The sequence below is a fragment of the Rhinatrema bivittatum genome, chromosome 8, assembly GCF_901001135.1.
Source record: "Rhinatrema bivittatum chromosome 8, aRhiBiv1.1, whole genome shotgun sequence".
Lineage (NCBI taxonomy): Eukaryota > Metazoa > Chordata > Amphibia > Gymnophiona > Rhinatrematidae > Rhinatrema > Rhinatrema bivittatum.
Window position 1 is genome coordinate 9,781,420 of NC_042622.1, and position 67,301 is coordinate 9,848,720.

Here is a 67,301-nt window from a genome sequence, read left to right on the forward strand (position 1 = left end):
GTGCTTCAGAAATCCTTTCTGCTGGATGTGGCATTTGTGATCTTTGGAGCTAGGCTGCAAAATGAAGCAAGAAATACTTTATAGGTCTATGTAAGAGAACTGCCTAGCACATTGCAAGTCTCTGACATGGCTGGCTGGGCTGCACGAGGATGGTTCCCCTTACTACTCACCATACAAAAGAAAACTGATATCACAAACTCCCTCCATTATCAGACATAACCAAACAGAGCCTAACCAGCAGGCCTGTGCCATAAAAAGAGCAGAGTTGCTTTGCTGGGAGTGCGGCTGCTCCTTGCCACCCGCCAGAAGCTGCCTCCCTAGGGGACAGCCCAATTTGCCAAGCAGTTAACCTGGCCCTGGAGTGAAGCGGGAAGAAAGAGGCATTCGGTGTGGCTGCCCAATGCTAATGCAGACACAAATATGCTAGCGCTTCTTCTGTTTTTATTGGCCCCATTCCCACCCAGCAACTGGCCTTGTGAGATCAAATGCGTGCGTCTCTCTTTCCCCTCCAAAAGCGTGGCCTGAACATTTCATCGATGGTAGAGTGCCCAGTGGCCCCCTTGGCTCTCACTTTTCATGTGCCCCCAGTGGGGCCGACCGCTCGCGGGGGGGGGGGGGGGGATCAGGACACATGGTGACGTCATGGAGCGTTGCGTAAGCTTGCCGTTGGGTGCCAGGACACCCCCAGCCTCGAAAGGATGTCGCGCGTGCATTTTTTTCTGATCCTACTGCCTGTGTCCTTCAGATATCATGAAGCAAGAGGACTTTCAGGCGGAAACGCAGGTGATGAAGGCGCTGCGCCACAAGCACATCCTCTCCCTCTACGCCACCTGCTCTGTGGGAGATCCCTATTACATCGTCACCGAGTTCATGGCCAAAGGAAACCTGCTGCAGGTGCTCCGAGGTAAGCAGGCGTCCGCAGGCACCGCGATGGCCTGTGGCCCCCTTTCCTGTAACGGGGGGAGATACTCGGGGGCCCGGGTTCTGCTCCCGTGCAGGGCTTCAGCCGCTCTCACCTGTAACTCGGGCGTTTCTGCAGGCTTGGCCTGGCCCTCTCAGTAACACTGGCTGATTGTGTGGGGGGAGATGGGTTTTTTTTAATTTCTCTTCCACTTTTCATGGCCCTTCAAAGTGGATTACACTCGGGCGCTGCAGCTGGGCTCACAGTCTAAGGGCTTGATTTACTAAGCATTTTTCCCATGGGCACAGAATGGGGAACAAAACGTCAGTAAACACGAGGCCTACGTTTGTACCTGAGGCATCGGAGGGTGAAGAGACTGCCCGAGGTCACAAGGAGCTTTTACTAACGAAATAAATATCTGAGATTTAAGAATGCAAACCTGGCGCTATATTTATTGTTTTTCCTTGTGAGGCAGGTTGAGGGGAGGGCTAAGCCGAGCAGGGATTTCCGTTGCATTTTTGTGTTGTTAGGCCCCCCTGTAACACCTGCCGAGCGCGGGCTGTGATCGCATGTTGTGGTGTCCCGGCCCCTGCCCGACTCCTCGGCTCGCTCCTGCTCACAGACCCTGGCTCTCTCCTGCTAGGTGCTGACAGGAAGGCCTTGCAGCTGAACGACCTCATCGACATGGCGTATCAGGTGGCCGACGGGATGGGATTCCTAGAATCCAAGAACTACGTCCATCGCGATCTGGCCGCCAGGAACATTCTTGTGGGTGAAGACAACCTCTGCAAAGTGGCAGACTTTGGCATGGCCAGAATCATCAAGGTAGCATGGGGGGATGTGCCGGGGGGATGGGGGATGTGCTCTGGGGGGGGGGGCGAGACGCACTGGCCGTGTCATGCTGCTGATCTGTCTGCTTACAGGACGAATACTACAACTCCACCTCCTGGCACGTCCCCTACAAGTGGACAGCACCAGAAGCTCTCCACTACAACCGCTTCTCCACCAAATCGGATGTTTGGTCCTTTGGCGTTCTTCTGTATGAGATAATCACCTATGGACAGACACCGTATGCAGGTAACTCAGAGAGTTTAGAGCATAAGAACATCAGAGCCAAGGTCCATCAAGCCCAGTTTCCTGTGTCCAACAGTGGCCAACCAAGTCACAAGTACCTGGAAGTACCCAAACATTAAATTATGGACTTCTGCTAGAGGAATTTATCCAAACCTTTTTTAAACACAGCTACACTAACTGCACTAACCACATCCTCTGGCAACAAATTCCAGAGCTTTATTGTGCGTTGATTAAAAAAGAATTTTCTCCGATTAGTCTTAAATGTGCTACTTGTTAACTTCATGGAATGCCCCCTAGTCCTTCTATCTGAAAGAGTAAATAACCGATTCACATCTACTCATTCAAGATCTCTATCATATCCCCCCTCAGCCGTCTCCTCTCCAAGCTGAACAGCCCTAACCTCTTCAGCCTTTCCTCATAGGGGAGCTGATCCATCCCCCTTATAAGAACATAAGAAAATGCCATACTGGGTCAGACCAAGGGTCCATCAAGCCCAGCATCCTGTTTCCAACAGTGGCCAATCCAGGCCATAAGAACCTGGCAAGTACCCAAAAACTAAGTCTATTCCATGTAACCATTGCTAATGGCAGTGGCTATTCTCTAAGTGAACTTAATAGCAGGTAATGGACTTCTCCTCCAAGAACTTATCCAATCCTTTTTTAAACACAGCTATACTAACTGCACGAACCACATTCTCTGGCAACAAATTCAAGAGTCTAATTGTGCGTTGAGTAAAAAAGAACTTTCTCCGATTAGTTTTAAATGTTTTTATCATTTTGGTCGCCCTTCTCTGTTTAACCTGTCAGCTTCTGCAGGTTTCAAAACAGAAACAATGGAAGAATTCTTAGCATCTTTTTTTTTTTTTTTGGGTGGGGGGGGGGGGGGGGGGGGAGGGCAGTCGGAAGGAAAGATCCTGTCCTTCTGTCATGGGACATAGCCGCTCTGACTATCCCTATAGCACGATGAGCTTGAACCTGACCTCGGAAAAAAGCTTTTCTTACCTCAGATGCTATTTAATGGTCGATAAAACAAGAAGTTGCAGTGCAGCAGAACTGCAGTGCTTTCTATTTGAGATTTCCAGCCTAAGTTCTTGCAGGTTAACTTATGTAGATCCTGCCCACATGGATTCCTTATGTTAAGGACTAGCTCAGTTGCCATTTGATAGCATCAGGAAGCCGCGATGGTCTTAAATATCCTGCAGCACAGACATGAAGCTCTAATTTTAAGATTGCAGGAAGTTGGGCTCTCTGACAAAACATTGAGCTGGTTTGAATCTTTTTTTTCCAATAGATCCTATTTAGTAAAATTGGGTATAGCTCAATCAGAGAAGGTGGAACTCCATGCGGGAGTCCCACAGGGGTCTTCCCTTTCTCCAACCCTGTTTAATATTTACATGGCACCACTTTGTAGATTTTTGGCAGGGCTAGGATTAGTACACTATCTGTTTGCCGATGATATTCAGATCTTGTTACCCATTAAAGATTCTCTATCCGATACATTGAAATTATGGGACATGTACTTTACGTCTATAAAACAACTTCTTATGCACATGTCACTTTCACTAAATGATGCAAAAACGGAAATTCTATTCATCAGTAACAAGATCACTGAGAAAATAGAGACTGATCTACTAGCCCATACCCAGTCTCATAAGATTGTAAGAGAAGTAAGAGATTTGGGTTTGATCCTCGACTCCGAGTTAACCATGAAGCCATCAATTAAGTCTATTATAAAAGATGGCTTCTGGGGGGAAGTGACGTCAGCCCTACAGCATGGTCGCTTGAAGCGATAGCTCCTCTCTCACCCCCGCGAATTTAAGCTTGTATATGCTATTCAGGCTAATTTTTCACTTCTAGTATTTACTAGAGGACTCAGGCTTAACCGGTGATGTCACATAAGAGAAAATCGGTGGATTTAAAATCATTTGCATACGACCCGAGCGGCTCCCGTTTTTCGGCCTTGAGTGAGGTTCCGGAACCAGGAGCTCAAGTAATGGCGGACGGGGAGCCGCGCTCCGAGTCTGAGTTACCGGCCGCAGAGGCCACTGGAATGGGGATAGGCCTGATCGGGGCTCGCTCTGAACCCACGAAAGAGGACTTTAAACAGTGGTTCTCGGAGATACAAAAGGACTTGAAGTCAATTAAGTCGGATATGCAAGAAGCTTTAAATGGCTTTCGATCTGAATTGGGAGACTTTGGCCGGCGGGTTGAAGACGTGGAAAACATAGTAGAGGGTCATGCAGTGGACGTCTCCCGTATTAAATCTGATGTGTTGGATATTCATGCAGCCCACGAGGACATTTTATTGAAACTCGCCGACATAGAGAATCGTTCACGGCGTTCAAATATCAGAATCAGGGGGATCCCCGAAGCTGACAAATATAAAGATGTAGACCGAGTAGTGCAAGACTTATGTCGACAAATACTAAGCACTCGCTCGGAGCCTCATGAGCAGTTTGAGGGTGCCATTATAATAGATCGAGCGCATAGAGCGTTACGTGCTCCGAATCCTAATGTACCTCGGGATATCATTGCGTGTCTTCACAGTTACCGTCTTAAGGATGCAGTTATGCAACAAGCGCGCAAAGTTGGTGACATTAAATGGGATGGTCAAACTGTGGCGATTTATAATGATCTAGCAGCGATTACCTTGCAGAAACGCCGGGAACTACAACAAGTCACCACTTTGCTTCGGAAGGAAAATTTGAAGTACCGGTGGCTCTACCCTGCAGGACTTGCATTTACCAAAGATGGCGGCACACACTTCATTAAGACAGCAGCAGATGCGGCCTCCATTTTGGAAACGGTTGGACTGCATCTTCCTGTGGCTGAACTCCCTCTTCAGAGGATGGTGGGAGTCGGAAGGCCCAGATGGCAAAGAGTGGGGAAGACGGGCTCCAGATTACAGCGTAAATCTTTGGATCGCGGAGATACTGCAGACAGTGTAGACTGAACGATGTGTGGTAGTTTTATTCATGTTTCACACACAGTCCTCGGCTGAGGATCGGGCACCACATCTTTGGAAGGGGACCCTGTCTTTACTGGTGGTTGGGCTTAATGGTTCTTAATTAGAGCTAGCCTGAATACCTATGTTTGATTATGTTAAGATGTTTATTGTTAGTTTTCTAGTATTGGGGGGGGGAGGGGGAGGGGGGACCTCACTTGCTTCTCTCACGTTCTCTGTCAATGACTAATTGGCAGGGGATACGCATGGTGGGGAAGGGGGGAGGGAATGGAGGGGGGAGGGGGAGGGGGGTACAGGGGAAAGGAGGGAAAGGGATGCGAGGTGTGGGACAGGAGATGGGAGGGGTCATGGGATGTAGAGCGGTGGAGAGTCATGGGGTACTACAATGGCTTATTTTTGGCATAGGGCATGGGGAGATGGTTTGGGGGATGAGGCTTGGGTGGGCTATGTATGTGTTTTGGTGGACGTTGGTCGGTATTAAAGCTTGATGGCTCTTAAGGTCTTATCTGTGAATGTCAAAGGTATCAACCATCCTGCCAAACGCAAGAGTTTATTTAAGGAAGCACTTTCCGCTAAGGCGAGTGTTTTGCTCATTCAGGAGACGCATCTTCGTAAGAAGCATGAGTATCTCTTGAAATCAGCCCATTTTCCTTATATCTTCTTGGCGGCTAGTACTCCCATGTCTAAATATACTGGAGTGGGAGTTTTGATCTCTCGGGATCTTTTAGTTACTGTGGACAAGGTCCATAGAGATCCTGCAGGTAGATTTATCATAGTCTCCCTGTATATCCGTCAGAGCTTATATCTCCTGGTATCTATATACAATGCCACTGTACATCAGAGAGAGGTTCTAGACAGGTTGGATGAGCACTTGTTAAGATTTCCCAGCGGGCGATTGATAATCGGAGGAGATTTTAATTTAGTATGCAATCCAGCTAGAGATTGTTCAAAAGGGGGGGGTCATTACTCTTCTGTGGATCGGAAGGCATTACTTTCATTTCTAGACAAATGGAAGGTTGTGGATGTCTGGAGGGAACGTCACCCTAGTAGTAGGGACTTTACTTTTTATTCCCAGGCTCACGATACTTACACCAGGATTGATTACTTTCTTATAGATCAATCATTAGTAGGCGATACCAAGGAAGTGGGTATCGGGAACATTACATGGTCGGACCATGCTCCTATCTGGTGGTCATTTATAATTGATGGTCTTAGGAATGGCCGTCGGTTCTGGCGGATGAATGACTCCTTGCTTAAAGATAAAGAGACAGTCCAAGCTCTTAGAGTGGCCATCAAGAATTATCTACTTGATAATTCCACTGAGGATATTACGCCAGTTGTATTGTGGGATTGTCTTAAGGCAGTGCTCCGGGGCCAATTAATTGCGATAGCATCCTATCAAAAGAAAGAGAAGGAAAAACAACGCTCTGTTCTACGAGAAAAATTAGATCTCGTGGAGCAAGCTCACAAACAAACACCCAGTAAACGTTTGCTAATGGAACTGGGCGAAGTCCGACGGCAACTTCAAAAACTAGAGGCAGATGAAATATTGTATCATATGGATTTGACTAAAAGAACATATTATGAGCATGGTAACAAAGCAGGGAAGCTACTGGCGCATGCTTTGAAGACTAGAGTAGCACAGGCGCAAATTACTAGTATAAAAGCAGCGGATGGGACTGTAGTCATGGATGGGGAGGGGATTGGAGCGCAGTTCAACCAGTTCTTTGCTACTTTATACCAGCGGGATGAGACAGCTACTGAGGGGGATATCGGGAATTACCTGGCTACGGTTGAACTGCCTTGTTTAGAAGGCTCAGTGGCAGAGAGTGTGAATCGCCCTATCTCGGCGTTGGAAGTTCTAGGAGCCATTTCGGAATTAAAGACCGGAAAATCCCCAGGAATTGATGGGTACACTCCCTTGTTTTATAAGACATTTAAGGAGGAGTTGGCGGGTACCTTAGTAAATATGTTTAATAGTCTACGATTAGACAGCCATCTACTACCAGCGGCAAATGTGGCGGGTATTACTATTTTACCAAAACCAGGGAAAGACCCCAAGTTATGCAGCTCTTATCGGCCTATCTCATTAATCAACATTGACTTGAAGTTGCTGGCGAAAATCTTAGCCAATCGCCTGAAGATTGTTATTACCTCTTTGGTACACGATGATCAAGCTGGCTTTATGCCAGGAAGAATGGCGGGAGATAACATACGGAAAGTTGTAAATTTAATATATTATGCCCGTCAGAATCAGATACCTTCCGTGCTATTTGGGGTAGATGCCGAAAAGGCATTTGATCGGGTGCACTGGCCTTTTTTGTTTCAAGTACTGACGAAAGTGGGCTTAGGTGGGCATTTTTTGACGTGGGTGAAAGCTTTATACAGAAACCCATCAGCTTGCATTAAAGTGAATGGGAACTACTCGGACAATTTTGAGGTACAGAGAGGGACACGTCAGGGGTGCCCATTGTCCCCTTTATTATTTGCGCTATGTTTAGAACCTTTGGCGGAAATCATACGACAGGATGAGAACATAAGGGGAATTCGGGTTGGTGACAGATCCTATAAGTTAGCACTTTACGCTGATGATGTGCTGTTTACGTTGACGGACCCTGAAAATACGTTGTTGAGGCTTCTGCCACAGCTTGAGGCATATGGGAAGGTATCTGGGTTCAAAGTCAATACTGATAAATCAGAGATTCTCCCTATTGTCCTATCACTGGAAGTGGTTGCACATCTGAAACGGACGTTCCCCTTTCAGTGGGCGAAGCACTCTGTAAAATACTTGGGAGTGCAGTTGGGTCCTGACTTTACGGATTTGTTTGACTTGAATTATACTCCACTCAGTAAAAAGTTGGTTGGAGAGCTGCAGACATGGGATAGGTTAACTCTTACATGGTTAGGCCGCATTGCTGCTCTTAAGATGACCTTTTTGCCACGACTCGCCTATTTATTCCAGACCTTACCGTGCATAGTGCCAGTCCCGTATTTAAAGCGGCTACAAGCCAAAATCTTTTCCTTCATTTGGAAACGAAGGCCTCCTCGGGTATCGCGGGTTATATTATATCAGCATAAATTGGAGGGTGGATTGGGAGTGCCTAACTTGTTAAAATATTATCTGGCATCCCAATTTCGGGCAGTAGTTGATTTCCACAATTATAAATTTATCAAACCTTGGGTGCAATTAGAGAAGGACGTGGCCACTCCTGTCGTGATAGAGGAGGTATTTTGGGGTGGGGGTAGGTCCTCTATGGATCTATCTAGTGTATCACCTTGTCTTGCGGTCACACTCATGCTGTGGCGCCGGTGGAGAAGACAATTGGTGGGGGATAGACAATATTTCTTCTCCACACGGCTTCGGGGCTGTGAGGCTTTTCCGGCAGGGAGTGCTGGGAAGACTTTTCGGATTTGGGCTACAAAAGGTCTATGCACTCTGGGCCAATTCTGGTTTGATCAGGGAATGAAACCCTTTGCAGATTTGTGTGATACTTATCACCTGCCTGATGCTGATCGTTACGCCTACCTACAACTACGTCATTTCATCTATGTTAAGGAGGTCAGGCGGGATTTGCTAAAAGGAAAGACACTTATTGAAACCTTCTGTGAACAGGCCGGTACGATGCGAGGGGTGATATCTAAGCTTTATACTCTCCTTAATGGGGCAGTGACTCAGACGGCTCGTCACGTCTTGGCATGGGAACGGGATTTGGGGGCTCCCTTTCCGGAGGGGGAGTGGGCAGCTTGCTTTCAGGCCATAAGTCATAGTTCTATAGCAGCACAATTATTAGAAAACAGTTATAAACTGTTGTTCCGCTGGCATTTCACGCCTAGTAAATTGAAGAAAATGGGGTTACGTACTGAGTCACTATGTTGGAGGCACTGTGGTCAGGAAGGGGATTTCTACCATATGTGGTGGACGTGCCCGGCTATTATTTCTTTATGGTCTCAGGCAGAGACGTGGCTACGACAGGTTTTAAAGGAGGATATACACCTTAATCCGAAGGAGATGCTGTTGAACATCCCTGATGAGCAACGCTCTGGAGCTTCTACTACGATTGTGCGGGCGCTGGCCTATGCTGTGCGTGGGGAAATTGCCAAGCAGTGGAAATTGGGAAAAGCCCCTGAATTCTTGGAGGTATTACTGAGATTGAAATGGGTCTACCACATGGAATATTTGACAGCCTTAAGCAAAGACAAAATGACAAAATTTCTTAACATTTGGCGACCCTATGTGCAATGGTCTATCTCTCATAACAGCTGAATCATACCGCTCTGAGGGCTGGGGGGGGGGGGGGGGGGGGGTGGTGGGGATTAAAATTCATATAGGACTCTGTGAGATTCCTGTTAAGAATTTAGACGAGTTGGCAGTTTATATGTGTTCTATTGTATTCTGTATTCTTGCAACCAGTGGCATGACATATTTCAACAAGTTGTACAAGTTTCTTGTTGATTGTATTCTGCTGTTTTTACTGTTTGAATTAATAAACAGATAATTACAAAAAAAAAAAAAGATGGCTTCTATAAGTTGAGAGTCTTAAGAAAATTGAAGCCCCTATTGCATCTAAGCGATTTTCGAATTGTTTTGCAGGCTCTGATTTTACCAAAATTAGATTATTGCAATGCGCTCCTGTTAGGAGTATCCTTGTCATCTATTCGTCCTCTGCAACTTCTCCAGAATGCGGCTGCTCGTTTGCTATCCAACATAAAGAAATATGATCATATTTCTCCAGTGTTGATGAAGCTGCATTGGCTGCCGGTTCAGTCTCGCATTCACTTTAAGTGCCTTACTTTAATTCACAAAGCTATATATGGAAACAATTCTGAATGGCTTAATGCATCCCTGCGTATTCACGTCCCAGTACGAAATTTGAGATCACTTGGGCAAGCTCTACTTTCAATCCCGTCACCCAAACTAGCCCACTTAGGCTCTGTTAGAGAAAGAGCATTGTCCCTGGCTGGTCCTGGGTTGTGGAACTCCCTTCCGGTTGATATTCGATTGGAGGAGAATATCAATAGCTTTAAAAAGCAGATTAAGACCTGGCTTTTTCAACGAGCTTTTAATGAGGTCAATTGATTCCTTCTTTCTCTTACTTTGCTAATGGATGACAATAGGAGATAAGGGTTCACTGGGATAATAAGCCATAAAACAGGACAAGAACTGCCATGGTTTATGCCTGGTTAATGATAGAGGGGTAGTTAGAAGGGCTTAAATGGGAAAATGTAGGTTTTAAGACTTTTATTTTGTTTTTATGTTTTAAGTTTTTAATCTAATGGATTTTATTTATTTTTAGCTTATTACTATATTGGAATCAACTATGTTATTTTTAGTGAGTTTTTAGTAAGTTACCTGTTTTACGAGTTCTTGGTTTTTATGAATTTTGCTACTGCAAGTTCTAATCATTGTTAACCGCCTTGATATTATTTTGAAAGTCGGTATATAAAGTTAAATAAATAAATAAATAAATAAATAAATAAATGTGCACAGCAGCCCTCACGCAGCAGATTCTGGTTTGGGAGTTTGACTCTCAGCGTGTAAAGTAAATGGAGGAGACTGAAAGTGTATTCATGAGGGGACTCAGATTCATAGAGTCCACATGGAGACGGGTCATCAGTGGAGTGCCCCGGGGGTCTGTACTGGGACTTGTGCTATTTAGCATATTCGTAAATGATCCGGGGAAAGGAGCGACGAGTGAGCTGACCACATTTGCAGATGACAAAATGTTTTTGAGTGGTTAAAAGAGCAGCAGATTGTGAAGAACTGCAGAAGGACCTTGTGAGACTGCGAGACACTGAGCTTCTAAATGTAGAGTCAATTTAATGTGGACAAGTGCAAAGTTATGAATGCAGGGAAAAATAATCCCAACTCCAAGTGCAGTATGCTGAATTCCATGTTAGGAATCGCCAGCTAGGAAAAAGACCAGAGTCCTTGTGGACAACACCTTGAAAGCTTTGGCTCAGTGTGCGGTGGTGAAAAAGGCAAACAGACTGTTAGGAGTTTTGTTCTCTCGTCCTATACGAATATCATAATTCCCTTGTCGAGATCCATGGGTACAGTTCTGGCTGCTGCATTCCAATAAAGACATAGCGGACATAGAAAAGTTACAGAGAAGGGCGTCACAAATGTTAAAAAGAACGGGAAAGCTGCTTTATGGAGAGCAACTAAACAAATTAGGAAGAGAGATGACTGAGAGGGGACAGGATTGAGATTCATGAAATCATGAGTGAGATGGAAGCATCATTTGTATTATGTTGTAAATCTCTTAGGAAGATGTAATCTATTAGGCGATAAATAAATGACTGTAAATAAATAAATTTAATAAATAAATTTGCCCTTTCAAACAACACTAGGACTAGGGGACACTGAAAATACCAACTGGCAAATTTAAAAAAATTGTAGAAAGCTTTTTTTTTTTCTTGGCACACAATCAAGTTATGGAATCTGCTGCCAGAGGACGAGGTCCAAGCAATCCTCATAGTGTGGCTTCAAAAGAGGATTGGACAAGCTCCTGAAGTTATTAGCCAGGCAGACTTGGGAAAGGCAGCGCAAAACAAGAAATAGATCAACTATTGGGGATCTGCCGGGAGCTTGTCAGAGACAGGACGCTGGGCTCCACGGACCTTGCCTGGCATTTACCTTCTCATTCTGGAGCTGTCCAACAGATAACCCTGTTTTAGAAGCAGGTGAGGGAATGAGTAGGATTTTGGGTAAGGCCTCCTTCAAGATAACTAAGAACTGCCTACTAAATCAATAGGTTAATGGCACATGGAGCTAGGGTTACGCGATGGTAGGAGGAGCGTCATCCCAAGAGAAGATACAAATGCATGGAAAGAGCTGCAGTACCAGAAACATCGCGCCCTTACAAAGTCCCAGGTCCCTTCTGCTCTTATTTCTTTAAATAAAATTTGAGCAGGCCTTGAACTACACTAGAGACCTGAGGGTCCCTTCACCACATGAGATCAAGAGCTAAACTGTCTTTTTATTGGCCCTTGACAGTCGAACAACCTGCAGACATTCAGGATCTCTCCAGGCCAATATAGCTGCTCCTCCTTTAATTAAAAATGGGGCTCGTACTATTGCACACTCTCAACATATTGAGAATGCATCTTTTTTTTTTGTCACATTTCAACGTGATCCGTGGTGTAAATGCATTGAGATAGCACAAATCTGTGATTTCACACCCTTGCTCCAAATTGTATAAGTTTGAAAAGCTTACACGTCGCGCAGCAGAACGCGGAAGTTTTCCTACCGTTTGCCTTTCTAACATGCTTCCTGCATTACTTTGTAGTGATGACAAACGCTGAGGCGTCGGCCGAAGTGGGGCGGGGGTATCGGCTGCCCCAGCCTCCCGGCTGCCCCAACGTGATATACAAGGTCATGATGGATTGCTGGAAGGCGGAGGCGCGCCACCGGCCAACCTTCCAGACCGTCAAAAAGGAACTGGGACGGTTCGGCAAGTATGAAGCCACGGGCGACAGTGACTGATCTGCGCCACCTCCTCTGCCCTCCCCTTCAGGTTCGTCTTCCTGGCAGGGGGGGTCCCGGGCACGCTGTGAAAACACCACGGCCCTGCCACCTGCACTGCCTTAAAAATAAAACCGGAGGCTCTTTCCTGACGATGGAAGCTGAAGGTTAGAGATTCATTTTCTCCTGAACAGACATCGCCCAGAAAGCAAGCACAGATTGTCAGTGTTAAGTTTTTTTCTTTTTAAAAACGGTACGATCACTTTTTATGGTTCCAGTTATGGGGGACATCCAGATCATCTTTCTATCTTTCCTGGTTTTTCTTTGCCAAGATAAAAATAAAATCTCCTGTGTGTAATCAGTCTTCGCACTAGAAATGTACGTAAGTGAAGGTGCTGCTGTGCTGCTCTTCATCAGAACATTTCCCAGTGTACTCCTACTAGTTTAAGGGCTATGAAAGGCAGGATCCTCCAGCGGAATAAGAGAGAACTGTCTTCGTGTAAGAGAGACCCAGGCCGACACAAGGAAGCCGTGCATAAAACGGGGTGCTCGGCGTCGAGGGTCCGCTCTCCCAACGCGCGCCCGGGCACCTCTCCTGGGCGCGATGCAATATTGCCATGAGGGGGTCACGCTAGGGACAACTGCGCGCGCCCCTAGTGCTTCCTCAGCAGCCCAGGAGGGGTGGCTCCCTTTTCCTAACCCGACTCCCGGCACACCTTTTTTTTTTTTCTTTTTAACCTTTTGGTTCCTCCGACTTCATATCGCCGCGGTATGAGGTCGGAGGCTGTGCAGGAACGCAGTATATTTTCTGCTTTTCCGTACACTTTTTTTTGGGCTGCTCAGAAATTAACGTCTGCTCTAGGGTAGGCGTTAACTTCTGAGCATAAAACTGTGCGGGTCAGGCGCACAATTTTTTTTGTATCTGGGGCGAATAGCTAATAGCCTCATCCACATTAATTTGCATGTGATGAGCGCTATTAGTCACGGGGGGGGGGGGGGGGGGGGGGGGGGTTGGATGCGCGTTTTGGACGCACTAAACCTCTTCTGGCTTAGCTGAGCGCACTGTGCTGTGTCGGCTGCCAGTAGGCAAATTAATGTTAATTAATGGGATGGAGGAGGCCTGTCTTACAGGAAGACACTGTGGGAGGTGGGGAGCGAGGGGGAGGGGGGTCTGTAGTTTTTTTGTAGGCAGATAATCAAAATCAGTCTTGAACAATAACCCCCCTCCTTAAACCCCTGTAACCTAGCTGTTTTCATCTTATTTGATTACCGTTTATTACCAACGTTTGTCCACCTTGTAACGCTGGTTGTGATTATGAAGCAGTGGTTCCCCCGGGGAATGGCGCTATGTACCTACAACGTTTAAATAAATGTGTGCAGAAAAAGCCCCGCCGTGTCAGCCACCAGGTGGCACTCGTGGCCCGCAGGACAACGCATACCTCTGACCCCCCAGGCCAGCCCTGAAGGGTACGGTGGGGCCTGAGGGGCAGGGCCTGCGGTGAGAGAGGCAGGGACCCCGTACCTGTGTTAGCCGAGTAACGCCCTCCGTTCCCCGGGCTCTCACAGCCCGCTCACGTTCGGCCGGACTGAGAAACAGTGCCCGCCGATTGCATTTTCACATCCTCCCCACGTCGTTTGCAGTAAACGTTGGCCCGGGCGCAGAGTCCGTAGGGGTAGTTTGTACCTGTGCGCTATGGTCTGGCCCCAGCTGGTAAAGGGAAGGAATTACAAAGACCCCCCAGTAAAATCCACCTGAGGGAGCTTCAGGCAGCTGAAAAATTAGGAAAGCTGGACTTTTTCCTCCTGGCTCGCCTCTGCACAAGTTTCTAATTCAGAGTGCAGATTAAATCAGGGAGGGCCCGGCCCCTCAGCCCGGGCTTTCTGGCTCGCCTAGGTCGTGCCGGTGCTTCCTTATCTCTAGCCGGCCGAGCCCAGCACCGTAGGGCTGCTGCCGTCGGCGCGGACGCCTTTAATCGGTATCGCACCGGGCTGGGTGGTCGGCCCGAGGGTGGCGCTGGGGCCTGTGATTACCTGCGGAGCGTGATGACGGGGAGAGGGGAGCGACGTGGGCTAATGAGCACGAGGACCGGCGAGCTGAGAGAGAACGATGAAGCGCTGCCGCTGGTGAGAATCTGTCCCCTTTCCTCCGGGCGCCGTCCTCGTGCCCGTCGGTTTGCGTTTCTTCCTCCTCGCTGTGGAAGCAGGCGGGCCCGGGCAGCGTGCAGGGGGCTGCTCGCGCCGCTCCGGGGACCCTCGGTGACCCGTAGTCCGAGGTTTCCGTCGGCTTTGCAGCCCTCGCTGTTTCCTGATCTTGCAGCTTGCGGCTAACGCCCTCTCCTGGCAGGGCACTGCGGCTTTTCCCTCTCACCGCGGCTTGGCCTAATTTTGCCAGGGAGCCCCTTGCTTTGCTCCCCCTGCTCCTAGCGCACACAAGCACCAGCGAGGTGGGGCCCGTACACAAAGTTTGCCCACCCTGGATTATACTCTTTTAGGGGTAGATTTTATAAACTTGCGCTCCTGCGTCCATGCGCGCGCATGTTATAAAATCGGGGGTCAGCGCACACGCAAGTGTGCAACTTGCGCACGCCGACGCCCCGTGGACTTCCTCCGTTACCTCCCAGGTCGTTCCGATTTTGGAGTGGCCTGGGAGGGAATTTCCCTACCCCTTAGCCTGACCTTCCTACCCCTTCCCCTAGCCTATCCTCTCCCCCCCCCCAAATTTTTATTTTACCTGTTGTGCAAATGGCTGCTGTGCCGAGGGCCTCTAGCCACGCCCCTGAACTGCCCCGCCCACTGCCCGATGCCCTGCGACCTATGCGCGTGACCGGGCCTTTTAAAATTGGCCCGGGGCAGGTAAGGCCGGTCACACGTGTAAATCCCCGGGATTTATGCGCATAACCTTTTTAAGCAACGAGCTTTTTCGGTGGCCGGCCCCATCATGTGGCGCACTCTACCGGATGACTTGAGACAAATTTATAATAGAAAGGAGTTTAAAAGAGCTTTTTAAAAACCTATTTGTTCAAGGAAGCTTTTGGGAATTCAGAACAGGCACAATAGTGGATTAACTCAGGGAATTTAGCCATTTGTAGTCTTTATCTATTTTAGGCTTCTTACGTTAATTCTTTAAGCTTTCTCTGTGTTTGTTTTTTTTTATAATGTAATAGTTTTATTCCTTTTAGAGATTTTAATGTTATTGATCAAGATATTATTTGTATTTTTTATTCTATCTTTTATATTTTAGCTTATTTGAATTTATTATTATTTTGATTTTTATTTCTATGGCTGTAAACCGCTTTGTTCAGTCTTTGATTGGTAAAACGGTATATAAATGTGCTAAATAAATAAAATAAATCCGGACCGGACCGTGGCTGCCCTTGATCAGTGTAAAAGGAAGGCAAAACTGTTAAATGCTTGAACCTAAAACAGTTCAGACCTCTGCACAAGTGAAAATAAAAGTGCACCGGCTTCAATTATGCAGAGCGAAAAAAGATGGCAGGAAAGGATCCTACGGCCTGTCCAGATGTCCAGTCTCACTCAGAGATCCCCTCCTGAACTCAGATACCATCTCCACTGGGGGCCCTTCCACCCATCCTCCACCCTCTCTAAGGAAACATTGCCCCAGATTACTCCTGCGCCTACCCCCTTTCCCCCTCCTCTCATGCCCCCCTCCTTCCCTCTGAGATACCTCCCCTCTCTCGCCCTTCCCCTAGGGCGCACAAGCTTTGATCTTTAAGTCTGTCCCCACGGGCTTTAGAACGAGTCTTACTCTTCAGTCTCCATTGCTGGTTTACATTTTGCCCAGGCCATGCCCAGACTAGTCTTACTCCTCTTCCCCCCCCCCCCTCCCTGTATTATTCCCCTCCGCTGGGGCATCCTCCAGATGTGCTGCCTCTGCCTTGCCCTTCTCTGCCTCCTCCCATTCTAGAGACTTCTTCACCGTCCTCTTTCACATCTTATTTTTTTTTTTTTTTGGCCCCACCGTTGTCTCCTGCTCAGTCACAGTTCCCTGGGCTCGTTGCCCTCCTTACTCAGCCCAGCCATCAGCCTGACCCCCCCTGACCAGGACCCACAGGCGGACCCTAAATCTGGCTCCTTCTGCAGAGGGCCCTCCTCCAGCTGCCATGAGCCGCGGGTCCTCCTCATGGCTGTGCCCCGAGCCCGCCCGGCCATCTCCGAGACCCAAGCTGAAAGCCCATCTCCTCCACGTTGCTTTGCATTTATAGTTCATGCGTTAAGCAACGCCGGCACAATCCAATGAGGAGGTGAAGGCAGACATCAAGCAGGGCCAGCGCGAGCCTGCACCGGGGCCAGCGCGAGCCTGCACGGGGGCCGCGCGCTGCCCCCAGACGCTGCCTGGGATCACTTTACAGGGGAGGCCTGCAGTGCGCCTGCGCCCCACAGCCTGCCAGGGCTGCCTCCGTGCACGCATTTTCTCTCAGCCGTGCAGGCTGCAGCGTCAGCTAAAGCTGTGCAAAGTGAGAAGGCGATCGTGGGCTTGCCACTGCTTATGGAAGAGCAGGAGCCTCCCCGCCGCCTGCACACGAGCTTCCAGCCCTTTCTTCCCAGCTCCGTGGTGTGATTAATGCCGGAGGCTGTCAGACTGCCCCTACAGCTGTCGCATCCTGTCCTACATCCCTTCATTCCCACTCCGTGCTCAAGGCTTGGAGCTCTTTGCAATTCTTTTTCATCTTCCGTTTCCTGTTTTGTTTCAAGCATAAACTACAGTGATACAGAAAAAAAAATCCCAGAAATCTGCATCAGGTACATAAGAGGACAAATCAGACAATGCACCTCAAAGCCCTGAAGCAATCCCCCCACTATTCCACCACTGAGACCACCCCCCTCCCCCCATACACACACACACCTCTGTCAATGCACCTCATTCCTGCCCTGCAGCGCCTCCTGCTATTCCTGTACTGAGACCCTCGCACACAGCTCTGCCCTGCAGCACCTCCTGCTATTCCTGTACTGAGACCCTCGCACACAGCTCTGCCCTGCAGCACCTCCTGCTATTCCATTACTGAGACCCTCGCACACAGCTCTGCCCTGCAGCGCCTCCTGCTATTCCTGTACTGAGACCCTCACACACAGCTCTGCCCTGCAGCGCCTCCTGCTATTCCAGTACTGAGACCCTCACACACAGCTCTGCCCTGCAGCGCCTCCTGCTATTCCAGTACTGAGACCCTCACACACAGCTCTGCCCTGCTGCACCTCCTGCTATTCCAATACTGAGACCCTCACACACAGCTCTGCCCTGCAGCACCTCCTGCTATTCCAGTACTGAGACCCTCACACACAGCTCTGCCCTGCACCTCCTGCTATTCCAGTACTGAGACCCTCACACACAGCTCTGCCCTGCACCTCCTGCTATTCCAGTACTGAGACCCTCACACACAGCTCTGCCCTGCAGCACCTCCTGCTATTCCTGTACTGAGACCCTCACACACAGCTCTGCCCCGCAGCACCTCCTGCTATTCCAGTACTGAGACCCTCACACACAGCTCTGCCCCGCAGCACCTCCTGCTATTCCTGTACTGAGACCCTCACACACAGCTCTGCCCCGCAGCGCCTCCTGCTATTCCAGTACTGAGACCCTCACACACAGCTCTGCCCCGCAGCGCCTCCTGCTATTCCAGTACTGAGACCCCCGCGCACGGCTCTGCCCCGCAGCGCCTCCTGCTATTCCAGTACTGAGACCCCCGCGCACGGCTCTGCCCCGCAGCGCCTCCTGCTATTCCAGTACTGAGACCCCCGCGCACGGCTCTGCCCCGCAGCGCCTCCTGCTATTCCAGTACTGAGACCCCCGCGCACGGCTCTGCCCCGCAGCGCCTCCTGCTATTCCAGTACTGAGACCCCCGCGCACGGCTCTGCCCCGCAGCGCCTCCTGCTATTCCAGTACTGAGACCCCCGCGCACGGCTCTGCCCCGCAGCGCCTCCTGCTATTCCAGTACTGAGACCCCCGCGCACGGCTCTGCCCCGCAGCGCCTCCTGCTATTCCAGTACTGAGACCCCCGCGCACGGCTCTGCCCCGCAGCGCCTCCTGCTATTCCAGTACTGAGACCCCCGCGCACGGCTCTGCCCCGCAGCGCCTCCTGCTATTCCAGTACTGAGACCCCCGCGCACGGCTCTGCCCCGCAGCGCCTCCTGCTATTCCAGTACTGAGACCCCCGCGCACGGCTCTGCCCCGCAGCGCCTCCTGCTATTCCAGTACTGAGACCCCCGCGCACGGCTCTGCCCCGCAGCGCCTCCTGCTATTCCAGTACTGAGACCCCCGCGCACCGCTCTGCCCCGCAGCGCCTCCTGCTATTCCAGTACTGAGACCCCCGCGCACGGCTCTGCCCCGCAGCGCCTCCTGCTATTCCAGTACTGAGACCCCCGCGCACGGCTCTGCCCCGCAGCGCCTCCTGCTATTCCAGTACTGAGACCCCCGCGCACGGCTCTGCCCCGCAGCGCCTCCTGCTATTCCAGTACTGAGACCCCCCGCGCACGGCTCTGCCCCGCAGCGCCTCCTGCTATTCCAGTACTGAGACCCCCGCGCACGGCTCTGCCCCGCAGCGCCTCCTGCTATTCCAGTACTGAGACCCCCGCGCACGGCTCTGCCCCGCAGCGCCTCCTGCTATTGAGACCCTCGCGCACGGCTCTGCCCCGCAGCGCCCCCTGCTATTCCAGTACTGAGACCCTCGCGCACGGCTCTGCCCCGCAGCCCCCCTGCTATTCCAGTACTGAGACCCTCACACACGGCTCTGCCCTGCAGCACCTCCTGCTATTCCAGAACTGAGACCCTCACTCAGAGCTCTGCCCTGCAGCACCTCCTGCTATTCCAGTACTGAGACCCTCACACACAGCTCTGGCAAAGGACGTGACTGAGGAGATACTGCCTCTCTTGCTCTTGGGATGGCTCCTAGTGTCTGGATTGCTCTCCCATAGGCCCTATGGTCATTTTATTGGAAGCCTTAGCTGCAGACACAATGTATATCATGAACCGCCCAGTCACTGGACTGAACTTAATAGCTTATCTATGTGGGCTCTGTCATTTTGATTTTAGCCCAGCAAACAGAATTCAATGTTTTATTCTTCTGCCTTTTTGCTGAACTCTTGGGTCTGTGTGCCATGCACAGGGCTCGCGCTGATGACTGAGGCCCATGTATCAAGTAATGTGCAAAGCATGACCTGTGCCCTCCCCCAGCCGCAGACCTGACAAGCAGAAAGTCCATGGCGTGCACGGATGAGATGGGGCAGGAGAACCAGCTGCAATCACGCATTTAGTTTCCCTTCCCCCTCTTTTGGGTCATCCTGTGGCAGCAGTTACACGTTTGCTGCGTATTTTTTACACCTTGCCTGTCCTGTAGCGTGCGAGTAGTCTCAGCGTGCTGCATCACAGAGAGAGATGCGGGGCCTGGAGCTTGCTGGAATTAAATGCACCGAAGCTGCTTTCAAAGCTGACTTTAGGAAGGTCTGTTAGCTTGTAAAGCATCCTAAAACCAGTCTGAAATGTAAGAAAGCTACAGGCAGAAAGGGAGTCAAGCTCAGAGGACCACGCCTCACAGTCCAAGTGGGATCCGGGTGTATCACACCAGGAAATAGATTGGGCAGACTGCACCCAGACTGCCTGCTTTCCACTGCTCTAGGCAGGATATCTCCCAGTTGTCAGCCAAACGTGCTTAAGAGCCTGCACGATATCACTCCTTCTCCCTAGCAGCCTGATGTAATAAGATGCGAGTTAAGGTTTTCCACTGAACTTTAAGGTCGTTTTCCTCACTCAAGTACTAACAAAAGAGAACTCCTGATCCGGTTGGCTATTATTATGCTAATGCACCAGGAGTGAAAGAAGTGATCTAACCTGAAAGTGTGCAGAGAAAACGTGCCTAGTGCACGGAAATCCCCTGCACCATGAGCTCCAGGTTCAGCCCACGAGCCCAGAAATGTTACTGCACCTCTGACTGGAAGTTACATTTCCAACGTTAGGAAAATGCAAGTTAAGCCCGTGCACCTGTCTGCATTGAGAAGCTAAGGCCTTGCTTAACATGGGATTTGCATGCAAGAGAGTTAAAATCTGCACACATTTTTCTACACCTAATTCCTGCTTCAATAGGGAATAAAGTTGTACATACAAAAACGGGCAAAGCCTGGTGCCTAGAGATGGGCAGTGGCGCTGGTCACCTTCCCCTGATTTTATCTATGAATCCCCGCATTCAGCGCTGGCTGACTTGGCTGCTTCTCCCCTCCCCTCTGTGGTCCTGTGCTGTGCCCTCTGCTTGCGATTGACAAGATAAGACTTCCAGAACTAGTTCAACATCCAGGCCCTGTCACGCCCCCCATTTATCTGGCTTTCAGCTCTGCCTTGCTCTGGGTTGCCATCATCTCTGCTGGTGGCTATTCCAGGCATCCATCATCTTCCCAGTGAAAGGAAGATGTCACCCTCACAGAGGAAAGCAGGAACATGGCAGATTAGGGCAGATAAAGAGCAAATGACACAGCCAGCCTGTCCAGTTATTCCTGCCCACACTGCAAGGATAATTCTCAGCTGCCAGCCGGAGAAGCTTGAAATGTTAACCATGCTTCAATCATTAAAATAAAATGCTCGGATCAGTTTACATGAATGAAAATACAGATAAGCATTCAAAATCTCAAACTAAATCCACCACCCAGACCCACTCCCCCCCGCCCCCCGCCCCCCGACTCCCAACCCCCACCAAGCTTTGTAATAATCTAAACGGCTGCCAGAAGCAGCGAGGCTCTTGCCCAAACACCTCCTCGCCTTCTCGTTCCTGCTGGACAGCACCGGCAATCAAGAGCTGGCTGGCCCTGACCCAGCTGCTTTCTAAAGCATTAGAGCCCAGTGGTACCAAGCTCAGATCAGGACCCCTTGGCTCTGAATTTCATTTTGCTGGAAAATGTACTTTAGTGAAACTACTGATTACTAAGTGAAAAGAAAGCTTTCTGTTTTTTACAGAAAGGCAGCCATCCAGGGGCAGCTCTGTAATGGAGAAGAGCGAGGCACCCGCCTCAGGCGTCAAAATTTTGGGAGCAGCAGCAATTATCCCCCACCCCACCCCAAACAAAAGGCTGCCTCATTGTGCCTTTTAAGTTCTAAGATGGGCCATCAGAGTTTCTACACCCTGCTGGTAGGAAGACCTGTGGCAGAGCAGAAGAAGGACACTGGCAGGGTTCCCACTCCCTGCCACCATGAATATAGTCCCCGTGGTGCAGGTGGTGCTGAAGAATGACGCTGGCAGGGTTCCCACTCCCCGCCAGCATGAATAAGCTCCCATGGTGCATGTGGTACTGAAGAATGAGCTGGCAGGGTTCCCACTCCCCGCCAGCATGAATAAGCCCTCATGGTGCATGTGGTACTGAAGAATGAGCTGGCAGGGTTCCCACTCCCCGCCAGCATGAATAAGCCCTCATGGTGCATGTGGTACTGAAGAATGAGCTGGCAGGGTTCCCACTCCCTGCCAGCATGAACAAGCTCCCATGGTGCGGGTGGTGCTGAAGAATGAGCTGGCAGGGTTCCCACTCCCCACCAGCATGAATAAGTCCCTATGGTGCAGTTGGTGCTAAAGAATGATGCTGGCAGGGTTCCCACTTCCTGTTATGGTCGCCGGATGCGGCGGTCCACGGCCGGGACCAACCGTCATGGCCGCCGGTTGCGGCAGACGGCAACCTGGGCAAACCGATACGATGTGCGAACGGATATCGGTATAAAAGAAATGTTAAATAAATAAATAAATAAATAAAAGCCTACCCGTGGGATCAGAAGGTCCTCTAGACTCTGGAGAGCACAGGCTGCTCTCTCCTGCACTCCTCTGGGCCATTGCCGCTGACGATGTCCGGCCGCATGGCTTCCTCCTTGCCGGGTTGACTCCGCCCCCCTCTGGGTCTGATTAGGGCCGCGCGCGCAGCTGCAGGCTGAATTTAAAGGAACCATGACAGGAAGTTGTCGTGGTTCCCCCCTTGGACTTCTTCCTGTAATTTGGGTATTTAAGGCAAGGCCTGCTCCTCAGACCTTGCCTTGGTATTGAGGCTTCCTGTTGTCTAGTCCTGAGCTCCTTGGGTCCTCCGATCAGACTGTTCCTGTTGGTCTGTTCCGCTCCTGCTCTTCTCTCTCCTCGGATTCTTTCTTGTGGTATTGACTCTGGACCGGCTGCCGACCACTCCCCTGGCATTGACTCTGGACCGGCTGCCGACCACTCTCTTGGCATTGACTTTGGACTGGCTGCCGACCACTCCCCTGGCATTGACTCTGGACCGGCTGCCGACCACTCCCCTGGCATTGACTCTGGACTGGCTGCCGACCACTCCCCTGGCATTGACTCTGGACCGGCTGCCGACCACTCCCCTGGCATTGACTCTGGACTGGCTGCCGACCACTCTCTTGGCATTGACTCTGGACCGGCTTCCGACCTTTCACCTCCTTGGACTACGGGATCTGCTGTCGACCATTCTTCGGCTTTCACTACTGGACGGACCTACGACCTGCTGGAGGCGCCTGCATCCAGACCAATTCTCCGTCTTCGGTGACTCTCCTAAGTCCAAGCGGTCCTGGTCCCTACGAGCTCTTCCTGGGGGGACCAAGGATCTCCAGTGGCGAAGCATCTCTTCAACTTCTACAGTAACAGGCCTCGCCTTCCGACTAGAGGGGTCTACGAGGGGTCTTTCTCTGTAGTACTCTACCCCTCCTCGGACTAAGGGGACACTTCCAGGTGCATAACACTTCCTGCCAGCTAGAAGATCTGCATGGCTGCTCTTTGCTAAGACCTTCTTGTAAGAGGAAAAATTGGGGATGGGGGAGAGGAAAAAAGGAGGGAAAGTGGAGGGTGTGAGTGAGGAGGTTAAGGGAAGGAGATAAGTAACTGAGAAGGAAGGAAAGGGAGTGGGAAGGGGCGTGAACGAGAGGGAAGTTGAGTGGAAAGTAAGGGGTGAGTGACAGAGGGGAGGGGAGAGGTGAGTCAAAAGGAGGGAAAAGAAGAGGTGTGAGTAAAAGGTGGGAAACTGAAGGGATATGAATGGAGACAAGGAAAGGGGAGGGTGTGAGTCAAAAAAGCAAGGAAGGGAAGAAGGGTGAGAGGGAGAGGGAGAGGAAGTGCATGAGTGAGTGTGTGAGAGTGCACGTGTGTGAGGAGAGAGCCTGCGTGTATGACCAGGTGTGAGGAAGAAGAAAGTTTGTCATGGATTCATGAGAGGAGGAGGTACAATCTCAGAGTAACTGCAAAGCAGTAGATTCCAGGGACGGAGAGAAAGGAAATTCTTTGATTATTGAGTCTTACTTGATGTGTCTGTTGTTTTGACATATTTTGTTTTGGGGAAATGTTTACAATTTTGTATGAGTTTAATTATCAGATATTATTCTGTTTGGTAGCTGTTTTGAAATATTCTTTTTATTAGTATGGCTATTGATATTTTATATTTCTTAATGTTGTTTTATGAGGAATGTTTGTTTCTGTTTTTCCATTGTTGCATTGCATAGAATCTGGTTTCTGCTTTCCAGTTCAGTTTTTGTCTGCACGTTTCTATATATATTTTATTTATTTACTATGATTTAACCATCTTTTTGCAAGGAAGCTTATGGCTGCTTTATACTGTCTGTGTTCTGCCTGCATGGCTGAGGTGAGGTATTCTTCTGCTAGCGTGAAGTTTCTCTGTAGGGATCTAGAGCAGCCTGGCTTGTTCTGTTTTCTTAATACAGGCTGTATTGGTGTTTTAGGGCCTGCTGTAATATTTGTGGTGTTGCCTTTTCAGAGGTAGAGTTGTTACTGTTTGAGTGCTGGCACTTAGTGCTGTTTTGGCATGGGAGGTTTATTATATTGTAATTGTAATGTGGCTTTCTGAGGACCAAGCCCACATCCAATGTGCTCTACAATAGGCTTAACACCATATGATCAGGTGTCCTTTTTGCAGGGCTTTCTGGTTGGCACCACAGCAGTGCATGAAAATATAATACACCTGCTGTTGTGACATTTTTAATGCAGAAGACTATATTTTGAATGTCCTTTTTCATGTAAAATTTCTCATTCTGGGTCAGGAAAGTAGTTAATATGAAATTGTAAAATAAATGTATAATATTTAATTGTGTGGGGAGAGGGCTGGTGGGGTGGCTCAAGACTGTAAGGTCTGCCTTGGGCAACTAATCCCCTTGCACTGGCCTGCGAGAGTATAGCACATCTAGACCCCCACCATCCACCCATCTCCCACATTCCAGGGGGCAGGGCTCCCAGGGGTGTGGCAGGAAGTCTGCCACTTCTCTGGGAACCCTGATCTCTGCATCCCTCCCCTCTTCCTAGCATTTCCATTCACCGAAAGGACCAGACTTCATGTGGGAACCCTCCACCTTTCCTTACCCTCAATAATCTGCCCTGTGCTGTGCCTTGGGAGGGGGGAGGTACCCCTGCCTTCGGCAACAGATTGCTTGCCTTGAGCGGCCCCTGCAGCCGTGCAAAAGCTTCACTCTGGGAGGCTGCAGTTATTGAACGCCTCCCGCTGTTCCCTGCAGTTCACGGCTCGTGATGATGCCACAGCATCCCCAGGATTTGCCTGTGATGTCACCGTATCCCCGGGCTGTCCTGCCGCTCGCACCGTACGAGTGCCGCTCAGCAGGCTGGGATTTCTCCCCTTTTGTCATTGCAGACGCTTAAGGGAGAGAAATGGAAATGAGCCAACGCCCAGCTGGGCTTCCCGCACCACCGCTGCCAGCGGCAGCCATGCATGCAGGACACTCAGAACCGGTGCAGCCTGGCACCACTGCACGCGCACCCCCGGCAAGCCGGCGCGCTTTAGGCTCGGGACACTGCACATTTCACTCACAGACACCTAGCACGGATTAGCTGCAAAAAAATCACCCCCAGGCATCCGGCACTAATTAAGCCTGGGACACTTCAAGACAACCGCCTGCCATCTAGCACGGGTTAGAGGTAGAAGGGCTCAGCTACGCTGCAGCTAATTTAATAATAATAATAATAGTAGCAGACCCGATCCAGAGAGCAGTTACAGAGTGCCACCCATTATAACAGCAGCACGCGCCTGCTTCCTCATCCCGCCCATAACGCGCAAACGTGTCTCTCCATCGCCCTCGCCGTCCGTCCCGAACCCCCTTCTCGCTGCTAGGAGCCCGCCTCACAGCGCGCTGCTTTTAGTGCGCATGCGCTGCTCCGCGGGCGCCTGCAGAAATAGAGCAAAGGTTGCGCCGCCCCTCCCCCCTTAGCTGGGAGAGGTGGAAGGAGGGAGAGGAGGGGCTGGGGCGGCGCTGTCTGGGCTTCGGGGTTTAGGCCAGAGGCTGGGGCTGGGGCTGTGCTGGGTTTAGGGGTTTGGCACTGGAGCTGGGAATTACGATGGGGTTAGGAGTTTATGACTGGGACTGGAGCTGGGATTTACGCTGGGATTAGGAGTTTATGACTGGGACTGGAGCTGGGATTTACGCTGGGATTAGGAGTTTGTGACTGGGACTGGAGCTGGGATTTACGGTGGGGTTAGGAGTTTGTGACTGGGACTGGAGCTGGGATTTACGCTGGGATTAGGAGTTTATGACTGGGACTGGAGCTGGGATTTACACTGTGATTAGGAGTTTATGACTGGGACTGGAGCTGGGATTTACGCTGGGATTAGGAGTTTATGACTGGGACTGGAGCTGGGATTTACGCTGGGATTAGGAGTTTGTGACTGGGACTGGAGCTGGGATTTACAGTGGGGTTAGGAGTTTATGACTGGGACTGGAGCTGGGATTTACGCTGGGGTTAGGAGTTTATGACTGGGACTGGAGCTGGGATTTACGCTGGGATTAGGAGTTTATGACTGGGACTGGAGCTGGGATTTACGCTGGGATTAGGAGTTTGTGACTGGGACTGGAGCTGGGATTTACGGTGGGGGTAGGAGTTTGTGACTGGGACTGGAGCTGGGATTTACGCTGGGATTAGGAGTTTATGGCTGGGATTTACGCTGGGATTAGGAGTTTATGACTGGGACTGGAGCTGGGATTTACGGTGGGGTTAGGAGTTTATGACTGGGACTAGAGCTGGGATTTACGGTGGGGTTAGGAGTTTATGACTGGGACTGGAGCTGGGATTTACGGTGGGGTTAGGAGTTTATGACTGGGACTGGAGCTGGGATTTACGGTGGGGTTAGGAGTTTGTGACTGGGACTGGAGCTGGGATTTACGCTGGGGTTAGGAGTTTGTGACTGGGACTGGAGCTGGGATTTACGCTGGGATTAGGAGTTTATGACTGGGACTGGAGCTGGGATTTACGCTGGGATTAGGAGTTTGTGACTGGGACTGGAGCTGGGATTTACGGTGGGGTTAGGAGTTTGTGACTGGGACTGGAGCTGGGATTTACGCTGGGATTAGGAGTTTATGACTGGGACTGGAGCTGGGATTTACGCTGGGATTAGGAGTTTGTGACTGGGACTGGAGCTGGGATTTACGCTGGGATTAGGAGTTTGTGACTGGGACTGGAGCTGGGATTTACGGTGGGGTTAGGAGTTTATGACTGGGACTGGAGCTGGGATTTACGCTGGGGTTAGGAGTTTATGACTGGGACTGGAGCTGGGATTTACGCTGGGATTAGGAGTTTATGACTGGGACTGGAGCTGGGATTTACGCTGGGATTAGGAGTTTGTGACTGGGACTGGAGCTGGGATTTACGGTGGGGGTAGGAGTTTGTGACTGGGACTGGGATTTACGCTGGGATTAGGAGTTTATGACTGGGACTGGAGCTGGGATTTACGGTGGGGTTAGGAGTTTATGACTGGGACTGGAGCTGGGATTTACGGTGGGGTTAGGAGTTTGTGACTGGGACTGGAGCTGGGATTTACGCTGGGATTAGGAGTTTATGACTGGGACTGGAGCTGGGATTTACGCTGGGATTAGGAGTTTATGACTGGGACTGGAGCTGGGATTTACGCTGGGGTTAGGAGTTTATGACTGGGACTGGAGCTGGGATTTACGCTGGGGTTAGGAGTTTATGACTGGGACTGGAGCTGGGATTTACGCTGGGATTAGGAGTTTATGACTGGGACTGGAGCTGGGATTAGGAGTTTGTGACTGGGACTGGAGCTGGGATTTACGCTGGGATTAGGAGTTTATGACTGGGACTGGAGCTGGGATTTACGGTGGGGTTAGGAGTTTATGACTGGGACTGGAGCTGGGATTTACGCTGGGGTTAGGAGTTTATGACTGGGACTGGAGCTGGGATTTACGCTGGGGTTAGAGGATTGTGAGTGGGACTGGAGCTGGGATTTACGCTGGGATTAGGAGTTTATGACTGGGACTGGAGCTGGGATTAGGAGTTTATGACTGGGACTGGAGCTGGGATTAGGAGTTTGTGACTGGAGCTGGGATTTACGCTGGGATTAGGAGTTTATGACTGGGACTGGAGCTGGGATTTACGGTGGGGTTAGGAGTTTATGACTGGGACTGGAGCTGGGATTTACGCTGGGGTTATGAGTTTATGACTGGGACTGGAGCTGGGATTTACACTGGGGTTAGGGGTTTGTGACTGGGACTGGAGCTGGGATTTACGCTGGGGTTAGAGGATTGTGAGTGGGACTGGAGCTGGGATTTACGCTGGGGTTAGGAGTTTATGACTGGGACTGGAGCTGGGATTTACACTGGGGTTAGGGGTTTGTGACTGGGACTGGAGCTGGGATTTACGCTGGGGTTAGAGGATTGTGAGTGGGACTGGAGCTGGGATTTACACTGGGGTTAGGGGTTTGTGACTGGGACTGGAGCTGGGATTTACGCTGGGGTTAGGAGTTTATGACTGGGACTGGAGCTGGGATTTACACTGGGGTTAGGGGTTTGTGACTGGGACTGGAGCTGGGATTTACGCTGGGGTTAGAGGATTGTGAGTGGGACTGGAGCTGGGATTTACGCTGGGGTTAGGAGTTTATGACTGGGACTGGAGCTGGGATTTACACTGGGGTTAGGGGTTTGTGACTGGGACTGGAGCTGGGATTTACGCTGGGGTTAGGAGTTTATGACTGGGATTTACGGTGGGGTTTACGCTGGGGTTAGGGGTTTGTGACTGGGACTGGAGTTGGGATTTACGCTGGGGTTAGAGGATTGTGAGTGGGACTGGAGCTGGGATTTACACTGGGGTTAGGGGACTGGGACTGGAGCTGGGATTTACGCTGGGGTTAGAGGATTGTGAGTGGGACTGGAGCTGGGATTTACGCTGGGGTTAGGAGTTTATGACTGGGACTGGAGCTGGGATTTACGCTGGGGTTAGGAGTTTATGACTGGGACTGGAGCTGGGATTTACGCTGGGGTTAGGAGTTTATGACTGGGACTGGAGCTGGGATTTACACTGGGGTTAGGGGTTTGTGACTGGGACTGGAGCTGGGATTTACGCTGGGATTAGGAGTTTATGACTGGGACTGGAGCTGGGATTTACGGTGGGGTTAGGAGTTTATGACTGGGACTGGAGCTGGGATTTACGGTGGGGTTAGGAGTTTATGACTGGGACTGGAGCTGGGATTAGGAGTTTGTGACTGGGACTGGAGCTGGGATTTACATTGGGATTAGGAGTTTATGACTGGGACTGGAGCTGGGATTTACACTGGGGTTAGGAGTTTATGACTGGGACTGGAGCTGGGATTTACACTGGGGTTAGGAGTTTATGACTGGGACTGGAGCTGGGATTAGGAGTTTATGACTGGGACTGGAGCTGGGATTTACGCTGGGGTTAGGGGTTTGTGACTGGGACTGGAGCTGGGATTAGGAGTTTGTGACTGGGACTGGAGCTGGGATTTACGCTGGGATTAGGAGTTTGGGACTGGAGCTGGGATTTACGGTGGGGTTAGGAGTTTATGACTGGGACTGGAGCTGGGATTTACGCTGGGGTTAGGAGTTTGTGACTGGGACTGGAGCTGGGATTTACGCTGGGATTAGGAGTTTATGACTGGGACTGGAGCTGGGATTTACGGTGGGGTTAGGAGTTTATGACTGGGACTGGAGCTGGGATTTACGGTGGGGATTAGGAGTTTATGACTGGGACTGGAGCTGGGATTTACGGTGGGATTAGGAGTTTATGACTGGGACTGGAGCTGGGATTTACACTGGGGTTAGGAGTTTATGACTGGGACTGGAGCTGGGATTTACGGTGGGATTAGGAGTTTATGACTGGGACTGGAGCTGGGATTTACACTGGGGTTAGGAGTTTATGACTGGGACTGGAGCTGGGATTTACGCTGGGGTTAGGAGTTTATGACTGGGACTGGAGCTGGGATTTACGCTGGGGTTAGGGGTTTGTGACTGGGACTGGAGCTGGAGCTGGGATTTACGCTGGGGTTAGAGGATTGTGAGTGGGACTGGAGCTGGGATTTACGCTGGGGTTAGAGGATTGTGAGTGGGGGTTGCAGCTGGGATTGGTCTCAGATTTTGAGGTCCAGCCTGCACCCGCTCACTGCTGGAGTGAGGGCAGCACAGAGTGGCCGCAGGTAGCAGGGCACAGTGTTGCCTGCCCAGCCTTCGCCCACATGGGCAGAGGGCGATCCCGAGAGAGAAGTGCGCGGCTGTGTCTGACCCTTCCAGGGAGGCCAAATGCCCCCAGCTCAGGCTGTGTTTTTCTTAAACCCCACTGAACCGTTTCTCTCTCTTTCTTTCCTTGTAGCTTTGGGTCCTGGTTTCCGTAAGATCCCGACATGGAGGGCTAGGGAGGACGCACAGAGCTTTCTTCCCTTTTCTACTTAGGGATATAAATTGTATTAATAAAGGACATTTAGTCCCAGTTTATTTCAGTGCCTCCTCCTCCTCCTCTTGTGTAAATTGCCCTCCCTAACCTCCCCCAGGCCATTAAAATGAGCCTGAATGAGGCTGCTGCATGCAGTACAAGATGGGGGCTGTTTTTCCAAATTCGGACAAACATTTTACAAGGGGGAAGGGCCTTGGACTTTGCCCCGCACTACAATTGCTAAATTTGCTGGAAGTTTGACACAAACCACAGCTCAAGGCCACCTGCGGTGAGGGGGGGAGGGTCACCTTTCAGGAAAAGCAAAGCCGGGCTGTAGTTTTTAAGGAAATGAATTCTTCCAGGATCCAATCCTTTCAGCAGGTTTAACCCTGCGCAGAAGGGACATGGGATGTTAAAGCCTTGTTTCACATCCCTCCCCCGTCTTTAACCCTCGGGGATGAAGAAGACTTTTCAGATCTGCATTTACAATCGTCTGAGGCAGGCCTGGTGCATTTTTGCCTGTGAAGAGTTAACCAGAGAGCCCAAGTCAGCCCCTTGGAAAGTTATGATGGAAGCCATCTGGCCGGTCCTGGCTACACCCACACCTTACAGACTGGGCTCAGCTCTCCGTATAAAGGATGGGATGCAACTGTCCTGCCTGCCAGGGAGCCCCCTCAATCCGGCTTTCCCGAGTTACAAATTAAAAAAACAAATAATAAAATTATCAGCATAACTGCTGCTTTTCAGATTCAGGGTGGAGATATACACTGGCTGCTGTGTTCAGCTGGACATTGCACTAAGTCCATGCAAAAACCCAGTGTTAAGAGTGACAGTAACTGGGAAATTCATAATTGCATCCCTCCATCCCCCATACTAACAGAAACTATTTCAGGGCCATGTATGATCACAAATTCAAGTATTTTTTCAATTATGTTCTTTAGTTATTTGCACGTGCCCAGTGTTGGGGTGGGGCACACTTCACGGGCAAAGCTAGTGGCCGGTGGCTGCAGCAGCTGAAGCCTGGTCACGGCCCAGACGCTCTTTCTTCTCTGTGTCGCCTCACTTATCCTTCAAAATGTGAGCCTGCTGCAGCCTGGAAGGCAGAGATGTGTGTGCCAGGATCCTTGTGCTTTCCTGACCTGGTCTGCAAAGCACACATTGTGGCAGCAAGCACACTCTGGTGACTGGTCTTTGAAATCTGACCCCTAGCAGGAAGTGGACAGAGGCCCAAGTCAGCCCTGCATGGTAACTGAGAACAGCAGGCCCAGTATGGAGAACTCTACCTGGAACATTTGCATCCTTACAAAAGGAGAAAGGGCAGTACTTTCTTTTACACTAAATCTGGTCTCTCTCTTCATCCTACTTTCCGGCCGATACAGTACAGTGCATGCTGGTGGAGCGCACTGTTACTGCGCGTTTGATACGCTAGCTCTACCCCTTATTCAGCAAGGGGTAATAGAGCGTCGAAAATGCACGTCCAACCCCCTCCAGACTAATAGCGCCCACAACATGCAAATGTATATTGATGGCCCTATTATTTATTTTTATATACCGGTGTTCCTGTATAATATACAAATCACATCGGTTTACATTGAAACATAGAAAAGGAATTCACCCGTAGGCAGTACATGGAACAAGGGGTACATAAAACTTGGATAGGGGAAACTATTCTAGCTAAGTTATGGAATGGTCCATAACAGTCAAACAGCTGTGTAAAGTAATCTGAACAAAGATAATGGGGAGTAGATGAAAAATGCAGCTTGTGTGAGTAACCATCAGAAACCTGCGGCACTGAAATACTCGTAGGGTACATCGTGCCTAGAACGACCTTAATTAGTTCATAAAGTGAGAATGAGCAGAGGACTGAGGAAGTTGGATGTGAACAAGGAGATTATGTTCCTGTGAAAGCTTGGCAGAAAAGCCAGGTTTTGAGTTTTTCTGATGTAGATAGGGCGCATTTCCTTAGGGAAGGTTTTGCTGGGGGGGGGGGGCGTAGAGTGCGCCTTTGAATGCTCCCCTGATCGGTCTGGTTGATGTATGTGGACGCAGTTAGAAGCTTAGGTGGAGCGGGGAGATGTTGTGCATGACTTTGTGGATAGTTGTGAGAGCTTTAAAGAGGATCCTTGATTTAATGGGCAGCCAGGGGAGGATCTTAAGGATGGGGGTGATGTGTTTCTCTCTTGTTGGTGTTGGCAAGGATTCTGGCTGCAGAGTTCTGCACCATCTGGAGAGGTTTGATGGGATTAATCATTCCCACGTGCTACAGTAAGTAAAATGTGCAGCCAAGCCGCGCATTTTACTTTCAGAAATTAGCGCCTACCCAAAGGTTGGCGTTAATTTCTGCCGGCGCCGGGAAAGTGCACAGAAAAGCAGTAAAAACTGCTTTTCTGTGCACTCTAACTTAATATCATGGTGATATTAAGTCAGCGGTCCTAGAAAAGTTTAATATAAATAAAAAAAAAAATTTGGTTTTCAACCTGCAGGCTGACTAGACACTCAAATTTGCCAGCGTCCAGTTTCCAAACAGACACCAGCAAAATTGAGCGTCTGCTGTCAAACTCCCTGACAGCCGCTGTTTCACTCAAAAAAAAAAAAGTGGTGCTAGGGTCATGCTATTGTCCCTAGTGCCTCTTTTTACTGTGGGTCCTCATTTGCATAGGCCACCCTCCTCAATCGTTTGCCAGCTCTCCTGCGTGTTTTTCTGAATCAGCCCGTTTGAAAGCCTACTGACCCTTCACCAGCAGACCCACTGTCCCCTTCACAGGATTAAGTCTGCCACTAAAGGTCACCCATTGATATAACCAGATTGCAGGTGCAGTCCCAATGCCAGCTATTGCAATAGTGCCAATTGGGGAATTGTCTGCCTCTTCTGTTGTACTTAAGGATTGCAGTTGCACCAGCAATTTTGTGCTGAATCCCTGGAGAGAGATCAGTTATATGGAGATGAAGACACTGTTTAAATGTACCAAACATCTGAACAGACAACCAAACTTATGTGATCATCAGCAGGGTAAGAGCTCTACTGTACAGCTCTCTGGCTGGGTCGCTCACATCCGAGCCTGCCTGAAATATTTGCATCATCCTTGCAGAGCTAGTTAACAATCTGGTGGGCCCTGTAGGTTTATTGCACGGTTTGATTAATTCAGCAGGGAGAGGGACTTCTACTCAGATTCAATGGTGCTTCCAGCCAGAGAAGCAACTCCTTTTTCATGGCACCAGAGCCCTATAAAGCTTTGGTTTGTTAGAGAAAAAAACCCTATTTAATTTAGAATGTAGAAGCAGGCTAAATGCCTTGAGATTAATGGGTATAATTGAGGATTTGGACTGGATAGATAATCCGTATCCTTGGTTTATCGATTGCCTGATGAAAGAGGTTTGTTTTTCTTTACTTTCGGAATATATGGGCAATTGATTGATGTTCTGGAAGCTTGCGGCCTCAAACCAGCAGTGATGCTGTAAATACTGCGATTTAAAGACAGAAACAGGGATGGGGCAAGATCAGCCAGCGTTATCCATGTACGTGAGGCAAGGAAATGAGGCGTTTGGGGACGGCTGCTCAATTTATTAATTCATAGACAGTGTACAAAACTCAAACAGGAAGAGCCTCAGGGGGCTGCCAGAATAGAAAAAGCAACGTCTGGAAGTTAATGAAACAGTAAAAAGAAGTTTTACAAAACAAGAGTACTAAAGCTATCCTAGTGCAGAGCAGCCTGGAAAGGGGAAGGGATAGGGCACCGTCTCCTAGCGTTGGCTCCAGAAGCAGCGACCAGGTCTGCCTGTTCACACGGGCGGTGGTCCAGTGTTAGGTGTGCCGGTGGTGTTAGTGCGATGCTTCATGACCTCCTGCGCTAGACCACTTGTGATCACACCACTGGTCACCTTGAGGGCTCCTGAACTGTAAGACACAGAGGGAAAAAGAGTAAGAGTTTGCCAACATCTGGCATCCAATGCTCATTTTAAGGACTGAGGGGTGCTTGAGAGTCTGACGTGTGATTAGTAACCGTCTTCCATTCTGGTTGCTCACAGGTTTGATTTGTTCCTCCTCATGTTCCCCCTTCCCTCCACACCACTCTCTGCCGGGAGCGGGTGTTACAGCCCTAATAGCTGAGATACGACCACCAGGAAACGCACACGATACCGAGGTACAGCTGCACTGGACTTCTGAGGAGGCTGGGGTAACCTGCATCTGGGGACCATATCTACATACTCCCTATACATCTGCGAGTAACTTCTAAAAATCTGATGTTCGAGGTGCCCTGCACTGTTAGCAGGTTGTAGGTAGGTATGGGATGAATATGGAGAGGCCAAACAAAAAGACAATATGGAGGGTGGAGTTGGATGAAAGCCAGAGAATTGAGGGTGGGTGGGTGGGGACGACGACACACAGTACCCCAGTGACAGAGCATCTGAGACCCACCCTCTCATCCCTCTGAGCTTGCTCCAAGAGTCAGAGTACACTGGGACCACCCAATGGCAGGAGCTATGTGCTATCAGGCAGGTGTGGGAGACCCGGCATCCCATAGTGTGCTTTCCACACAGACTCACGTCTCGGGGGATTCCGATACTGGGGTCATAATTGCATGGGTAGCTTTCCCGAAGAAGAAGCTCGCCCACCAGTGACCAGGATCAGACTTGGGAAGACCTGAGAAGGAAGCAGAAGATTAACATGCTTAGACGAGCTTTAATGTAGGCTGGCCCTCTACTGATAAAATAGTCCACAAAAAAAGACTTGTATCACAGACTGACTGTTCTGTGCCTTCCAGCTCGGATCTGCTCAGCGTATCACACCCCAGGTCACTGCACAGTGCAGGTAGAGATCACATCATGGTGCAGTGCTCATCTCCTGGTGAGATGAGCACTGCAGGTCTCTGCAGTAACTAAAATACAGACTACTTTACAGACGAGATCTTTACTGGAGAAAACTAATTCTGAGCATGTCAAACCTAGAATTGGCTGAAAGCACACTTTAAGTATGTGAGACGTGGACAGTTGGCAAGCCGTGGACTCACAGCCACAAGAGTCGTTTGCTGGTACTGGCACAGGATGTTGTCAGCCCCAGCGGTTTCCTTACCTGGATGGTGCGGGAGAGCTTCCCCAGAGCACTCTGTGCTGCCACAAGAGCTGTTACTGGACGTGGAACCCAGGCGTCCTGCGGAGAAAACGTTTTCAGCTATGGTTAGACAGACACTACCTGCTGAAAGTCAGCCTCCTCAGAAGCTAGGACTCTAGCATGCTCCAGCCACCCGGACCAGAGCTGGCTGCTGGGCCAGTGATCACACCTTGGAGGCAGTTTATGTTTAACTACAATAACATGGATTAAGTTTGTATTCTTTCAATGTCTGACTCTTTCCTGCTTGGCTGAAATGCTAGAGAAAGTTTCCTCAAAGGCTGAATCTCAATGCTGAACAAGGGTCTGGGCAGCAGGGATCACCACCAGGGCCACAGCATCTGACCTACCCAAAACTCACCTGCCCTCAAGTCAGGGGCTAGACTACCCACATCAGTGCCCCCATAGGAACATGAGCAAGCTGCAGATCAGATCAATGGTCCTTCCAGCCCAGCCGCCTGTCTCCAACAGTGACCCCTGGTCTGACCCAGTATGGCAGGTTCTTATGATAGAGGAATGATGATGTCTCGGTTATAGTCTGCATTTCTAGCTTTCTGTTTGCTTTTCTGAGCGCTGCCGCACACCGAGCTAGAATTTAAACGTATTGTCCACAATGACCCAAGGTCCTCTTCCTGGGTGGCGACTCCCAACAGAAAACCCAGCATCGTGTACCTCAGTGAGGATCATCTTTCCCTCTACCATTCCTAGGCCCAGTCTCGAGTCCTGCAAGGCCTCTGAGCTTTCTGCTAATCTGCTCCTGTTTTTAGCATTTGAAATAATTTTGACGTTACCTCCCTTCTCCTGATCATTTATGAATGTTCGCCAGTCTCAGGACAGATCCACTAGTGACCTTTCTGCTGGAAAACTCTCCATTCACTCCTCCCATCTGCTGCCTTTAATCAGTTACCAGGGCTCAACACCTCCCATCCCATGACTTTAATTTCCTGAGGGGTCTCATAAGGGGGCTCTGCCAAATGCGACTCCTCAGCCTGCTCACATCATAATGCACAGGAACAGAGCGGCCCCGTGCTACGTGCACGTCAGCAGGGTCAGCGGTCCCAGCCCTCTGCTCCCAGGAGCTCCCCCTCCCTCCCCTGCCAGACGCAGGGTCAGGGGTCCCAGCCCTCTGCTCCCAGGAGCTCCCCCTCCCTCCCCTGCCAGACGCAGGGTCAGGGGTCCCAGCCCTCTGCTCCCAGGAGCTCCCCCTCCCTCCACGGTCACCTCCCCTGCCAGACGCAGGGTCAGGGGTCCCAGCCCTCTGCTCCCAGGAGCTCCCTCCCTCGTCACCTCCCCTGCCAGACGCAGGGTCAGGGGTCCCAGCCCTCTGCTCCCAGGAGCTCCCCCTCCCTCCACGGTCACCTCCCCTGCCAGGCTGAGGGTCAGGGGTCCCAGCCCTCTGCTCCCAGGAACTCCCCCTCCCTCCCCTGCCAGACGCAGGGTCAGGGCTCCCAGCCCTCTGCTCCCGGGAGCTCCCCCTCCCTCCCTCCCTCCGGGCTCGTACAAGTGAACGATTCTGCACTTACGTCTGTAGTAGTCGTGGGTTGCAACGAGGGAGCCCCCAGATGGAATCGCTGCCATTCCTGCTGCTGTTGGGTTTCTGTGTTGTGAAGTCTGGAAGATAAGAAGCAGATCAGGAGCCTGAGCAGCTGGCAGAGTCCCTGGCAGGTGTGGCTGAGGGCTATTGGCTGCCGTGACGGGTGTGCGCTGCCTCTGGGACTGGGGCAGACTCAGCAGGACACCGTGGGTAGTGTCACTAACCAGGACATGAGGGGGGGGGGGGTGTGGCAGAGGAGCCACTATAAACCCTTCTGTGCCACCAACCAGGACATGAGGGGGGGGGGGGGTGTGTGGGGCAGAGGAGCCACTATAAACCCTTCTGTGTCACTAACCAGGACATGAGGGGGGGGGGGTGTGTGGGGCAGAGGAGCCACTATAAACCCTTCTGTGTCACTAACCAGGACATGGGGGGGTGTGTGGGGCAGAGGAGCCACTATAAACCCTTCTGTGTCACTAACCAGGACATGAGGGGGGTGTGTGGGGCAGAGGAGCCACTATAAACCCTTCTGTGTCACTAACCAGGACATGAGGGGGGGTGTGTGGGGCAGAGGAGCCACTATAAACCCTTCTGTGTCACTAACCAGGACATGAGGGGGGGGGTGTGTGGGGCAGAGGAGCCACTATAAACCCTTCTGTGTCACTAACCAGGACATGAGGGGTGTGTGGGGCAGAGGAGCCACTATAAACCCTTCTGTGTCACTAACCAGGACATGAGGGGGGTGTGTGGGGCAGAGGAGCCACTATAAACCCTTCTGTGTCACTAACCAGGACATGAGGGGGGGGGTGTGTGGGGGCAGAGGAGCCACTATAAACCCTTCTGTGTCACTAACCAGGACATGAGGGGTGTGTGGGGCAGAGGAGCCACTATAAACCCTTCTGTGTCACTAACCAGGACATGAGGGGTGTGTGGGGCAGAGGAGCCACTATAAACCCTTCTGTGTCACTAACCAGGACATGAGGGGGGTGTGTGGGGCAGAGGAGCCACTATAAACCCTTCTGTGTCACTAACCAGGACATGAGGGGGGTGTGTGGGGCAGAGGAGCCACTATAAACCCTTCTGTGTCACTAACCAGGACATGAGGGGGGTGTGTGGGGCAGAGGAGCCACTATAAACCCTTCTGTGTCACTAACCAGGACATGAGGGGGGTGTGTGTGGGGCAGAGGAGCCACTATAAACCCTTCTGTGTCACTAACCAGGACATGAGGGGGGGGGGGGTGTGGGGCAGAGGAGCCACTATAAACCCTTCTGTGTCACTAACCAGGACATGAGGGGGGTGTGTGTGGAGCAGAGGAGCCACTATAAACCCTTCTGTGTCACCAACCAGGACATGAGGGGGGGGGTGTGTGGGGCAGAGGAGCCACTATAAACCCTTCTGTGTCACTAACCAGGACATGAGGGGGGTGTGTGTGGGGCAGAGGAGCCACTATAAACCCTTCTGTGTCACTAACCAGGACATGAGGGGGGTGTGTGTGGGGCAGAGGAGCCACTATAAACCCTTCTGTGTCACTAACCAGGACATGAGGGGGGTGTGTGTGGGGCAGAGGAGCCACTATAAACCCTTCTGTGTCACCAACCAGGACATGAGGGGGGGGTGTGTGGGGCAGAGGAGCCACTATAAACCCTTCTGTGTCACTAACCAGGACATGAGAGGGGTGTGTGTGGGGCAGAGGAGCCACTATAAACCCTTCTGTGTCACTAACCAGGACATGAGGGGGGTGTGTGTGGGGCAGAGGAGCCACTATAAACCCTTCTGTGTCACCAACCAGGACATGAGGGGGGGGTGTGTGGGGCAGAGGAGCCACTATAAACCCTTCTGTGTCACTAACCAGGACATGAGGGGGGTGTGTGTGGGGCAGAGGAGCCACTATAAACCCTTCTGTGTCACCAACCAGGACATGAGGGGGGGGGTGTGTGGGGCAGAGGAGCCACTATAAACCCTTCTGTGTCACTAACCAGGACATGAGGGGGGGGTGTGTGGGGCAGAGGAGCCACCATAAACCCTTCTATGCCACTAACCAGGACATGAGGGGGGTGTGTGGGGCAGAGGAGCCACTATAAACCCTTCTGTGTCACCAACCAGGACATGAGGGGGGGGTGTGTGGGGCAGAGGAGCCACTATAAACCCTTCTGTGTCACTAACCAGGACATGAGGGGGTGGTGTGTGGGGCAGAGGAGCCACTATAAACCCTTCTGTGTCACTAACCAGGACATGAGGGGGGGGTGTGTGGGGCAGAGGAGCCACTATAAACCCTTCTGTGCCACTAACCAGGACATGAGGGGGGTGTGTGGGGCAGAGGAGCCACTATAAACCCTTCTGTGCCACTAACCAGGACATGAGGGGGGTGTGTGGGGCAGAGGAGCCACTATAAACCCTTCTGTGCCACTAACCAGGACATGAGGGGGGGGTGTGTGGGGCAGAGGAGCCACTATAAACCCTTCTGTGCCACTAACCAGGACATGAGGGGGGGGTGTGTGGGGCAGAGGAGCCACTATAAACCCTTCTGTGCCACTAACCAGGACATGAGGGGGGTGTGTGGGGCAGAGGAGCCACTATAAACCCTTCTGTGCCCCTCTCGGCAGGTCTCCCGTGCTTGTGAATGGCTCGCTCGCTTTACACGCCGAGTGTGGCGTTGTAGGTGAGACTTATCCTCTGCAGCAGGTCAGCGAGGAGACGGCACCCTGACACCGGCTTTAGTTAGCAGGGACTCAGCTCGGTCAGGGTTTCTCAGTCTCTTGGCAGGGACTGCCTGGCTGGCAGAGCGGGGGAGGGGCTTCCTATTGTGCTTAAAAGTGCAGGGGACAGGGAGAAGAGACTCCCCCCAGCCAGGCCCTGACATTTAACTCTGAATAGTTTGTGACAGAGGAGCTTTGTTTCACACCCACGAGAAGGGAGGAGGGGGAGAAGCAGGTCTGGTCATGCCCCAGGACAGCGGAGGCAGTGGGGGAGGATGCTGTCCCTTTAAGAAGCTGGAGCGCGCCTGCAGGGACTCTGCTTCCTCTCACTGCCATTCTGCGGACCAGCGCCGGCCCATGGACCCCCGCATGCGCTGTTACACCTCTGTAAGGGGGGGGGGGGGGGGTGGCAGATTGAGAGCCGATGCTAAGGGCTTTTCTGGATCTGCGAGTGGCCCTGAAAGGCAGTGTCTTTGGCTCCTTGTGTTTCATCATCCACATGTGAAAGGTTTCCTTTGGTAACAGAGAGAAGGGAGGTGCTTGTCATGGTCTCTGTAATGTGAGGTCTTTACAGGGATAACTCTGCAGAGCTTCAGCTGTACTCAGTCCAATAAACTCCACACTCAGTCAGGGAGAGAGGGAGAGAGCGAGCGCGGGTGGGGCTGGCGAGCAAGCCAGGCTTGTGCGAGAGGCCTCTCCCCTGCGTGAGTATTGAGCCGTCAGCACCTCTGTACTGCGTGAGCTATGACAGCGGCCCCCCCCCCCTCCCCATCACCCACACACACAGGTAACTTCCTGTGACGAGAAAGTCCATTTCCCCCCAATAATTGCAGTTCCTGTACTTTTATACCAGCGAGACACAGGGTGCGATGGTGAAGCAAGCAGCGTGAAGAAGCCCATTCCCCAAGCTAGAGAGGGAGCTGCCCGACGCCCCTTCAGCCCTGAACCCAAGGCGGCACTGCTGGGCCAAGACTCATTGCAGCTTCCACCTGCACCAGGGAACGTGACCGCCATCGCCATAGGTGTAGAGGGGAGCCCCAAGTATAATGCAAATCTATAGATCCCCAGCTCAGTATTCTGACACTATCAGCGCTGTATCTCTCTCCTTCTCATGCAGCAGTATAACTGCCCGATTATAAGTATAAGTATAATGGAAATCTATAGATCCCCAGCTCAGTATTCTGACACTATCAGCGCTGTACTTCTCCCCTTCTCATGCAGCAGTATAACTGCCCGATTATAAGTATAAGTATAATGGAAATCTATAGATCCCCAGCTCAGTATTCTGACACTATCAGCGCTGTATCTCTCTCCTTCTCATGCAGCAGTATAACTGCCCGGTATAAGTATAAGTATAATGGAAATCTATAGATCCCCAGCTCAATATTCTGACACTATCAGCGCTGTATCTCTCCCCTTCTCATGCAGCAGTATAACTGCCCGATTATAAGTATAATGGAAATCTATAGATCCCCAGCTCCGTATTCTGACACTATCAGCGCTGTATCTCTCCCCTTCTCATGCAGCAGTATAACTGCCCGATTATAAGTATAATGGAAATCTATAGATCCCCAGCTCCGTATTCTGACACTATCAGTGCTGTATCTCTCTCCTTCTCATGCAGCAGTATAACTGCCCGATTATAAGTATAAGTATAATGGAAATCTATAGATCCCCAGCTCAGTATTCTGACACTATCAGCGCTGTATCTCTCTCCTTCTCATGCAGCAGTATAACTGCCTGGTATAAGTATAAGTATAATGGAAATCTATAGATCCCCAGCTCAGTATTCTGACACTATCAGCGCTGTATCTCTCTCCTTCTCATGCAGCAGTATAACTGCCCGATTATAAGTATAAGTATAATGGAAATCTATAGATCCCCAGCTCAGTATTCTGACACTATCAGCGCTGTATCTCTCTCCTTCTCATGCAGCAGTATAACTGCCCGATTATAAGTATAAGTATAATGGAAATCTATAGATCCCCAGCTCAGTATTCTGACACTATCAGCGCTGTATCTCTCCCCTTCTCATGCAGCAGTATAACTGCCCGATTATAAGTATAAGTATAATGGAAATCTATAGATCCCCAGCTCCGTATTCTGACACTATCAGTGCTGTATCTCTCCCCTTCTCATGCAGCAGTATAACTGCCCGGTATAAGTATAAGTATAATGGAAATCTATAGATCCCCAGCTCAGTATTCTGACACTATCAGTGCTGTATCTCTCCCCTTCTCATGCAGCAGTATAACTGCCCGATTATAAGTATAATGGAAATCTATAGATCCCCAGCTCCGTATTCTGACACTATCAGCGCTGTATCTCTCCCCTTCTCATGCAGCAGTATAACTGCCCGATTATAAGTATAATGGAAATCTATAGATCCCCAGCTCAGTATTCTGACACTATCAGTGCTGTATCTCTCCCCTTCTCATGCAGCAGTATAACTGCCCGATTATAAGTATAAGTATAATGGAAATCTATAGATCCCCAGCTCAGTATTCTGACACTATCAGCGCTGTATCTCTCCTTCTCATGCAGCAGTATAACTGCCCGGTATAAGTATAATGGAAATCTATAGATCCCCAGCTCAGTATTCTGACACTATCAGCGCTGTATCTCTCCCCTTCTCATGCAGCAGTATAACTGCCTGGTATAAGTATAATGGAAATCTATAGATCCCCAGCTCCGTATTCTGACACTATCAGCGCTGTATCTCTCTCCTTCTCATGCAGCAGTATAACTGCCCGGTATAAGTATAAGTATAATGGAAATCTATAGATCCCCAGCTCAGTATTCTGACACTATCAGCGCTGTATCTCTCCCCTTCTCATGCAGCAGTATAACTGCCCGGTATAAGTATAATGGAAATCTATAGATCCCCAGCTCCGTATTCTGACACTATCAGCGCTGTATCTCTCTCCTTCTCATGCAGCAGTATAACTGCCCGGTATAAGTATAAGTATAATGGAAATCTATAGATCCCCAGCTCAGTATTCTGACACTATCAGCGCTGTATCTCTCCCCTTCTCATGCAGCAGTATAACTGCCCGGTATAAGTATAATGGAAATCTATAGATCCCCAGCTCCGTATTCTGACACTATCAGCGCTGTATCTCTCTCCTTCTCATGCAGCAGTATAACTGCCCGGTATAAGTATAAGTATAATGGAAATCTATAGATCCCCAGCTCAGTATTCTGACACTATCAGCGCTGTATCTCTCCCCTTCTCATGCAGCAGTATAACTGCCCGATTATAAGTATAAGTATAATGGAAATCTATAGATCCCCAGCTCAATATTCTGACACTATCAGCGCTGTATCTCTCCCCTTCTCATGCAGCAGTATAACTGCCCGATTATAAGTATAAGTATAATGGAAATCTATAGATCCCCAGCTCAGTATTCTGACACTATCAGGGCTGTATCTCTCTCCTTCTCATGCAGCAGTATAACTGCCCGATTATAAGTGGGCAATGCCCCTTTTATTCGTCCCTGCAGACAGGAACACTTTCTGCTCGGGACCATAATCGTCTCACCCACATCTTAAGCATCATCGCTCCCCCTAGATCATATTCCAACTGCAAATCCTCAAATGACCTCCTCCCCTCATCTGCCCCAAATCTCAAGCCCTCCCTCCAGCACCTGTGAAAGTCTGTATGAGAGGAAAGGGCTCCCCAGAACCCCGTCCTCTGTGCAATGCACACCCAAGGCCACCCCCGCCACCCTGCACGTGGCCCTGTGCAACAGGTGTATGCACTATTGTTGGACAAGGGCGCCCGATTGCCCTCCCCTGCACAGAGGCAGCAGGCACACACGGTAATAGCGCTGTGCCCAGTCTCAGCTCAGGCTTACAAGTCATGAACCCCAATAATACCCTAGAAGGTAATGCAGGGCCATTCCACCCCCATAGTGGGCTCAGTTTCACTCGTGGGGCCCTGCCCTTACAAATCAGCTGTGATAAAGTATTTCCTAGGCAGGGCACTAGGGATTGTGTTGAAACAGAGAGATAATGCTAGGTAAAGGGTGCATTAAGCATCCCTATGTGACCTGCCCATGTAGTGCAGCCCTGACCACTACCTCACTGTAAGCAGCAGTGCATGATTCATCCGCTACACGTCCCGCCAGTTTGGTGGAATAGAAGTGCCCAAATATCTGAAGCCCTCCATTGCCACCCTAAATGAAGTGCCTCATGCATTCTGGTATAATCTGTTCAGTTGTTCCCCCCATTCCTGATCACTGATTTTGTATCCTGAAGCCCCTCCAAAACCCTGATCGCTTTAGGTGCAATATCTGGAGAGATACAGCAGCACCTCGTCTGCCTATCAAGATCTTGTGATTCCTACCAAACCCCAACGTAAGAGGTTCCCTCGTTCTGGTCACCCGTGACCTTGCTTAAATCTGTAGTTCCATGTAAGGAGCGCGCCTGCCTCCCAGCATGAGCAGCTGCAAGCGCATCGTTAACCTTAAGATTACAGATGGGCAGCGGTCGGGGCGTTTCTGTACTCCATGAGCCACAATCGCTCTATCAGACACCAGTATGTGGCCACGCCAGCTCGCGCCTCCCTGCCACGTGTTCAGCACCTCCCGTCTAACTATCTCATGCCGCTCCAGATAACGCGCTCGCCCCGTTACCTTACCCCGCTGCTTTCAGTGTTTCCCAGGGAAACGCCGGTTATGTTCTCCTGCACCGTGGATTTCTTTGAAGGCTTTAAGCTCCTTCACGATCATGGCCATGAAATCCTCGTGGCCTAGCACAGACGCATTTTAGCGCCACGAGCGTTCCCTTGGCAACCCCCGAGACCAATCACGTAAGAGCTCCAGAGCCGGATGATCCGACAAGTAGCAAGGTAGGATGTCCGTGCCCGCCGCGCTTCTGAGCAGGCTCCGCCGAAGAGCTGTGATCTCTAGCACCAGCTCTCCATGATCTCCAGCACCAGCTCTCCATACATCCACCCACAATCTGCCCCTCCCGACAGGAACGATCCCTAGCTGGGGCGAGAGCCAGAGATGTTAGAGCACCACCACCATCACCTCCTGTATCTTGATGTTTAAAGTCTTGTGTATTCCCATACAGACTCTACTTTTGGTGTTGAAAAAAAGAATAAGCTCGCCCTACCCAAATCTCATGTCCCTATCAGTCAATCTGAGCGTTTCTTCCGATATTGGAAGATGCTTTTCCTTTTGATAGGGGATAGGATGCCCCTGACATCCCAGGAGAGCAGATCAGTTTTAGAATTAGTGGTAAGGAGAGGGGGTACAGCCAGTGCCTCGTGTGCTGATATCTACAGAACGGTTCTGTAGGCTGGGGAAAGCTGAGTAAGGAGTGGATAGATAGTGTCTGCTTTGTTTTCCCCACAACCCTAAACAATTCCCCACAAGCTTCCCCCACCCACACCTCTCCCCCTCCCAGCTTAGAAAGAGGGTGGATGCATGGGTGAGAGAGCCAGCCCTGCCACACTCTCCTCTATCCCCTTCTCCAGTGGGAGTATCCTCGGGCTGAAGCAGTGCAATAAAACCCCTTACTCAACCGTAAATATCAGCCCACAGCGGCTCATCTAGTTTAGTTTAAAGATGGAGAACCCAACATCTGCACAATGAGCGCGCTCCTCACAGGAGTAACCCCACCCTCCACCACGCCATTATCCAGGCCAAGGTGAGTCAACCCCTGACCCTCACAAAACCCTTCTGAGCCTCTCTCCTTACTACTCGACACCCCCCCCCCCCCCCCCCCCGCCAACTCTCTCCCAAGTCAAAAGAAAACAAACCTTGATTCAGTCTTCCTACTTTACTCCTATGAATGTGAAAAAAAAAAAAAATTAAGAGACTATGCCAGTCACCCCAAAAATACATAACTGCTGCCTGTGGTGCCAGTACCAGGGCAGAAGAGGCAACAACCAAAATTATTAAAGTCTGGCCTTATAGCAAAGTCCAGTAATAAGAGGTAATGTTAAACAGTTGTGTGACCGGATTGTCTATCTGCCGGTGTCTGCGTCGACGCCTGAGGTTATAATAAAGTGCGGCTGAGACCTCCAGTGCTCCTTGCTCTCTCCCATCAGCAGCACCCAAAAATGGTAAAGGTTATATATAAAAGTGTTAAATAAATAAATATCCTGGCACCAGGCAGCTCATCCTGGAGAGGCCAAAGTGCATCTGTCACCTCCACGCTGTGCATCCGCTCTGGCAAAACCCAGGCACCCCAGAAGGTGACCGGCGTCTTTCAACAGATAGAAAAAAGCTTATCCAGAAGAAATAAAGACAAAAATAAGGGTCTAACTCCGTATGTCCACCTGATGGGGCCCCCCGTCACCCTCCGGCTGGGCCTAGCACATGTTCACCTCCGCTGCTTCCAAGTTCTCAGCGGTGTTTGGCTCCTGCAGGCTACCTTCAAGCATCGCACGAGGCACACCTCACCTCCCGATATCTTCCTCTGCTCCACCCCAGTCATTATTTCATTCTTTTGCCGGGCTTTAGCTGCGTCACGGGCCTGATCCTCGTAGCTATGAAACTGCGGCATTGTGGCCCTAGGCCGGCCTCCAGGCCTGGTGTGGGTGGCAACACCCGATGGGCCCATTCTCTCTTCACCAGACCTCTTCGAATCCAGGGCCAATATTTCTGGAAGCCACCTGGTCTCCCCCCTCCGTTTCAGGCAGACCAATAATTCTAATATTTGAGTCGTCCCCTATGTGAGGTCATCCAGTTTCCCCTCTAAGAGCAGCGAGGGACTCTTCTTACGGGCTTGCGTGAGCGAGATTTCGGCCTCCCTCCGCAGGCACTATTTTCTGTACGGAGGAGACCCGCCTCACTACCTTCTTGACTGCTACAGCCAGTTTAGAGAGAGCGTTAGTGAGTTTGAGAAAGCGAGGCAACCATACTGCCTAATGCGGACGTGCTGTCTGAGGGGGTCGCTAGCGCAGGCCATGCTCCTCCGGACTCCACTTTTTCCACAGTTGATTTCTCAACAGAACGATGCTGGTTGCCTGATTTTTTCAGCCCACATAGCTGGAACAGACTATAGACATCTTGACGATGTATCAGAATTATATTTAAGGCAAGAAAAGCTAAGTATTTTCAAAGATAATGAAGGCAGAAGGAGCTGAGCCACGTCTGCCCTCTTAGCTTTCCATCACACGACCCCGAGGGCTAGGTCTCCCTTCCCTTTAATTGGAGAAATTGCTCACCTGATAATTGTGTTTTCCTTAAGTGTAGCCAGATGGACTCTGGACCAATGGGTTATGTGCTCCCCTGCCAGCAGATGGAGACAGAGTCACTTTCCAAAGCTGACGTCACCCCTTCAGTATTCTCTTCCAAAGTCATTGGGACAATACTAATGAAAACTTGATTAAAAGTGGATAAGTGTACTCAACCAAACGCTGAATCCCAGCAGGGTTACAGATGCCCTGATCTAGGGACTGGATGACAGATTACCCATAATCTCTTGGAATTGATATTCACCTCGTGGGAGATTCTTTGGCACAGCTGTGGGTGGGATGCAGAGTCCATCTGTCTACACCAGAGCTTTCCAAACTGTGTGTCGGGACACGTTAGTGTGTCGCCTGCAGTGTGCAGGTGTGTCGCGCAAGCCCGGTCAACTCTGATGCGAGTTTGGGCTTTTTTTTTTCTAGAGATTCACTTTTTTTTTTTCCAGTTTATGAGTTGCTTATTATTGGGTGATTTTTGCTGTCAATCGCGTTTTTGGGGGGGGCTTGGTGGGTGGAACGAGCCCAGCCATCCTTGCATTGGCTGCTGCTGCCGATGAGGCCTGGCCATGAGGAGTACTGACTGCAAGCAGCAGTGTCTGGTGATCATGGAAGGGAGTGAAGCACTTAACTGGCAACAATCAAAAAGACGAGGTACATGAGTGTGGGGGCCAGACATGTGCTGGGGGGAGAGAGATGAGTGAGTGGGGGGCAAACGTGCTGGGGGGACAGACATGTGCTTGATGGGGAGAGATATGAGTGTGTGGGGGCCCGACATGTGCTGGGGGGGAGGAGAGAGATGAGTGTGTGGGGGTCAGACATGTGCTTGAGGGGGAGAGATATGAGTGTGTGGGGGTCAGACATGTGCTGGGGGGAGGAGAGATGAGTGAGTGGGGGGCAAACGTGCTGGGGGGTCAGACATGTGCTTGAGGGGGAGAGATATGAGTGTGTGGGGGACAGACAATTTGTTTTATTATTGTTTCTCATAAATTATAACAACAACATGAATCTTGGAATATATATTTTTAATATAAATGAAAGGTTTTCATGAGATAGGTTGTGTCGTGAAACATTTTATTTATGTATATATTTAAGGAAACATACATAAATTGTCGAAATATGTTTCGTTCGTTTAACCTTTAACCTCTGGTTTACTAGTAGACTGAATTACCGTGTCGTGAAATTATGTTTGTCTAAAAAGTGTGTCCCCAACATGAAAAGTTTGGAAAGCTCTGGTCTACACCAAGGAAAACGAAATCATCAGGTAAGTAACTTCTCATTTCCCAGTGTGTAGCAGATGGACTCAGGACCAACGGGATGTAGAAAGCTACTCCCAATCGGGCGGGAGGCTGCCCGCAGTCCGGTCAGCACCTCCCTTGCAAAGGTTGCATCCTCTCGGACCCGAAGGTCCCGGTGACAGAAACTGCCTCCAGCTACAGGGGGAGAGGGCTTTGGCTGTCACTGCCACGCTCAGCTTCCTCCACCTGCTGCAGCAGCTAAGTCCACACAGAGAACAGGCTACAGGACCAAAGCACACCTCTGAGGGATCCTGGAAATCACCTCAGGAATTCTCAGCTGGGGACGGACCTTTAGGAGAACAGGGCTCAATCTTTTCTCCAACATAAAATTAGAATTTCTTCTTCTAAAGGGTACAGCGATCCCGATACGGAAAGCACATCCCACGTCTGCTAGGAGATGGAGAGATACTGAAGGCCTGAGGACAATGCAGGGGGTGTATGATGTCAGCTTTGAAAGCTGACTCCATGTCTATCTGCTGGCAGGGGAACCCATTGTTACTGAGACCATCTGGCTACACACTAGGAAATGGGAATCTGGCAGCCTAGGGCCAGTCCCCTCCTTCCCTTTTATTGTAACTATTCGGTCACAGCAGGTGCCTTGCTGGGAGTGCAAAGCAGGAAACCCTCCTCCCGCAGCCCCTGTTACTCTGCTTTAAATGGCCGGCGCTGCGCTTTCACCCCTCGAGAAGCTTTTAATGTTTGACTTGAAAGCCTCCTTCCCCTCCTGTAGGGTCCCTCCCGGGAGCCCCGGGCAGGAATCCCACGGACTGCACAGATACAGGAGGAGGTGTCCTAGGGCTGAAGGGTAAGGAGGAGTCAGGCTGAGACAGTGAAGACCCGTGGAGGCACTACCGATCCCCCCCCCCCCGGGCTCCATGCAGCTGCACAGACAGCTCCAAACCAGCCTGAACCGGACGGCGGGGCCCCGCCCCCACCCTGCTCTTCCGTCCAGCACTGACCACAGCCCTCCGCCCCCCCGATCCCTTTCTCTAAAGGGAAAAGCTGCGGGGACCCAAGACGAGAAGCTGCCAAAGCCAGTGCTCGGACCCTGAATGGCAACCAGTGCAGACAGCGCCCCCTCCCCAGCTTAAGAGACAGCCAGGACCCCTCCCGGATATCAGAGACAGCGCCCCCTCCCCAACCTCAGAGACAGCCAGGACCACCCCCGATATCAGAGACAGCGCCCCCTCCCCAACCTCAGCGACAGCCAGGACCACCCCCGATATCAGAGACAGCGCCCCCTCCCCAACCTCAGAGACAGCCAGGACCCCACCCCCGATATCAGAGACAGCGCCCCCTCCCCAACCTCAGAGACAACCAGGACCCCACCCCCGATATCAGAGACAGCGCCCCCTCCCCAACCTCAGAGACAGCCAGGACCCCCCGATATCAGAGACAGCGCCCCCTCCCCAACCTCAGAGACAGCCAGGACCACCCCCCACCGGATATCAGATACAGGGACCCCTCCCCAACCTCAGAGACAGCCAGGACCCCCCCGGCACCGGGCCCCTCCCGGAAATCAGACAGCCAGGACCCCCACCGTGCCCCCTCTCCCCTCTGAAACACCGGAAGGAGCCGCAGCGGGGCTCAGCGCCGGATCAGCCGAGTAACGAGGGCCTGCGCCCGCGCGGCGGCCCCCGGGCACGCACCTTCTGTCCCACGCGTTGCTTTTCCTGGCCCCCGGGCTACCACAGGCTCCCTGGAGCAAACGCTAGGCGACGGCGCCCATCTGAAGAGGAGATGCTGGGAGCCCACTCCACGGCCACGCGGGTCGCCAAAGCTCTCCGCCGTCTGAGGAAAGGAGGCGGGCGCAGGCCTTATATAAGGCGGCCAGGGGGCGGAGCCTGTGCCGCCCCCGGGCTCGGCAGCACCTCCCAGGCTTCCTTACTGCTTCCCTTCGTGGGGAGGGAGGATTGGGGCTTCGCCCCCCTCCCCCTGCCACATCCCGCAGTCCACAGCCTGCCCTTTCTGGGCTCTGCCTGCGGGGGCATTAGCAATCTTGCCCCGCCGGGCTTTCTGCTCAGGTCTCTGCAGCTCCGGGGCTGTGCCAGGCATGGGTGCTGGGTGCAGGCTGCAGGACCGCCCTTGGGCTTGCACTTTGGGAGGGGGGACGGGACCTGCCCCCTCCCCACATTATAATTTCTGCTGTGTTTCATTTCTGAAGGATCCTGGACCTTGGCTGGGAAAAGGGGCTGCAAACATGAACCAAGAGAGAGCTCATGCCATGCCTGCTCTTCTGTTAGCCTAACATCAGTCTTGCCAGATGTGCAAGAGCCTGTAATCTCTAACCGAGTGGTCCCTCAGTGTGTGTATGGTCGGGGGGAGGGAGAGAGGAAGGGGTCCCAAAGCTATCCGGCAGCAGCAATAGGAAGGGAAACCAGTGGACAGCACTCACAGGCTCTGCTACTGCCCCACACCCAGCTCTCATCCTCTTATCAAGGAAAACATTACAGGAAGGAACATTTGCTTTGGGAGTTGCCCTATTACCAAAAATTGGCTGGGGCTGCCAAGTCTAGGCTGGCAGGTCTGTCATTCTGACGGGACAGCACCAAGGTTCTTGTGGGTCAGAGCTGGAACAATTCCTTCCTTCTGCTGTGCTATCAATTTGTCAAGCATAGGGCAGGCAAGAAGCATCAAGCCTCGGCATTATACTGAGGGAAAATGGACTCTCTGCCCGGCTCAGCCGAAGCATGCCATCCAAGGGAAGCACCGAGCCTGGGCATTATACTGAGGGAAAATGGACTCTCTGCCCGGCTCAGCCGAAGCATGCCATCCAAGGGAAGCACCGAGCCTGGGCATTATACTGAGGGAAAATGGACTCTCTGCCCGGCTCAGCCGAAGCATGCCATCCAAGGGAAGCACCAAGCCTGGGCATTATACTGAGGGAAAATGGACTCTCTGCCCGGCTCAGCCGAAGCATGCCATCCAAGGGAAGCACCGAGCCTGGGCATTATACTGAGGGAAAATGGACTGCTCTGCCAGGCTCAGCCGAAGCATGCCACCCAAGGGAAGCACCAAGCCTGGGCATTATACTGAGGGAAAATGGACAGCTCTGCCAGGCTCAGCCGAAGCATGCCATCCAAGGGAAGCACCGAGCCTGGGCATTATACTGAGGGAAAATGGACTACACTGCCAGGCTCAGCCGAAGCATGCCATCCAAGGGAAGCACCGAGCCTGGGCATTATACTGAGGGAAAATGGACTCTCTGCCCGGCTAAGCCGAAGCATGCCATCCAAGGGAAGCACCGAGCCTGGGCATTATACTGAGGGAAAATGGACTCTCTGCCCGGCTCAGCCGAAGCATGCCATCCAAGGGAAGCACCGAGCCTGGGCATTATACTGAGGGAAAATGGACTCTCTGCCCGGCTCAGCCGAAGCATGCCATCCAAGGGAAGCACCGAGCCTGGGCATTATACTGAGGGAAAATGGACTACACTGCCAGGCTCAGCCGAAGCATGCCATCCAAGTGAAGCACCGAGCCTGGGCATTATACTGAGGGAAAATGGACTACACTGCCAGGCTCAGCCGAAGCATGCCATCCAAGGGAAGCACCGAGCCTGGGCATTATACTGAGGGAAAATGGACAGCTCTGCCAGGCTCAGCCGAAGCATGCCATCCAAGGGAAGCACCAAGCCTGGGCATTATACTGAGGGAAAATGGACTCTCTGCCCGGCTCAGCCGAAGCATGCCATCCAAGGGAAGCACCAAGCCTGGGCATTATACTGAGGGAAAATGGACTACACTGCCAGGCTCAGCCGAAGCATGCCATCCAAGGGAAGCACCGAGCCTGGGCATTATACTGAGGGAAAATGGACTCTCTGCCAGGCTCAGCCGAAGCATGCCATCCAAGGACAGCACCGAGCCTGGGCATTATACTGAGGGAAAATGGACTACACTGCCAGGCTCAGCTGAAGCATGCCATCCAAGGGAAGCACCGAGCCTGGGCATTATACTGAGGGAAAATGGACTCTCTGCCCGGCTCAGCCGAAGCATGCCATCCAAGGGAAGCACCGTGCCTGGGCATTATACTGAGGGAAAATGGACAGCTCTGCCAGGCTCAGCCGAAGCATGCCATCCAAGGGAAGCACCGAGCCTGGGCATTATACTGAGGGAAAATGGACAACTCTGCCAGGCTCAGCCGAAGCATGCCATCCAAGGGAAGCACCAAGCCTGGGCATTATACTGAGGGAAAATGGACTACACTGCCAGGCTCAGCCGAAGCATGCCATCCAAGGGAAGCACCGAACCTGGGCATTATACTGAGGGAAAATGGACAGCTCTGCCAGGCTCAGCCGAAGCATGCCATCCAAGGGAAGCACCGAGCCTGGGCATTATACTGAGGGAAAATGGACAGCACTGCCAGGCTCAGCCGAAGCATGCCATCCAAGGACAGCATCGAGCCCGGGCATTATACTGAGGGAAAATGGACAGCTCTGCCAGGCTCAGCTGAAGCATGCCATCCAAGGGAAGCACCGAGCCTGGGCATTATACTGAGGGAAAATGGACAGCTCTGCCAGGCTCAGCCGAAGCATGCCGTCCAAGGGAAGCACCGAGCCTGGGCATTATACTGAGGGAAAATGGACAGCTCTGCCAGGCTCAGCCGAAGCATGCCATCCAAGGGAAGCACCGAGCCTGGGCATTATACTGAGGGAAAATGGACAGCTCTGCCAGGCTCAGCCGAAGCATGCCATCCAAGGGAAGCACCGAGCCTGGGCATTATACTGAGGGAAAATGGACAGCTCTGCCAGGCTCAGCCGAAGCATGCCATCCAAGGGAAGCACCGAGCCTGGGCATTATACTGAGGGAAAATGGACAGCTCTGCCAGGCTCAGCCGAAGCATGCCATCCAAGGGAAGCACCGAACCTGGGCATTATACTGAGGAAAAATGGACTCTCTACCCGGCTCAGCCGAAGCATGCCATCCAAGGGAAGCACCGAGCCTGGGCATTATACTGAGGAAAATGGACTCTCTGCCCGGCTCAGCCGAAGCATGCCATCCAAGGGAAGCACCGAGCCTGGGCATTATACTGAGGGAAAATGGATTCTCTGCCCGGCTCAGCCGAAGCATGCCATCCAAGGGAAGCACCGAGCCTGGGCATTATACTGAGGAAAAATGGACAGCTCTGCCCGGCTCAGCCGAAGCATGCCATCCAAGGGAAGCACCGAGCCTGGGCATTATACTGAGGGAAAATGGACAGCTCTGCCAGGCTCAGCCGAAGCATGCCATCCAAGGGAAGCACCGAGCCTGGGCATTATACTGAGGGAAAATGGACAGCTCTGCCAGGCTCAGCCGAAGCATGCCATCCAAGGGAAGCACCAAGCTCGGGCATTATACTGAGGGAAAATGGACAGCTCTGCCAGGCTCAGCCGAAGCATGCCATCCAAGGGAAGCACCAAGCTCGGGCATTATACTGAGGGAAAATGGACAGCTCTGCCAGGCTCAGCCGAAGCATGCCATCCAAGGGAAGCACCAAGCTCGGGCATTATACTGAGGGAAAATGGACAGCTCTGCCAGGCTCAGCCGAAGCATGCCATCCAAGGGAAGCACTGAGCCCGGGCATTATACTGAGGGAAAATGGACAGCTCTGCCAGGCTCAGCTGAAGCATGCCATCCAAGGGAAGCACCAAGCCCGGGCATTATACTGAGGGAAAATGGACAGCTCTGCCAGGCTCAGCCGAAGCATGCCATTCAAGGGAAGCACCAAGCCCGGGCATTATACTGAGGGAAAATGGACAGCTCTGCCAGGCTCAGCCGAAGCATGCCATCCAAGGGAAGCACCAAGCCCGGGCATTATACTGAGGGAAAATGGACAAGTCTGCCAGGCTCAGCTGAAGCATGCCATCCAAGGGAAGCACCAAGCCCGGGCATTATACTGAGGGAAAATGGACAAGTCTGCCAGGCTCAGCCGAAGCATGCCATCCAAGGGAAGCACCAAGCCCGGGCATTATACTGAGGGAAAATGGACAGCTCTGCCAGGCTCAGCCGAAGCATGCCATCCAAGGGAAGCACCAAGCCCGGGCATTATACTGAGGGAAAATGGACAGCTCTGCCAGGCTCAGCTGAAGCATGCCATCCAAGGGAAGCACCGAGCCTGGGCATTATACTGAGGGAAAATGGACAGCTCTGCCAGGCTCAGCCGAAGCATGCCATCCAAGGGAAGCACCAAGCATGGGCATTATACTGAAGGAAAATGGACTGCTCTGCCAAGCTCAGCTGAAGCATGCCATCCAAGGACAGCACCGTGCCTTGGCATTATACTGAGGGAAAATGGACAGCTCTGCCAGGCTCAGCCGAAGCATGCCATCCAAGGGAAGCACTGAGCCCGGGCATTATACTGAGGGAAAATGGACGGCTCTGCCAGGCTCAGCCGAAGCATGCCATCCAAGGGAAGCACTGAGCCCGGGCATTATACTGAGGGAAAATGGACAGCTCTGCCAGGCTCAGCCGAAGCATGCCATCCAAGGACAGCACCGAGCCTGGGCATTATACTGAGGGAAAATGGACTCTCTGTCCAGCTCAGCCAAAGCATGCCATCCAAGGGAAGCACCAAGCCCTGGCATTGTTCAGATTCAGATAACTCTATTTGCCTGATAATTTTACTCAATGATTAAAATAAAAGAGTAGGAAAACAAGGGAAAAGTTAGAAGTAACGGTGCAGGTTAGAGGAAGTAGAGGATGAGGGACAGGTCTCGGGTTCTGGTTCTGGTCTGTATTGTCCCGGGTTGGGTTTCAGGTCTGACTTGGTGGCAGGATCTCACGCATTTTGCTTGCTCTTTCCCCCCGGGATCATACAGATTTGTGGGAAGTCTTGGATTATCTCTCTCAGCTTTGGGAAATGTTCATCTCTGGCCTCTGTATTTTGCACAGCGCAGGAGGAAATGCATTTCTGGTTCTATTTCTCCAGCGCTGCATTGCATACAGAGTCTGTTTCTTGGGGTTTGCAGCCGTCACGAAGGACACCTTGCATGAGGAGGGACTGGAGCCGTTGCAAGGCCCATGAGCTTGGCCTGACTCGTCGGCCCCTCGCTGACCTCCAGTACTAAGGCTGCTGCCGCCAGCAGGTCAGCCGGGGGGGGGGGGGGGGGGATGATGCAGGAGGGGTGTGAGGGTTGTATCACCTGCACAGGATGTGAGAGAAGGGTTGGAAACGAGGGGAGGGGGTGGAGGATGAGAGTGAGGAGGAAATGGGGGATAGGGGGAGAGGAAGGGAATGAGGAGGGTCAGTGAGGGGCTTGGAGTGGGAGAATTAGCTGGGTGAAGGCGGAAAAGGCTGGAGGGGGAGGTGCTGAGAGGCGGCACACGTTAAGGGAAGGGGAGCGGATGTGAGAGGAGAGATTGATGGAGGGGGACAGCCCCCCTGATTATTTGTTTTCTCATCCCCTGGGGTCAGGTGGATTTCCCGGTGCTAACATGGGGGTCACATTGGCTAAAAGCTCGGGAAGGCCCTGGCAGATTTAACAAAGCTGAGACCTGAGTTCAAGTCTGCAACACTTGACAGGGGAATGAGTTTTGTGCAGCCTCAGACTAACTCCTGAGTCCTGGCTCACATTTGTGCTGCTTTGCTAGCCCCATGCAATATCTGACAGGGAGACTGCAGGGCGGGGGGCAACAGAGCAAACTGTGATTTTTATATCTGAAACGTTTTCTGACTTTCTGAGGAGATAAAAGCATCACCAACAATTATTTTAAATGAGTGGATCCCTGTTTTGAGCCCTGGTCTGTGCACCTTGCAGCTCTCAGTTACCTTTTGCTATCCCATTGTGCCACCCGCTCTCCTGTAAACAGGGCAGGAAGCGCCCGCCCCTGCTGAGATCACAAGCACCGGGCATCGGCAGCTCTGAGCAGGAAAAGACAGGGCTGTGCCAGTACACAAGGCGTGGCAGCTCTGCAATGCCAAGACGAAAGCTGAAAGGGACATTCCCAGGCTCGGAAAGGCTGGCGTGTGGCAATAAGCAATGCAAAGCAGCAGGGCCGGACAGGGCTGAAGCCAAGTAACAGTCTGAGCCACTGGCCGGGTCGGGCATTGCAGGGTGGCGCAGGGTGGCACTCACTGAGCGAGCAGTAATCAAACCTACTCCAATCAATCAATCGACGCCGAAAAATCGGGAGGCGTCACTATAAGTATTGCTTTAAAAAACTGCAGCAGAATTTCTGAAAACATTTCTATTGTGGAGCAACCTCCGAAAAGATTGATGAGGGGAAAACCCAAGCCGGTCCATCCATTCTGGAGCTCCTCCGACCTGCCCTCGCTGCCCGGTATCGTGAGACCCCAAGAAGGGTGGGCAGTGCATCCCGCCTCCGACTCGCCCAAGCCTCAGCCTGCCCGCGTCTTGGCTCTGGCGAGGCCTCTTTTGCTCTTCCTTCCGTACTGATCCCAAGAGCTCCCTTTTTGGCCGGTCGTACTGTATCCTAGCAGTGGGATGGGATGCACTTAGACTGATAATGGCGGGGAAACGGCTCAGGTGCAGGATCTGTCACAATTAGACATAATCCCCCTCCTCCAGAACGAAATAAAGGAATGAGCAGGGCGCTGGATGCTTTTTCTTTAATTCTCCGCTGTTCTGTTTGCATTTTTTTGGCCACGACTGATGTTCAGCATTTTCGGGGGCTGGTCTCTGTGCTCACAGGCATTTCTGTTATTTTTGGATCTTGATTATGAATTATGCTTGTGTTATATTTGTAATTAAGTTGCTAATAGCAATGTGTTTATAAAATCAAACTCAGGGCCTGGCAGCTTCCAGTGTAGGCAACCTTCTGCCCCATTGAAACGCATTGAAGTGAACCTGCACGGTGTCGCCTGCTGCCCTCTGAGGTTGCTGTGACCCAGCATGGCATGGTTTATGTTTTCACGTCAAACCGCCCCAGAGCTGGCTGCACGTGCACTGTTAGCTTATTTATTGTCACCGAGTGCAGGAAGATTCTTGCAGGTTGAAGAGCAGGAGGTAAGAATGGATTACAATTATCAGAGCAGAATCAGCAGCACTGCATCGCTTGGACTGAGGGGGTTGCTCTCTCCAGCCTGTCAGGACAGGGCACTTACTGCGTAACCCTAGGGCCTGAAGGGTTTCTGGGTGGCCTTGATGCATCAAGACAGTGGCGCTGCCTCTGCCAGTCAGGGAACTAATTAGATAGCCTGCAAAATCAGGAGAGCAGTAATTGTACTTTAATTATTCTTTTCTTAATTGTAACTGTTTATTTCAGCAGACAGACTGCAAGGGGCGGGGCACAGAACTGCACATTAAGGTTTACCTACTTCCCTGATCTTAAAATCCGACACCCAGAAGTGCAACGCGTGTGCCCGACCCCACCCAGAGATACAAAAGACAGACCAAGCCCATTTACGTCACAGTAACCACCCACCCCGCCGACATCACCATTGACATAGCACCACTTCCGCAAATAATCCCAAAACGTCTTCCAGGTATTCTCGTATTTATCCAGTTTTTCCCTTAATGAATACGTAAGTTTCTCAATGGATACAGTCTCCACCATTCGAGTACCACTGTGAGACCAATACAACACAACTGTGTGCCTGGCGGCGAGCAGACACTGATTGATGAGAAGTCTATCCATATCTGAGACATTTTCAGAAGTATCTCGCCAATAACCCAAGGGCCCCATACAAGGAGTTAGAGAAAAGCGATTATTACACATTAATCTAATTTCCCCAAAAGATATCACTCACGGACAGGAGCAGCACATATGGAAATAAGTACCATTTAGTCCACATTCTGTATATTACCTTGGCAATACATGTAAAATTGTCATGGCAATAAAGTTATCTGAATCCGAGTGATCAGGGAACTTAAACCTCATCCATTTGTGATGCTCTTACCTGGCAGGGTTAAGAAAGCACAAGTTGCATCACGCACTAGTGAAAGGCCCCGGGGTTATTGCATCAGCCCTTCCTCTGCTCGCTGTAGATGGCTGGGGATTGGCGTTCAGGTCAAAAGAGACAACACAAGAGCCAGGCCCTGTTGCAGATCCCAGAGGTGTAATAACTCTTCCAGCCTCAGGGAATAGTCCTTAGGAAACAGAGAACACTGCCACTTGCTCCGGAGCAGCAGCTACGGTAACAGTGAGAGGGTAAGGGGGGGCTGATGGGACAGTCGCCAGGGTCCAAGCCTCGATGGACTCGTAGAGGATTAGACTAAGCTAAACACCAATGTGCCTATTACTGCGACGTGCGAGTGGAAAGAGGGTGAGACTGGCCATAGCACGGGTACCACCCTATCTCCAAAGCACCCTTTATCCATCCCTGGCAGCTAATCCGAGCTGGGGTTCGTTGCTTTTCAGCTCGCACTGCACAGTGCTTTGTACACAGGTGCCACACTCATACAGTCCTCCGCTCCCCCTGTGCACCTCAGAGAGATGAAATGCCCAGGAAGGGATGCTGGGATTTGATCTCAGGAATGGATTCATTGCTGGCTCATTCTCTACAGGTTCTTGGTGGAGGAGGCATCCTGCATTGCTACCCTAACCCCCCACCCTCAGTGCTCTCACTGCACACTGAGAGACAGAGCTGAAGGGAAGACTGCACTTTATCGGTTCTCAGTATTTTATAATCTGAGTCTCATATTTGTTTTCCCTTCTTTTAGCAAATTGTGAATGAACACTGGGCATCATTAGCCAAGAGTGAGTACCGAGTTGGTGACCTGGATTGCAAACTGGTTGACGGACAGAAGACAATGTGTGATGGTAAATGGAACTCTCTCTGAAGAGAGAGCGGTGTTAAGTGGTGTACCGCAGGGATCGGTGTTGGGACCGGTCCTGTTCAATATCTTTGTGAGCGACATCGTGGACGAGATAGAAGGTAAGGTTTGTCCATTTGCGGATGACACTAAGATCTGCAACAGAGTGGTCACGCCGGAAGGAGTGGAGAGAATGAGACGGGATTTAAGGAAGCTGGAAGAGTGGTCGAAGATATGGCAGCTGAGATTCAATGCCAAGAAGTGCAGAGTCATGCATATGGGGTGTGGAAATCCGAATGAACTGTATTCGATGGGGGGGAGAAAGGCTGATGTGCAAGGAGAGATGTGCAAGGAGAGAGACCTTGGGGTGATGGTGTCTAACGATCTGAAGTCGGGGAAACAATGTGACAAGGCGATAGCTAAAGCCAGAAGAATGCTGGGCTGCATAGAGAGAGGAATATCGAGTAAGAAAAGGGAAGTGATTATCCCCTTGTACAGGTCCTTGGTGAGGCCTCACCTGGAGTACTGTGTTCAGTTCTGGAGACCGTACCTCCGAAGGGACAGAGACAGGATGGAGGCAGCCCAGAGAAGGGCGACCAAAAAGGTGGAGGGTCTTCATCAAATGACTTATGAGGAGAGATTGAAGAATCTAAATATGTACACCCTGGAGGAAAGGAGGAGCAGGGGTGATATGATACAGACTTTCAGATACTTGAAAGGTTTTAATGATCCAAAGACGACAAACCTTTTCCATTGGAAAAAAATCAGCAGAACCAGGGGTCACAATTTAAAGCTCCAAGGAGGAAGACTCAGAAGCAATGTCAGGAAGTATTTCTTCACGGAGAGGGTGGTGGATGCCTGGAATGCCCTTTCGGAGGAAGTAGTGAAGACTAAAACTGTGAAGGACTTCAAAGGAGCGTGGGATAAACACTGTGGATCCATAAAGTCTAGAGGATACGAATGAAGAGAGGGAGGCTTGCGGGAAAGACGGCTACTACCTGGAGATAATACCCTTATTCAATAAACATACACACGGTTAATGCAACTCTGACAGTGCTCTATGCTTCAACGGCAAGAGGAAATGTGAAAAAAAAAGGATTTGCATTCACAAAATATGCGGGGAGTAGCTTGCTTGTTAAGGCGGTTACTACCCCAAACCAAACAAGCCTGATGCTTCACTTTCAAGGCATATCCAGTGTTGCTCTCTGCTTCTACAACAGGGGGAATGAAGAAAAGATGATTTTTATATTCCAACAACAACCAACAAGGACTGAATTCCATAGTCTGGGTAAACAAATAAGCATGGGTGTAGCTTGCTTGTTACAGCAGTTACTATCCGAATCAATTAAGCCTGATACTTCACTTTCAATACATATCCAGAGAAGCTCTCTGCTTCAACGGCAGGGGAAAATGAAGAAAAGTGGATTTATATTCATATAACAACCAACAAGGACTGAATTGCACAGGCTGGGTAAACAAATAAGCGTGGGAGTAGCTTGCTTATTGCGGCAGTTATTACCCCTAACCAATTAAGCTAGATACTTATTTATTTATTTATTTATTTATTTATTTATTTATTATTTTTGTTATACCGAATTTCATGGCAAGAATCACATCAACCCGGTTTACAATTAACAATGTGTGAAAAGCAGAGGGTAACATAGTAATCAATATTCCAAATTCAAACTTCAAAAACAGTAAACAATAGAATGGATGTGAGAAAGTTACAATAAAACAGGGAGAATTAACTTGGATCTGGAAAAGGGGGGAGATAACTGAGCAGTGTAATCTTCACATTGCAGACAATTGCATAGTTGTATAGCAAGAATGAATCTATATGATACAGTTGTGTAGCATGATAATAAGGTGCTGAGTATGAGTGTGAAGTATGGTTTCTTATTTCAATCCAATTTTTGAATAAGAGTTAGTGCTGTTGGGTGGCGGACTACTTCACTTAGAAGCAGTCAAGCACTGCTCTCTACATTAATGGCGGGGGTGGAAGGGAAATAGAACCAAAAGGTTTCATTAATAGCAGGGGTGGAAGGGAAATAGAACCAAAAGGTTACTAAAGGCCAAGAGTAACAGATAAGTATGAGAGGTGAAAAAAAAAGTGTGGAAGCTTGCTGGGCAGACTGGATGGGCCATTTGGTCTTCTTCTGCTGTCATTTCTATGTTTCTATGTTAAGAAGCTCCTGAAATAACGGACTCAAGATTTCTCTGATTAATATAGGCATTGCTAAGGGATATGTCTCCCCCTGCAGGACAATGAGAGTGGCACAGCTTATTGTTAGCTTAGAAAAGCTCAGCAACCAAGCATTTGCTTTACCATGAAGGCATGAAAGGTGATCGTAATAAATGACTCACATAAAGCCGTGCCTTATTTCCCAAAAATACTGCACTCACCTCTGGAAAGTAAGAGAGGACCAGAAAAAAAAAAAGAGAGAAGAAAAGCAGGGGGAGAGAGAGAGAGCCTCCATGGTTAGAGCAATGGGCTGAGACCCAGGGAAACCGAGACTCAATCCCAGTTCCCCCGCTGACACTTCTACTGACCTTGGCCGGTAATACTGTAAGCTCTCTTGAGCTTTATTTGGAAAGAGCAGCTGAAAACTCCAATAAAATAATATTATGATCAAAGTTTTGTTCATGTGCCAGATCCCTAACACAGAGAGGGCAGCAGCTGACCCTGAGCCTGCGCTAGGATGGCTGTTACCGGCTGAGATGGAAAATCTGATGTTCGCACCCTGTGCTGTTTGGCAATAGCTCTCACTTGCACTCAAACTCTGCATGAAACAGGCTTGTTTGTGTGCATTTTTTTTTTCCAAGCAGCCTGCATTTGTCCCTTTGCTGCTCCTTCCTCACTCACACTCAGCCGGAGGAATGAGAGGAGAAACTGTGCACCCCCCTGGGGAAGGAGGAGGAGCAGCAGCTGGAGCAGCAGAGAGTGAGGCATCCTGCCAGCAGGCCAGAACCGTAATCGGGAATTTCTAGCTGCTTCCTCTCTCTTCCTCTTTTATTTTTCTGTCACTTGTTTGTTTTACTTCCGTTTTTTTTTCAATTTTCATTCTGTTTTATGTTTTGATGGTTCTGAGTGTAAACTGCTTTTATTCTTCTTACACTGGTTATGAGGTATATTAATGTGTTAAATCAATAATCTGGGGACAATATGGACCCGCATCAGAATGTGGGAATTGATCGTTTCCAGAAGCTGTAACTTTACTGCTATTATTTTGTAATTGCTTTTTCTTATTCCCCTTTTTATTTTAATTATTCTATGAATTACTTTGTCATGCCAGTAAAAGAGATCCGAACTGGAACCTGAAGTATGTTCAGAGCCTATAGACATTTATTTATTTATTTAAAAACTCTTCTATACCGTCGTTAAGTTAATTCACCATCACAACGGTTTTCAGAAAGGCACAATAAGAAAAAACAAACAAACAAACTATAATTGGTATAGATTACAAATTATTCATGTGCCAACACAGAACGGTAACATATTTTAATAAGAAAAAACCGTGTGTTAATTAAGGCTTCTATGCCGGTTGAAAAACTGTCAAGCGGTTCAAATCTAGCGTTAATATGCAATTGGAGATATTAGAGTTAAAAACCGATTACTTGGTGCGTCCTTATCTTTCAACTGTTTCCCTCCTTCTCTTTGTCTTTATGAAAAGCTTGTTTAATGAGCCAGGTTTTCAGGTTAGTTTTACATAGTTTCAAATTCCTCTGCAGCCTTACTGCTATTATAGACATGAACTACACTTTCAGGGCAGCTGCCCCTGACCTGTCCTAGGCTAAACTGCAGGGCGATTTAATAAAGGGTGCGGGAGAGCCGGCGCGCTGAGATCAGGATATTAAGTCGGAGGGTGTACAGGAAAGCAGTTGTTTCTGCTTTTCTGTACACTTTCCCGGTGCTTTCAAAGTTAACGTTAATTTCTAAGAGTGAAATGTGCTTTCTGTATTTCGGGCGAATAACTAATAAGCTCATCAACATGCATTTGCATGTGATGAGCGCTATTAGTTTCGGGGCGGGGGGGGGGGCTTGGCCGTGTGTTTTCCACGCACTATTACCGCTTACTGTATAAGGGGTAATAATAGCGCGTCAAAAACGCGCAGCCAGACGGGGGCTAAACGGTGCACTCAGCCGAGCGCACCGTACTGTATCGGCCTGTTGATGGGTAATTCACTTCTTTTCTGATGCTTCTTACCATGAGAAGGTGAGGCAGCAGCGAGAAAGGTGAGATGGCAGATTCCAGGAGAGCGAGCACTACCTGGATCATTTATCCTAAGGAAAAATAGAAAGTAAGGCAGTAACCATCCATGTAAGCAGGGACGGACTGACTATTTGTGGAATAGGGTAGTGCCCGAGGGCCTACAATACTCTCCCATAGGCTTGGATGAGTGGTTAGGGGGCAATGACTCTTATTTCCAGGGAGCCCAGCACACTGTCAGTCCACCCCTGCATGTAAAACACTGTGCTGGCAACTGGAAGTGTCCCAGTGACTTAGGGTCTACCTTGAGCAGAGGACTGAAAGGGCTCCACCTGGTGGTCAGAGTTAACCCCTTTCCCTACGGGGCTTGGCCTTGCTTCGAAACTTTGCCAGTGCTGGAGTAAAATACAGCATCCCCGGTTATTCAGGATAACTAGTGAGCTTTCTCTTCCTGGGCCAGTCAGGCAGGAGGTTTATAACAGCGCTATGAGCCTGCCTCTGTTTATACAGCATCCCCGGTTATTCAGGATAACTAGTGAGCTTTCTCTTCCTGGGCTGGTCAGGCAGGAGGTTTATAACAGTGCTATGAGCCTGCCTCCTTTTATACAGCATCCCCGGTTATTCAGGATAACTAGTGAGCTTTCTCTTCCTGGGCTGGTCAGGCAGGAGGTTTATAACAGTGCTATGAGCCTGCCTCCTTTTATACAGCATCCCCGGTTATTCGGGATAACTAGTGAGCTTTCTCTTCCTAGGCTGGTCATGCAGGAGGTTTATAACAGCGCTATGAACCTGCCTCCTTTTATACAGCATCCCAGGTTATTCAGGATAACTAGTGAGCTTTCTCTTCCTAGGCTGGTCATGCAGGAGGTTTATAACAGCGCTATGAACCTGCCTCCTTTTATACAGCATCCCCGGTTATTCAGGATAACTAGTGAGCTTTCTCTTCCTAGGCTGGTCATGCAGGAGGTATATAACAGCGCTATGAACCTGCCTCCTTTTATACAGCATCCCCGGTTATTCAGGATAACTAGTAGGGATGTGAATCGTGTCCTCGATCGTCTTAACGATCGATTTCGGCTGGGAGGGGGAGGGAATCGTATTGTTGCCGTTTGGGGGGGTAAAATATCGTGAAAAATCGTGAAAAATCGTGAAAAATCTAAAAATCTAAAAATCGCAAAACCGGCACATTAAAACCCCCTAAAACCCACCCCCGACCCTTTAAATTAAATCCCCCACCCTCCCGAACCCCCCCCAAATGAGTTAAATAACCTGCGGGTCCAGCGGCGGTCCGGAACGGCAGCGGTCCGGAACGGGCTCCTGCTCCTGAATCTTGTTGTCTTCAGCCGGCGCCATTTTCCAAAATGGCGCCGAAAAATGGCGGCGGCCATAGACGAACACGATTGGACGGCAGGAGGTCCTTCCGGACCCCCGCTGGACTTTTGGCAAGTCTCGTGAGGGTCAGGAGGCCCCCCACAAGCTGGCCAAAAGTTCCTGGAGGTCCAGCGGGGGTCAGGGAGCGATTTCCCGCCGCGAATCGTTTTCGTACGGAAAATGGCGCCGGCAGGAGATCGACTGCAGGAGGTCGTTCAGCGAGGGTTCCGGCGCCTCGCTGAACGACCTCCTGCAGTCGATCTCCTGCCGGCGCCATTTTCCATATGGAAAATGGCGCCGGCCATACGCGTATGGCCGGCGCCATTTTCCGTACGAAAACGATTCGCGGCGGGAAATCGCTCCCTGACCCCCGCTGGACCTCCAGGAACTTTTGGCCAGCTTGTGGGGGGCCTCCTGACCCCCACGAGACTTGCCAAAAGTTCAGCGGGGGTCCGGAAGGACCTCCTGCCGTCCAATCGTGTTCGTCTATGGCCGCCGCCATTTTTCGGCGCCATTTTGGAAAATGGCGCCGGCTGAAGACAACAAGATTCAGGAGCAGGAGCCAGTTCCGGACCGCTGCCGTTCCGGACCGCCGCTGGACCCGCAGGTTATTTAACTCATTTGGGGGGGGTTCGGGAGGGTGGGGGATTTAATTTAAAGGGTCGGGGGTGGGTTTTAGGGGGTTTTAGTGTGCCGGCTCACGATTCTAATGATTTATAACGATAAATCGTTAGAATCTCTATTGTATTGTGTTCCATAACGGTTTAAGACGATATTAAAATTATCGGACGATAATTTTAATCGTCCTAAAACGATTCACATCCCTAATAACTAGTGAGCTTTCTCTTCCTGGGCTGGTCAGGCAGGAGGTTTATAACAGTGCTATGAGCCTGCCTCCTTTTATACGGCATCCCCGGTTATTCAGGATAACTAGTGAGCTTTCTCTTCCTGGGCCAGTCAGGCAGGAGGTTTATAACAGCGCTATGAGCCTGCCTCTGTTTATACAGCATCCCCGGTTATTCAGGATAACTAGTGAGCTTTCTCTTCCTGGGCTGGTCAGGCAGGAGGTTTATAACAGCGCTATGAGCCTGCCTCCTTTTATACGGCATCCCAGGTTATTCAGGATAACTAGTGAGCTTTCTCTTCCTGGGCCGGTCAGGCAGGAGGTTTATAACAGCGCTATGAGCCTGCCTTCTTTTATACGGCATCCCCGGGTTATTCAGGATAACTAGTGAGCTTTCTCTTCCTGGGCCAGTCAGGCAGGAGGTTTATAACAGCGCTATGAGCCTGCCTCTGTTTATACAGCATCCCTGGTTATTCAGGATAACTAGTGAGCTTTCTCTTCCTGGGCTGGTCAGGCAGGAGGTTTATAACAGCGCTATGAGCCTGCCTCCTTTTATACGGCATCCCAGGTTATTCAGGATAACTAGTGAGCTTTCTCTTCCTGGGCTGGTCAGGCAGGAGGTTTATAACAGCGCTATGAGCCTGCCTCCTTTTATATGGCATCCCCGGTTATTCAGGATAACTAGTGAGCTTTCTCTTCCTGGGCTGGTCAGGCAGGAGGTTTATAACAGCGCTATGAGCCTGCCTCCTTTTATATGGCATCCCCGGTTATTCAGGATAACTAGTGAGCTTTCTCTTCCTGGGCCAGTCAGGCAGTGTTATGATAACTAGGTGTTTGGTAGATTCTCAGGGGCAACATTGATGGTATCTCCTACAAGGAGGAGCCCCATAGGGAACTGAAGCACCGGGCTAGACTCAAATGCACAAACACAGAGAATATATCTTTTATTATACAGCTAGTGTGGTCCACCAGAGGTGGCAGTAGAGAGTAGATTAGGTAGCAACAGTATGTGATCCTTGGTGTAGGAGACCCGTCCCACAATGTTGGTGTAAGGCCCTGATGCAGATGTCCAGTAAGGCACTGTAGGAGAGACAGACTGGCAGATGTTATAACACACTCCCTGGTAGCTGAGTAGATAGAGTTCCCAATGAGCAGTAGAGAGAGGATAGGTATTAACACTCTGTAATCCTCGGCAGAGGAGAGCCTTTCCACAATGGTGGTGTAGGGCCCGATGCAGATGAGCAGCGAGGAGCTGTAGATAGACAGACTGGGAGAAGTTGTACTCACTCTCTGTAGCTGATAGGTAGTGTTCCAGCAGGTTGAAGAATTGGTAGCAGGCACTAGGATAGACACACAGGCCTTCGAGGAGCAAGTACCTGTATATAGGCTAGGCACCTGGAAATAAGCAAAGGGCCCCCAAGGAGCGGGTACCCAGGTTAGTAGAACCCCGGAGGGTGGAGGTGGCTTCCACCAGAGTAGAAGTGGCAGAGCAGCTTCAGACCGGAGCGAATCCAATCTGTTGCTAACTTGGTGAGAGTCAGCAAATGGGCAACCTTTTGAATACGGAAGCAGTGACGTCACACGAGGGGGACACCCCCAAGGTTTGTGCCAACACTGCTACAAGACATGAGGCATGCGCGCGTGCGCGCCCTAGGAGGCCTCAGGTCAACATGGTGGGATGTCGCACCAGAGCCACTCTGAGGAAGCCAGAGGGTGCGGCAAGGAGACGCTACAGACGCCATTCTCCCGAGGCTGGTGGAGAAGGCTGAAATAGAGGTGAGGCATGTCGGGCGAAGCCGTCTGAGACCGACGGAAGCAACAGTAACCCCCTTCAAAGGGCCTCCTCCAGACCCCCTACCTGGTCTTGGTTTCCGAGGATGTGAACGATGATACTGGTTCAGCATCTCTTTGTCCAAAATGTTAGACATCGGTTCCAACGAGTTATTTTCTGGTCCAAAGCCCTCCCAAGACAGGAGGTATTCCCATACGCTGCCTCTCTTCCGTACATCAAGTATAGCATCTACTTTATACTCAAGGTCCTCCTTTGTGTCAACAGGAGGGGGATCTGGTGTCTTGGTGCTGAATTTGTTGAGTATGAGCAGTTTCAGTAATGAGATGTGAAACGTGTTATGGATCTTCATTGCTGGAGGAAGTTTGAGACTGTAGGAGAGACTGCCCAGACGTCGGAGGATAGGGAATGGTCCGACGTAGTGTGGAACAAAGCGAGCACATCGCAACTTTAATCTAAGATGCTTCGTAGACAACCAGACTTTATCACCAGGCTTAA

General features: G+C 50.7%; 2 protein-coding genes across 2 annotated transcripts in view; one reads left to right on the plus strand and one right to left on the minus strand.

Annotated features, from left to right (window-relative positions):
* Positions 1–13,129, plus strand: part of PTK6 (protein tyrosine kinase 6) — a 40,614-nt gene extending 27,485 nt beyond the window's left edge. Inside the window, exons 5-8 of the mRNA XM_029613694.1 lie at positions 746–904; positions 1,545–1,726; positions 1,825–1,978; positions 12,229–13,129. Coding sequence (XP_029469554.1) covers positions 746–904; positions 1,545–1,726; positions 1,825–1,978; positions 12,229–12,425 — 692 coding nt within the window. The 3' untranslated portion in view covers positions 12,426–13,129. The remainder of the gene's footprint in view (positions 1–745; positions 905–1,544; positions 1,727–1,824; positions 1,979–12,228) is intronic.
* Positions 13,130–33,611: 20,482 nt separating this feature from the next.
* On the minus strand, positions 33,612–49,708 carry PPDPF (pancreatic progenitor cell differentiation and proliferation factor). Its single transcript, XM_029612649.1, has 5 exons — positions 49,551–49,708; positions 36,695–36,782; positions 35,136–35,213; positions 34,610–34,706; positions 33,612–33,959 (listed from the first exon to the last, which is right to left on the minus strand). The coding sequence occupies exons 2-5, from the start codon at positions 36,747–36,749 to the stop codon at positions 33,845–33,847; spliced, it is 345 nt and encodes a 114-aa protein (XP_029468509.1). The 5' UTR covers positions 36,750–36,782; positions 49,551–49,708; the 3' UTR covers positions 33,612–33,844.
* Positions 49,709–67,301: the final 17,593 nt, after the last annotated feature.

Coding starts and splice junctions, on each gene's coding strand:
- PPDPF (XM_029612649.1), bottom strand. CDS start 36,749: ATGGCAGCGATTCCATCTGGGGGCTCCCTCGTTGCAACCCACGACTAC. Junction 35,214..36,694: donor AACCCACGACTACTACAGAC/GTAAGTGCAGAA, acceptor TTTTCTCCGCAG/GACGCCTGGGTTCCACGTCC. Junction 33,960..34,609: donor GTATCGGAATCCCCCGAGAC/GTGAGTCTGTGT, acceptor TGTGTCTTACAG/TTCAGGAGCCCTCAAGGTGA.